At 34.7% G+C, this 72,089-nt stretch overlaps 1 long non-coding RNA gene across 1 annotated transcript; it reads right to left on the minus strand.

The window, feature by feature from the left end:
- Positions 1–26,364: 26,364 nt before the first annotated feature.
- LOC129876865 (uncharacterized) lies at positions 26,365–35,082 on the minus strand. Its single transcript, XR_008763428.1, has 2 exons — positions 34,816–35,082; positions 26,365–26,631 (listed from the first exon to the last, which is right to left on the minus strand). It is a non-coding gene; the product is annotated as an uncharacterized LOC129876865 (long non-coding RNA).
- Between the last annotated feature and the right edge of the window lie 37,007 nt (positions 35,083–72,089).

Genomic DNA, 72,089 nt, shown 5'->3' on the forward strand with positions numbered 1-72,089 from the left:
ATTTTTTATTTTATAGTTTACTTTTCTATAAGGATAAAAAGGGGCAGCCCGGTGCACTAAAGCTCCCGCTATGCGCGGGGTCCGGGGAAGGGCCTTTACTTTTCTATAAGGATATTCTACTTAATTGTAACAATAGTGACAATCATTATAGTGGTAAACTTTTTATAAAATTATCTCTCTATAATATTAATACTCTAATATTGTGTGACAATATTCTGTTAAAAATATATTATGTATAAAAATAAAATATTAAATATTTATAATATCATCATTAATGTCATGCACATATGGTCATAATTTCACGAGAATAGGCCACTGATATTTGCTTTTTTTTATATTCATACTCTTTTTTTTTGGATTAAATTAATTAACAAATGCATTCTTTTTTCTTAATATTCTTTTTTCTTGATTAAATTAATTATTAGTATACATATACAACATCTTACTATAATAGTCAGAGAATTATGATAGATAAACACTGTCACTATAACAAGATTTGACAGTAATAACAAGATCTGACAGTAATATCTTTTAAGTATTGTGAGTATGCCATACAACTATAAACTATATACAAAGCGCTAAGAAAGGAGTAGTAGAATTTTCTTGCAAGTAAAACCATATATCATAGAATTCTAGAGATGTTAAGTTGAACATTTATAGATATGTTGGACCTGTTTTTCCTGACATAACACACACATATATATGTATGTTTACCTTGTGAACCACTATATTTGCGGTACTGTATTATCTTGTTTATTAGTTATGTAGCTAAAGAAGTTTATTGATTGAACAAAAAATATTATTGATGAGTTTCCGCTAGCACTTGTCTCAATTTTGATTATGTTAAGAAAGTGTTCTTATTACAATAATAATGTGAAGTAGTTGAGCAATTGATTTGGGTAGGTCTATAATGATAAGATGCATACGATTCTTCATCGTTAAGTAAAGGTTGTTCGAGCACTAAAGTATGAAAAAAATATTGTTAGGTAGTGCTTTTTTCTTTAAATAAGTTCTATGCGGCACAAATTCAAATTAATTGAGACTTCGATAAAAATATCAAATATCAAATGAAAAATCAAAAAAGTAATCTATACACTATAGTTTTTATACCACTTAATTTCTTTGGTAAATTTATTATGGGTGTGTTCGGTGTCACACCGCTTTTTTCACAAAAAAAACAATATATATTTTAAGTTCGAAGGGATTTTCAATAATGAAAGTGACAAAATTGTGTTTAAAAGAAGAAATTTATCAAAATTAAGGAACTTCACTTGACAATGAGTTCTGGTGTGTCAAATTACTGTTGAAAACATTTATCCTTTTCGAAATGATTTTGACTCCAAAATAGTTCATCAACGACAAAATCCTGATTAAAGAATTCTATTTATTGATTTCAAACAATTAATACAAAAGAACGAGTTTTGGATGAGCTTTTGTTCTTAAAGGGAGTTCGCCAAAGGTAATAACTAGGTATCTTCGAATTTTGTGGTTTAATATGACCATTTTATTGACTCATATTGGCTTTAATGAAAACTCAATAAAATAAAACTCATAAATAATCAAACGCTCACACAAAAAAAGTTTAAAATAATACCCAAATATTACGGCCCGAAATAAAAAGAAGTCATAATAAACCTATACTATCCTATGCTAACTTATTTTGTCTTCCCCGTTGTCCGAGAGTCTTCCATGAGAGAAATGAATACATAAGATTTTGCGAGTAATCAATCAAACATTCCAGCAATTAAAGGAGCCTAGTGTTTGAATATCAAAACCATTCTCATTTCAACATTTTTATTAACAGACCTACTCTTACAGATCCAACTAAACCAGTTAACACTTAAAGCTCAATTGTTTTTAAATAAGCCCATCTCTCATGCCCCATAAATTGATTTTTTTGTTTTGGTAGATTTTTTAGGGATCACGTAGTGTAGAGGGCTAACTATCATTTCTATCCTTTTTCAATTTACAGAAATCCCTTAGGAAAAATGACACGAATTAGCAAACACATATTAGTTAATTAGTATACATAGCTATATTTTAAGTTAATTTTCACTCGTAGCAAACATTTTTTTAGTAATTAATACACATAGCTATAGTATAGTATAAATTCAGAATTTGTTTGAATAAATTTAGAATTTTCTAATTGAATAAATGCAGATTTTGTATATGCTTACCCTATCATGTATATAATTATTATATTTATACATTTGATTTGTATAAGTTCTGAAAAATCCCTAAAATGTATAAATACAGAATTTGTATATTGCCAGCGAATTATACAAATGAATATGTGAATTATACAAACAACTGTTATAGCTATAGTTACAATTGTAATTACCTAAACTGTAACTATTTCGGCCTATTAAGATTTTTATAGTAGTTATTTGTAAAAAAATTCCAATCCCTTAAAAGCATGGTAATCTGGATATATTAATTTACTAATCCAGATACATTAATTAGAGTTTTATACACAACTAAAAAACTATCAAAAACGACGCAAAAAAGTGACGGAATGCGTCGCTTTTTTGGTCAAACTCAACGGAAGACCAAAAAAGCGACACAGTCACTTTCGTCGCTTTTTTGCTCAACGCTTTTGAAATAGCGATAGACAGGGCCGTAAAAAGCGATGAACTGCATCGCCCCTAATTTTTTTATTTAAAAAATATATATATATAAAAAAACGACGGACTCCGTCTTTTTATTTTTTTTAAAAAAGAAATTATTTAATAAAAAGCGATGGACTTTTAGTCTCCGTCCATCGCTTTGTTTATACTGCTCTTCTTAAAATTTTACAGAAAAGCGACGGACAGGGTCCTGTAGTCCGTCGCTTTTTCTGGAAAATATATAAAAGAAAAACCAGAAAAGCGACAACCTAAAGGACCCTATCCGTCGCTTTTCTCCAACACTTTTGACAGCAGAAACCTGTAGTTTCTGCTACCCACCTGCAATCAAAATTCAAGTCAATTGTATTCAATTCAGCCATTCAAACACAAATAACAACAAACACAATCCGCAAAATACATAATTACAAACATAATTAAATACTTAAAATGAATAAAATCATAGTTTAGAACGATTTAAAGTGTTTTAAAGTTAGCAAAAAAAATTCAAAATGTTCATAAACTAACATAGGGAATTCTAAGGACTATTTGCTATATATTCATCACTATCGTTGGAATCATCCGGAGTGGACCCTCTTGAATAACGGGGCGGAGGCTGACGGACGAGGTTGAACACTTGTTCTTTAATTTTCTCAACTTGATCATTCATACTCTTTTGATCATCGATCCTTCTTTTCTCTGATTCTGCCAATGCGCGTGTAAGTTCTGTAATTTCTTGAGATATTGCAGCTATCTGAACCCCGTTAATGGCCTCGGCTTGATGTGATGATCCAATACCTTCTAAACCTGATTGGAGTCGTCGTACATTATTCCTAGACCCTATTCAATATATTTGGCCCTTGTGGCTGTCTCCAACCACTTTTTCTGTCCAAATTTGAGTGGATTGTTCAGGCGTTAGATGAACCGAATCTCCCATCTCACGTACGTGCCGCTCATAATCTTGCTGCATATTAGAAAATAAAAGTTATAATCAATATATATATATATATATATATATATATATTAAAAATAAAATTTAGAATCAAAATATATTATATTATATCTTAAATAACTTACATAGGCTCGTTCGGCCCTTTCCTCCACCCACTCATCCAGATCCGACTCATTAGTCTTTTTCTTCACATGAGTCTTTTTAAAGATTTCATGACGATAGGGAGTGCGTCCCAATTCTTTTTCCTATAAATAAAAATACAATTAATGAAATAATATTTTGTCAAATAATTTATTTCAGAAAATGAATTTAAACTTAAAATTTAAAAACCTTATCATCTCCCTCTGAATCGTACCAACACTCTTTGCACCTTCGGTGTGCAACGAGCCATCCTTTAGGCTGGCTCTTGCTTTTTTCCATGATCGGACAAAGCCTTGAATTCTTCGGTATCCCAATACCGACATAATTCTTCAAATATATGAGGCAGCATCCAACTCGAAGGTGCCCGATCATCCCTAGCTTTCTTTAGCCAGCTAGACAGTCTGACGCTCGCTTTTCTTTCAAAAGTGGTCGCAATGATCATATTGTACCTTGGCTCCCAGGTACATAAAGTCTGAAAAAAATGAATAACATTAAATAATTAGTTAAGTAAAGTATAGTAAAAATATTAAACGTAACTTAAAAAAATAGATTTAAACATATATATACCTTGAATTCATTAAACATTGCCTAGCGGATACTGTTTAGAATCTCCCGCCAAGAGTGATAGGGCTCAACATATAGCTTCTTAACACTCTCCTGAAGAGCCCTATCAGCCTCCTTCCAAGGATGCCACCTGCAAGACACATAATAAACATGTAATTATATCATCAATAAGTTATTAATGTAGAATAAATAAATAAATAAAATATTAAACTTACGAGGATTCATCAGGCTCAATCATGACTCTCCCAGGTCTGTCCCTCTGCCCAGGAGCTAACCCAGACACATCATGTACTGCCTCTGTTCTAGCAGCAGAAGAAGGTGTAGGTGATGTTGTAGGAGTGTCAGTCTCTACCCTAGAATCTCTAAGTCTCAGAGTAGATAATGAGGAGACTGAGATCGGGGAGATGGAGTAGAAGAAGATGATACTCTCGAGGGTCGAGCAATAACCTCTGTGGGTAGCTAGTAGATCTGATCATATGAAGTATATCTGACATGTGAAGAAGAAGAAGAAGTATATTCTAATTAATTCAAGTTATCATTAATTTCATGTTCTAATTAATTCAAGTTATAATTAATTTCAATTTCTAATTAATTCAACTTATAATTAAGTTTATATTCTAATTAATTCAAGTAAAAAATTAAGTTTCAAACCTCATGACATTCAGGTTGAAGTTCTAAATTAAAATATCCTAAAATTCAAGTATCTAAGTTATTCAAATTATCTATAAAGTTTAAAGAGTTCAAAATTTATACAAACCTAACAAAGTTCTAATTAGTAGCTAAGTTATTCTAATTATAAGTTCTAAATTAAAGTCCTATATATAATTCAAGTATCTAATTTCCAATATTTTTTTAAGTTTCAAACTTCAAAATTTCCTATATTCAAGTATCTAAGTTATTCTAAAGTTCAACATTAGCTTAATTAGTTCAAAATGAAGTTTAACCTCAACAAGATTTCTAAAGTTAACAAACAATTCAACTTCAAAGTTCTAATTAAGTTCAACTTCTAAATTTAAGTATCCTAAAATTCAAGTATCTAAATTATTCTAATTATAAGTTCTAAAGTCCTAAAACTCAAGACTCTAATTAAGTTCCAATATTTTTCTCTTAGTTTCAAACTTCAAAACTTCCTAAGTTACAATCCAATATACAAATAAACTACAACAAACTAAATGGCATAAACTAATTAACTAACTAACATCACAAATTACTAAAAATTTACAATCTAATTCAACAACCCAAATCTAACTTAAGCCCTAAAATCAAAACTATAACTACATTCACTAATTTCACATTCCAATATACAAATGAACTACAACAAACTAAATGTAATCAACTAATTAACTAACTAACATCACAAATTACTAAAAAATTTAAATCTAATTCAACAACCCAAATCTAACTTAAGGCCTACAATCAAAAACTATAACTACATTCACTAATTTCACAATCCAATATACAAATGAACTACAACAAACTAAATGTAATCAACTAATTAACTAACTAACATCACAAATTACTAAAAAATTTACAATCTAATTCAACAACCCAAATTTAACTTAAGCCCTAAAATCAAGATTATAACTACATTCACTAATTTCACAATCCAATATACAAATGAACTACAACAAACTAAATGTAATCAACTAATTAACTAACTAACAAATGACAAATAAAAAAAACTAAAATTTAGTTTTAGGTTTAAGCCTTAACCTCTTAAAAATGAATAATAAGAACCACAAGACAACGACGGAGCAGCGGCGGCGGCAGGTGACTGACGGGCGACAGAGATGGGGGTGGGGGGACGGCGGTAGAGGCAGATCGGCGGATTGTAGAGAGAAGGCAGAGAGAAGACAGAGTTTAGAGAGAGAGAATTGGAAAAATTACGTTCTGTGTTGTACATATTTTAACAAAAAGCGACGGACAGCGTCTCTAAGTCCGTCGCTTTTTTAAAAATAATTGACTGCCATTTTGACCACAATGCGACGGACAAATCGACAGCTTCTGTCGCTATTTTAAATATGTTGACCAATAGCGACGAACTTAGCGACCCTGTCCATCGCTACATTAAGAAAAACTATAAAAAAATATTTGCGACGGACGACGCCATAATATTTATTTATAAATAATTATTTTTTAATAAAATATATAAAATATTTTTATAAAAATAATATTTAATTTTAGCAAAAAAAACTGCCAAACTAAGCGACGGACTAGGCGTCACTGTCCGTTGCTCCTATTAAATTTTTTTAAAAAACGACGGACAGCGTCGTTTTATCCGTCGCATTTTATTTGCGACGCTGTCCGTCGCTTTTTGTTCTGTAGCTTTTTGGACTATTTTTAGTAGTGATATATCACCAAGTAATATTTAAAGTATGATACATTGAACATAATGATAATTTATGAATCAGAATTAATGTATTCGGATGAAAAAAAGAGATTTTAAATTTTTATTGAAATGAATGGGAGTAATAAAAAATATGGTAAATAAATGAGTGTAATAAGGTAATTTTTCCATATTTTATTGAGAAAATTATGGAACTAGGCAAAATTATCAACTTATTTATGTATAATAGCTATAGTTTAAAATTATTGTAAAAAAATACTACATATTATTTTTATAGCAAAATATTTATTTGTGATTCAATCATGCCTCTCCACATTCCTACACACTCTCACCTTAACCCCCCCCCCCCCCTCTCTCTCTCTTCTAATTCTTCCTTATCTATTCATAGTCCAATTGATTCTCTCCCATTACAGATTTTTGCTTTTTTTTTTGCTCAAAACGAAAAATCCTTCAAAAGATTTTTCATCAGAATTCCGTTGAAGCAAGTAACTATGTATTTTTTTTTTTATCTTTTTTCATCTTTTTTAGTGCTATTTTGTATTTTTTTCGGTCTCTTATGAATCTTTATCTTCCAAATTATTCATCAATTTGAGAGGAAGTGTCTTTTTTTGGAGATAATTTCGCCATTTTTTAAGATTGGATTTGTATTTTATTCCAATACATACACATTTTGTATATTTTTGTGTTTACACATTTCTCCATTTACATTTAGGTATAACCTAAAGGAAGCCCCAAAATTTATCACAAAATGTTAGTCAAAAAGAGGATAACCAGATGTATCCCAAATAATGTTCAATATTTAGTTGATTTCCCATCGTTTGATCTTTGTTTTACTCAATGTTATATCAAAAATGTAGGCATGACTGCTCAGTTGTATTCATAGAGCAGTTCAAAGAATTTTCAAGAGCTTAGCAATAACAACAAGGGGAATAGTATTGAACAACCTACATGTTCAAATAAGAAATTCAGTCATGAAATAAAAAGGAAAATCAATCACGCTCCTTTAACTATAAATGAAGTTGAACAACTTTAGAAAGTTCAAACTGATGAAGAGGTACCTGCCTATGTTTATGAAAATTTTCATTCAATGTTGATATTCTCGGAATGTATGTTCATTTAGTTGTTCATTTGTACCTTCATTTGTAGTTGTTTATTTGTATCCTTGTTTGTATTACCGTGGCATTTGTGCTTAAATGAAATTTGGACAAAATAATACAATTCTTATTACCTATTTTGTATCCTAGTTAAATTGCATTCACAATATCTATTTGTTTGTTGTATTTATTTTGATAGTCTTTCTTAAATTTGTAGTCTTTATTAAATTTGTAGGACAGAATAATCAACATAATTGACTAATCTGTATTCATACTTAAATTGTATTTTAATACCTTTGTTAATTGTACTTGCTACTAATATACTATATCATTGTATCTTTAGTCTCAATATATTTTTGTATCTTTATATTTAAAAATGCACAGGCTAATTAACTAATTTGTAGCCTTTCTTAACATGTATTTTTTTTGCCAGTATTATTTTTTTATTATATTGATTTATTTTTTTCCAGCAATTTTGGATTTATTCAAGCACATTGTATCCATGGACATTATTTTTCAGTCATTTTTTATGATATTTTCAATCCAAAATACCTTATTGACTTATATTCAGAGTACAAGTACATTATGTATTCAATTATTGAAATAGTGTGTCTTAACTAGTTATGTATTCATTTCATGAAATATATGCAGGATATTCATTTTCATGTCAAAAACCCACCTGAGCATGCTCCACACATGCAATGCTATTGTAACAATGATATAAAACATGATCTGATGCAGTATGTGAATGAGCATCAGTATAAGTTGTTTTGTAAGGACACAACTTTTGGTCATTACATAAAAATGCATGATTGTTCTTTTCAACCACAAATTTCTAGATGCTTTATGGCTTAGAACTCAATTATAGCTCTCGTCAATTATTTATTATACGAGTTAATTTATTTAGCAACTTCTTCGACTAAATCTTTATATGTTGCATACTCCTTCAACATAATCGCCTCTATCATGTAATCAACGTAACAATTATTTTGGTTGAATCTTTCATAGTGAATGATCAGAAAACTAAGGCTCCCTATTCTGCATCAAATTAAATGTATCATTATTCCAACTTATACTAATATATTTTATATTCCAAACTTAATTGCAAATAGACATCTTGTATCACAAACAATTTGTATTCTAAATTTTTTCTTGTATTACCACCTTACATCGCACATAAAACCTTTTTTGTATTCCAGTCTTACACTTTATATTCCACAACAACTTGTATAAAAAGTTCATTTGAATTGCAAAATAATCTATATCCTCAACTTATTTTTATTATAAGTTTATTTGTATTATAAATACCTTCTTTGTATCCAATATTTATTTGTATCAAAAATTTACTTGTATTCTAAAATTATTTGTATTCAAGATTTATTTGTATTATAATTATATTTTTTTTAGTTCAGTCTCAACTTGTATTTTATTCTTATTTTGTATGGCATTCTTAGTTAAGCTACATAAGTGTATTCACCACCAACAACATCAAAGTTGTATTTAAATTTAACTACATAAAAATATGTTTCTTGAAATATTTCAAACTTAATTCACCACCAAAGCATTAAAATTGTATCTAAATTTAAATTTATACAATGTACACATTTGTATTCAAATCTTTGAACATTCCTTATATAATTTGAATGATGTATCAAAATTGTATTTACAACTTATTCGACATATAAATATCACAATTATGTATTTCAAATTATCACAAATAGAAAAAATAAAGAATGACCAAGAGAGATTCAAATACGATTTGGAAATTAGACTATATTTGGATCGAAATAGGGGGTCATTTACTGGAACAATTTTGATTTGTTTAACAACTGCGATGTTTCCAAACGAGCCTTATTGTTAGAGTATGGTGGAAGAACAGTTATAAACTACTCCAAATTTTCTTGCAAGATGTATCAATATTTTTGATTTTTTTTAGAAAAACAAACAAAGAAAATTGATGAGTTTTTGAATTTCAGGAAGATGAGAGATAATGAGGAATAAAGAGTCTTGTACATAACAGGAATAATGAGGGAGTAAATAAAGGGAGGTTACCAAATATAATTTGAAATTTACTACATTCAGTTAGGTTGTATATATTTTTTTGTATCCATCACAAGAAAATACAGAATTTGAAGGCATAGCAAATAAAAATATAGCAGTGTTTAGAAAATATTGAAAGTGTAGCTATGAATTTCTATTTAAGGCTTAAAGTTTGCTATTTGTAAAAAATTATTTATTAGAAATAAAACAACAAGTCCGACTTTGGGCCCAACACCCAAGTCCAAACAACAAAGAAAAGGAATTCAAAAAGGAAATAAAATAAAAATCAAAAAAGGAAAATCGGGAGTCTTCATCGTCTTCAATTTGCCCAGGGCGATGAAGGTCCGACCGACGTCATTCCTGCAAGAGTTGAAAGTATCTTTGAGGAACTTGAGGGATATTCACTTTGAGCACCTAAAATTCTCATAGGTGCCATGAATTCATCCTCAATGAAGACTTCTTCAGCTCCAAAACAAACCTCCACCCGTAATCTCAGCTAAGGCCTTCGACACAAAAAAATCCCAAAAATTAACTTCAAATAATGTACATTAACCCATTTCCTTGGCTTGTGTAGGTTGAGTTTCAAAGAAACTAATACCACTGTCAATAATCCAAGTATCTAGGTGTAACACTTCTTACTTGAAGTCCAGTAGGTACGACTAAGAGTTAATCTCCATCTAAAAGATGCTTGAGAGCTATCCCTTCTTCATAGATCCTATCAGCTCCTAGCTTAGCTTAACTTGTGCAAATACCTTGCGATCTTACATTTCTTAGGAATAACAATTCCTTTTCTATGTATTATGAACTCTGACTTGTGACATTGTTGTTGAAATCAATGTTTTGCCCCTTTTGTTCCGGAGACTTGGTATGCTTGCTTTGTTCGTTTGTAATATTTTCTTCGCCTGCACTATAACTCCTAGAAATTATTAAAAATAATGTGATGTTAACTTGTAAAAATAGAAGCTAAGTTAGTTAAAACAATTAGCCAACTTGTTCCTTTCTTTGAAAGTATGCTCCACATTCACATCTCTATTTTTCAATTCCCTCTTGATAACCCTTATTGCTCCTGATATAGCCTATAGTATCTCCCACATCCCATCTAAAATCTTTTGTATAATTAGTAAGTCATTTTTCATGATAAGGGGAATATGATTATGATTCAAACAATAAACCAAACCCTCTTTTAAAGCCATGACTTCAGCCTCTAAAGCAGTGCAAACATCCACCTTCCGAGCTTTTGCTAAACCAAATCCTCTCTGTCATCCCTCACACAAAATTCTATAGTGCTGCTATTCAGGTTCTCCTTAGTTGAGCCATCAGTATCATACTTGAAGGATTTCATACTTGGATAATTCTACTTCACTATCTTACTATGAATCAGAGGTGTATAAGCTTCAAGAAATTGAACAATGAGTGGCCAGAAGTTAAGCATGTATATAAGCCATGGATACTTGTATCTGGCCATTATATACAAGTTTCTATTAACTTCCATGATCATAAAATCATTCCTCCATGCTTTATGACATTCCTTTTCTTTCAATTTACCAGATAATGAAGGCAGGAACAACCTTATACAATGGTTTTAATTTAGCCACACAATTTTCTTCCCACCACTTATAAATTATTTGTCTTAACTTCATAAATGGTCCAAGTAATCCAGCTATTCCTGCAAATCATTTCCATATAAAATTAGCATCAGGACAAGAGAAAAATAAATGATTGAAAGTTTCTTTGACATTGTGATCACAACAACATATCACTAAGTCAATGATTCTATATATTACCAGGATCTCTCCTATAGGAATCCTCTTTAACTAGATTCTCCACAATAAGAAAAATACCTTAAAAGGTATGTCCTTCTCCCAAATATTCATAATATCTTTCTTAGGGTCTTTTCTGAGTCTTAGGATATCCCAAGCATTTCTCACTATGAACTTCCCTTTGGAATTAGGCATCCACCAAGAAGCATCTCTTTATTCTGACACCAAGTAGGTTCCCATCATCTTCAACAATTTTTGACATATTTCTTCATTAAAAAGGTCAGTTAACATATGAACATTCTATCTGCCATTAATAGCGATCTAGTTAACTTATTCTAGGTCTCTATGAATACCATGGCTATTAGGAAAAATATAATACATAGCTCCTAATTGAGACCAATTATCAAACCATCAATTGGATTGACCTGTAAGACCTCGAAATTTGAAAAGTCGAACGAAAGATAATTTAAGAAAATTTGGAAGTCCCTAAGTCTACGAGTGGGTATATGACTCATAGGGACCCTTACGAGTCATAGAAGTGATTCATGAAAGTGAAATTGGGCTGGGAAATTTGATAAGTGAAGTATGTGGGTCTACGAGTCATTTGACGGCTTGTGAAGGAATCTATCATGCAGGGTTTGAACTATTGCAACTATTGTGTCATAAAACCCACTCTATAATTTAACAGAATGAGTCATAGTCCAGTTGATGAGTCATAAAACTGAATAAAGAAACTTTAGAGGCTCAGAATATGTAGGTTCTCAGACCTACAAGACGACGAGGATCTACTAACCATAAACTTTTTGACGAGTCATAATAATGACTCGTAAAGAAAGTTTAGAGACTCTGAAGTCAGGTTGTCTTCAGACCTGCAGGACGACTTATGATGATGAGTCGTAGGACTCATTACAAGTTGTAGGACCCAAATTCATAGGGTCAAATCCGAAGATTAATGAAGGGTATTTTTGTCTTTTTCCAAGTTTGGTTCAATGAACCTAGACACTTTTATGGACAAGTTCAAAGCTTATAATTATCTAACCCTTCAAATTCCCCTCCTATTCTAATTCATTCTCCTAAATTCCCTAAGGCAAGATTACCAAATCTCTCTCAATTTCCTCCCACAATCAAGGTTCCTCTTCAAATTCTGAGTTGATTCATCAAGGTATGTAGGGATTGATCTATGGGTTTCTTTCATCCATGGAGTCCCAAGGTTTTCCTCAAAGATCTCTTGAATTTCAATTACTTTTGAACCCAAGTTTTGATGAATTTCATTGGGTTGTTTTAATAATGTTTTGGCTATTATTAATGATCATTATAAGTATGATTCTACATAAATTATGTGATTTTAAGTATGAATTATGATCATGGACTATAATTATGTTCAAAATATTATTTTCATAGAAATTAGAAAGAAAGGTGACTTAAAATCGTTAATTGGTGACCTAGGAACCTAATGACATGAAATATGCAAGTATGATTTGTAATGTTGAAAGACATTTACTCACATTGCAATTACGACATGAAAATGATCTACTCAATGAGTGTTAAAACTATGAATAAGTTTATGATATATGTTAAGTATGATTACTATGTTATGTATTTCGTGGAATTTTACTTAGCACCGAATGAGGCTTGAGGTGAGGCTCGACCTACAGGGTCCTTATATAAAGTCTCTAGTCTCATAAATATGTGCAACCATAGGATTTTCCTATATATCCTAGCTAATGAATCTAAATATAGCATATGTTTATGACACCTGCCTGACGATTTAGAGTCTACCTTGGCAAGTAGATTCTCCTTTCTTCCATTGTACGAGTAGACATCAAGATTTCATATTATAGCTCGCATGGTCTTATTATCAGTTATGGTTCAATACCACATATGTATCATCTCTTTGTGTTCTTTTATGTTTTTGATTATGTCTCTTAAATGCTTTGATCAAACTATGGTTTTCTCATGACTCCACTTATTCTCTTTTATCATATACGTTATTTGATCATTTCATCCTATGATTTATATTGTATGGCATGCCCACACACTTAGTGCATTCAAATGTACTAACACATATTTGTTGCCTACATTGTCTCATAATGTAGGGGTTGAGAATCACATTCCATCCACACGAGGCTAGTTGAGTTGCTATCATATGAAGATTGGTGAGTCCTCATCTACCAAGGATGAGTTATGAATTTGTTTCATCTCAAAGACTTTTATTATATTCATATTGAGGGTGAGCTAGGGATATGTCTTAGCCCCCGACCATGCCAAGTAGTAAATGCATTGTTGGACAAATAATGTAGAGTCTATGTAGTTGAGCTTACATTCTCTTTTATGATTCATGTTTATAGACTCTTTCCTATGTTATTTTTGCTTTACTTTACCTTATGCATTCTTATGATATGTCAAGAGTATTGATAGGATCCCTTTGGGGTTTTGATCTCCATATTACGGCTAGGCCTTAGGTCGGGTCGGGACAAACTTGGTATCAGAGCACAAGGTTTAAGATATCCTAGGGAGTCCAACATGCCGCATCAAGTAGAGTATTATTAATAGATGTGAAGTACGCCACATCTATAAATAGAAGGCTATAAGGTATTTAAGGAAATTTTTACTTTTTTTATGATCTATGTCGTGCAATAGAGTATACTCTAAGACTTCCTCTCTTTAATTAATGTTCTTCACAATTTTTAGAAATGCCTCCAAGAAGAGCACCTATGCAAAGAGGGATCAATTCTAATGGAGACCATGCCCCTATAGTCCCTTAAGACAATGGTTTTCTACCTGACCAGGTGACTAATAAAGAGTTCCAAACCGTTATCACTATGCTATCCCAAGTTATGGCCAACCAAGGAGTTGTTGCCTCTTTTAATACTCCTACTCCAACTTCTATAGTGAGAGACTTTGCAAGGATAAACCCTCCTGAGTTCTATGGTTTAAAAATTGATGAGGATTCCTAAGGGTTCATTGCTGAGGTCTAGAAGATAGTGAGTATTATGGGGGTGACTTCAAAAGAGAAAGCGTAGTTGGCGACTTTCCAACTGAAGAGTGCTGCTCAAGTTTGGTATACTCAATGCAAGTTAGAAAGGGTGGATGAGGACCTATTGATTAGTAAACCTTCAAGCTTGCTTTTTTTGATCGCTTCTTAAGGGAGGAAAAAGTGTTGGAGTTCATCAATCTTAGGAAAGGCAACATGGGTATGAGGTACTATGCCCTTAAGTTCACCAAGCTATCCAAGTATGCTCCTTCTTTGGTTGCCGATCCACGTACCCAAATGAGCCAATTCATATCGGGGCTGTCCAATTTGGTTACAAAGGAATATCGTACCGCTATTCTTTTTAAAAAAATGGACATATCTCATCTCATGGATTTTGCCGAATAAATTGAAAAAGAAAAACTCAAGGAGATGAGGATGAAAGACTCTAAGAGGGCTCAGTATGAATGTGGGTTCTCAAATTCTAGAACCGATGTTAGAAGTGTTCTTTCTCAATAAGTCCAAGGTTTGGGAAAGAAGTTTGTTAAAGATAGGATGCCATACCCTAAGGGTCAACGTAGAGGTGTGAGTACTAGTAGCCCCACTTTTCCAAAGTGTGCTAAGTGTGGAAATAATCATGAAGGAAAATATTTAATGGGAGCAGGTGCTTGTTATGGATGTGGAAAGATGGGCCACAAGTAATTCGAGTGCCCTAATATTACTAACAAGGGAAGAGAAGGTCGTCCTCATGGAAAAGTTACTCAAGGAGGCCAAGTGCAACAAGTTTCCCAGCTCAACCAAAGGATGGCCAACACAATAACCAATTTTATGCCCTTTATGCTAGGAAAGATGTTGAGGAGTCTACCAATGTGGTCATGGGTATGTTACGGGTTTTTAACTTTGATGCTTATGCATTGCTTGATCCGGATGCCAACTTGTCTTTTGTTACTCCTTACATTGCTATGAGATTTGATGTGTGCCCCGAAGTCTTGTTATAGCCCTTTTCTGTTTATACTCCTGTTAATATTTCGGTGTTAGTGAAAAGAGTTTATAGAGATTATTCCATGTTGGTCTTGTATAAGTTTATCTTTTGTGATCTTGTTTAACTAGACATGACCAATTTTGTCCTTATTCTTGTTATTTACATGCCTCTTATGCATCCATTGATCGTAGAATCCATAGGGTCAAGTGTCAATTTCTTAATGAGCCTATTCTTGAATGGAAAGGTAATGATTTTGTGGTTAAGGGTTGATTCATCTCATGTCTTAAGGCCCAAAAAATGATTTCCAAAGGGTGCATTTATCATGTAGTGCAAGCTAGGGATGTTGATTCTAAAACTCCTACTCTTGATTCGGTCCTTATAGTTAATAAGTTTCCCGATGACTTTCTCGGTATTCCTCTTGAAAGGAAAATTAACTTTGGAATATATCTCCTTCCCGATACTCAACCTATTTCTATTTCTCCTTATCATATGGCTCCGGTGGAACTTAAGAAGTTGAAAAAGCAATTGAAGGATTTGTTTGGATAAGGTTTTCATAAGGCCAAATATATAACCATGGAGTGCTCCCGTGTTGTTTGTTAGGAAGAATGATGGGTCTCTCCGAATGTGTATTGATTACCGACAATTAAATAAGGTCACCATAAATAACAAATTTCCAATTCTGAGGATTGATGATTTGCTTGTTCAATTACAAGGGGCAAGTTACTTTTTGCTTTTCCCAAGACGGAGTGTCGAACAAGGTATGGTTAGTTTTAATTCTTAGGCATGTCATTTGGTTTGACTAATACTCCCGCTATCTTCATGAATTTGATCAATCATATTTTCAAGCCATACATAGACATATATTTTGTAGTGTTTATTGATGACATCTTAATTTACTCCCAAAATGAGAAAGATCATATGGGCTGCTTGAGAATTGTACTACAAATATTGAGGGACAAGCAACTATTTGCCAAGTTTAGTAAGTGTGAATTTTGTCTAAGAGAAGTTGTATTCCTTGGCCATGTGGTATCCGGTGATGGAACTAAGGTCGATCCAAAGAAAATGAAGGCGGTAAAGAATTGGCCTAAACCGTTGTCTCCTTTGGATATTAGAAGCTTTTTGGGATTGGTCGGATACTACAGAAGGTTTGTTGAAGGGTCCTCCTCTATTATTTACCTTTGACTAAGTTGACCCAAAAAAAGGTAAAATTTTAATGGTCAGATAAATGTGAGAAAAGTTTCCAAATATTGAAGGATCGTCTTACATTGGCTCCTATTTTGACTTTGCCTAGAGGTTTAAATGGTTTTGTCATTTATTGTGATGTCTCACATGCTGGTTTGGGTTTTGTTGAAACATGGTAAGGTTATAACATATTCCTCTAAACAACTTAAAGTGCACGAATGGACTATTTAACCCAAGATCTTGAACTTGCGGTGGTTGTATTCGCTTTAAAAATTTGGCGTCATTATATTTATGGGGTGCATATTAACGTGTTCAACAACCAAAAGATCTTGAAATATGTGTTTATCTAATAGGACTTGAATCTTAGGAAAATAAGGTGGCTTGAACTTCTAAAGGATTATGATATGAGTGTGTTGTACTATTTAGGTAAGGAAAATATTATGGCCGATGCTCTTAGTCGATTGTCCATGGATAATGTTTCTCATGTTGAGTAAGGTAAGGAGTTGGTTAAGGATGTGTATATATTGACACGTTTAGGTGTGCATTTGATTGATTCCAATGAAGGAGGTGTTCTTGTGCAAAATGGCTTGGAATCATCTCTTGTGACAGATGTTAAGGCCAAACAAGATCATGATCTCTTTTTGGTTGCATTGAAGAAGTTGGTTGCTGAAAAATCCATTGAGGCTTTCTCCCATGGGGAGATGCAGTACTTCACCAATAAGGTTGTTTGTGTGTCCCTAATGTGGATGGACTAAGGAAATTGATATTTACTGAGGCCTATAGTTCTCGGTATTCGATCCATTTGGGATCTACCAAGATGTATCTTGATTTGAGAAAAGTGTATTGATGGAATGGTATGAATAAGGACAGAGCGGAGTTCGTATCTAAGTATCCAAATTATCAACAAGTGAAATTTGAGCATAAAAAACTAGGAGGATTAGCTCAACACATTTATATTCCTACTTGGAAGTTAGAAGATGTGAATATGGACTTTCTGATGAGTTTGCCTCATACTAGATGGCAATATAATTCCATTTGTGTTGTTGTGGACCGAATGACTAAGTTGGCACATTTTCTATCTGTTAAAACTTCTTATGTTATTGAAAACTATGCTAAGTTGTACATTCGGGAATTGGTAAAGCTTTATGGTGTTTCCTTGTCTATTATACCGGATTGAGGTACTCAATTCACTTCACATTTTTGGAAGTCGTTTCAAAAAGGTCTTGGTATGAAAGTCAAGTTAAGTATCGCTTTTCATTCTTAAATCGATGGACATGTCAAAAGAACAACACAAACTTTGAAGGATATGTTGAGGGCGTGTATGATTTATTTAAAAGGAAGTTGGGATGATTATTTTTCATTGATTGAGTTTGCCTACAATAATAGTTATTACTCTATCATCCAAATGGCTTCTTTTGAAGCCTTGTTTGGAAGATGATATAGGTCCCAGTGGGATGGTTTGAAGTGGGTGAGATGGAATTGATTGGTCCCTATTTGGTAGTAGATGCAATGGGGAAGGTAAGGCTCATTAGAGAAAGATTGAAGATGGCTCAAAGTCACCAAGTCATATTCAGACATAAAAAGAAGAGACCTTGAATTTGATATGGATGATTGGGTATATTTGAAGATTTCTCCTATAAAGGGCTTAATGCATTTTGTTAAGAAACAAAATTGAGTCCTAGATATATAAGACCCTATAAAATATTCAAGTGTGTTGTCAAGGTGGCATATGAGATAGATTTTCCATTTGAGTTGACTATGGTTCATCCGATATTTCACGTGTCTATGTTGAGAAAGTTTGTGGGTGACCCAAATTCTATTGTACCATTGGAGAATGTGAACATTGAAGAGAACTTGACTTATGAGGCAGCTCTGGTGGAAATCTTAAACCAGCAAGTAAAGAGATTAAAAAACAAAGAGGTTGGGTCTGTCAAGGTATTGTGGAGAAATCAACAAATAGAGAGTGATACATGAGAAGTGGAAGCGGACATTATAAAGCATTATCCATTTCTCTTTCCTTTCACTCAAGCCTAAGGTACTAAGTTGTTCATGCTCAGATTGAATAAACTCCTACATTTCAGTTTTGTATGTCTTTCATATGCATGTATGTTACAACGTTAGTTTTAAAGTTATGATTTATGTTAAGATTTAAAATGTCATGGTTTATGCTTTGCTATGTGTCATTGTATTCATATTGTATTGCTATTCATCGTTCCTATCTTTCCATTCTAGTTGAATCTCAATCATGGATGAATATTCCCAAGGGGGAGATATTGTAAGACATCGGAAGTTAAAAAGTCAAATGAAAGAGAATTAAAGGAAATTTGGGCAATCCCTAAGTATACGAGTGGGTCTACAACTCGTACGGACCCTTACGAGTCATAGAAGTGATTTATGGAAGTGAACCTGGGGTTGGTAAATTTTATAAGTGAAATGTGTGGGTCTACGGAATATATGACTCGTAGAAGTCATCTGTAGTGCAGCGTTTGAACTACTGCAACTATTGAGTCTCGGAACCCACTCTACGACTCAATAGGACAAGTCGTAGTCTAGTTGAAGAGTCGTAACACTGACTCGTAATGAAACTTCAGAGGTTCAAAATATGTAGGTTCTTAGACCTGCATGATGACGAGGGTCTATGACCTGTAAACATTTTGACAAGTCATAATAACAACTCGTAGAGAAAGTTTAGAGACTCTAAAGTTAGGGTCTCTGTAGAGATGTAGGACGACTCATCATAGCGAGTCGTAGGATTCTATGCGAGTTGTAAGACCCAAATTTGTAAGGTAAAATCCGAAGTTTAATGAAGGGTATTTTCATATTTTCCCAAGTTCGGTTTAATGAACCTAGAAAATTTTATGGCCAAGTTCAAAGCTTATAATTACCCAACCATTCAAATTCCCCTCCTATTCTAATTTATTCTCATAAATTCCCTAAGGCAAGATTACCAAATATCTCTCAAGTTCCTCCCACGATTCCAAGCTAGGGTTTCAAGTCCATCAAGGTTCTTCTTCAAATTCTGAGTTGATTACATCAAGGTATGTTGGATTGATCCATAGGTTCCTTTCACTCATAGAGTCCCAAGGTTTTTCTCAAAGATTTCTTGAATTTTAATTACTTTTGAACCATAGTTTTTATGAATTGCATTGGCCTGTTTCAAATTATGTTTTGACTATTATTAATGCTCATCATAAGTATGATTCTACATATATTGTATTATTTCAAGAATTAATTATGATCATGGACTACAATTATGTTCAAGATATGAATTTCATGCAAATTATGAAGAAAGGCGACTTATATCCTTAAGTGGTGACCTAGGAACCTAATGACATAAAATATGCAAGTATGATTTGTAATGTTGAAAGGCTTTTACTCACATTTCAATTATGACATGAAAATTAGTTATCTATAAGTGCTAAACCTATGAACAAGTTTATGATATATGTAAAGAATGATTACTATGTGATGTATTTTGTGGGATTTGACTTAGCACCGAATGAGGCTTGAGGTTGGGGCTCGACCTATGAGGTCCTTATAAAGTATCTAGTCTCATTACTACGTGTCACCGTAGGATTTTCCTATATGGACTAGCTAGTGGATCCACATATAGCACATGTTCATGACACCTGCCTAGAGGGGTAGAGTCTACCTTTACAAGTAGATTTCCTTTTCTTCCATTGTACGAGGATACATCGAGATATCATGTTATAGCTTGCACGGTCTTATTGTCAGTTATGGTTCTATCCCATATAAGTATCCTCTCTTTATGTTCTTTTATGATTTTGATTACGTTTCTTCAATGCTTTGATCAAATTATGGTTTTCTTATGACTCTACTTATTCTCTTTTATCATATATGTTATTTGAAAATTTCATCCTATGATTTATATTGCATGGCACGCCCACATACTTAGTACATTCAAATATAATAGATTATATTTGTTGCTTATATTATCTCATAATATAGGGGTTGAGGATCACATTCCTTCCACTCTAGTTGAGTTTCTATCCTATGAAGATTGGTGAGTCCTCATCTACCGAGGGAGAGTTATGAGTTTGTTTTATTTCAAAGAATTTTGTTATATTCCTATTGAGGGTTAGCTAGAGACATGTCTTAGCCCCCGCCCATCTCAAATTTAAAGGCATTATTGGACAAATGATATATATTCTATGTATTCAAGCTTACACTCTATTTTATGATTTATTTTTTGATAATCTTTCCTATGTTATTTCCGCTTTAATTTATCTTATGCATGCTTATGATATGTCAAGATCCTTGGTTGGAGACCTTTGGGATTTTGATCTCCATGTTACGAATAGGCCCTGGATTGGATCGTTACATGACCACTCCTAGGTTCCCACCAAATCTCCTTATCAATATTATCCCTAGCTTGTAGCATCTTCTTTCAGAGTAGTGAACCTCCCCTTCATCCAACAATTTGAGGGCTATGCCTCTTGGAATATTTATTCCACATAAAGTTTGACCATAATGTGCTCTTTGTTCTAAAATTCCACCACAATTTAGTAAATAAAGCTTTAGAAACATCAAACAAGGATCTAAAACCAAGACTCCCTTCTTCCTTAGGCAAACAAATATCCTCCCAAGCAACCCAGTATTTAGGTTTTCCTTCCTCCTTGACATTCCATAGGAATTTTGCAAAAATTCTATAGATTTATTTGATCACACATATAGGGGGAACAATAACTGAGAAAAGGTAGATAGAAATACTCTGTAATACATTTGATATCCGAACAACTTTACCCCCAAAATATAGTAATTTTCCTTTCCACAATTGCACCTTCTTCTGAACTTTCTTAATCATCTCCTTATAATGAACTTTTTTCTTCTTTACATGTCTAATAGGACAACCAAAAAGGAAACTTATCTCTAGTCAATCCAATAGCCTCCTCCATCACCTGAACATGATTTTGTGCTGCCTTTTTTAATTTATAAAAAAACCTTTTCTCCATATTAATCTTCTGTCCTAACTAGTGTTCATATTCTTTCAATACCCCCATCAAAATTAGTAAGGACTATTTATCAGCTGCAACAAGAATAATGATATCATCTGCATAAGTATGATGATTTAGATTGTCACTCCAATTTGGCATCCCATAACCTTTGAAATCAGTATAAGAGATTAATTGATTCAAGGCCCTAAATAACACCTCTGCTGCTAAAATGAATAAAGCAGGTGATAAAGGATCCTCTTGCTTAACTCCTCTAGTGGAATGAAAGAATCCATGGAACTTCCATTGAGTATCAATTATTAGCAATAAGCCTCCATATCAAATCCACCACCCTAGCTTCAAAGCCTATTTGTTCTAGCATTTTTATTAGGAACCTCCAATCTACTCTGTCATAAGCTTTGGCCATATCCAGCTTGATTACAACATTGACAGGTTTTTCTCTCTTTCTAATATCACTAATGATTTTTTGGGCCAAAAGAATATTTTCAGAAATGTTCCTGCCTTTTATAAAATCAGACTGATTATGAGAGATCAATCTTTGTAATGTGTCTTCTAATCTATCATGAAGAGTCCTGGATATCACCTTGTTAATGAAGTTGCTTAAACTATCTCCTCTCAAATCTGAGAAGGTTTGAACATGATCTCTTTTATGGATTAAAACCAAATTAGTATGAGTTATGGATTTGGGTAATGAATCAGCCTTAAAATAAGCCTGTACAATACCAATCAAGTCATCTCCAAAAATATTCAAGTAAAAATTGAAAGAAATATCCAGTGAAACTATCATGGTCACAAGCACTATCCCAATTTACTTCAACTACCACTTTCTTTATCTTGGTAGCATTAGGGATAACATTTAACAAGGCATTATCTTCAGCATTCACCTGAGGTTAAATAGGTTTAAGAAGAAACATATTATTATCTGTCCCAGAATCAATTTAAGAGCTTCCGTAGCTATATTTTCTTCATATTCAACCCAACTTCCATCTTCTTTGAGGATTCTCTTCAGAGTTAATTTATTCGTTTTTCCCTTCACTATGCTATAGAAATATTTTTTATTCTTATCACCCTTTGCAAATCACTGAATACTAGCCTTTTGCCTCCAGAATTCCTTCTCATAGTGAAGTATTTTCTAAACTCGGGTTGTGCTAGCTGTAGAATAGACATATTAGTGGCAGTGGGTTGTAGCTCAAATAAGCCCTCTTTCATCTTCATGATTTCCTCTCTAATCAACAACTATTTGAATAAATCCCCAAACTTCTCTCTACTCCATTTAGACATAGAAAGTTTAGTCATTTTCATTCTCAGTTTCCATTGAAACAAATGTTAGAAGGATATTCAACAGTCTAGTTCTCCCTTACCACCTCCTTAAAATCTTCTCTAGTAGTTCAGAATTTTAAAAACCTAAAAGGTTTTATACATTTTTGAGCACTTCCACCATAAGAGAGAATCATAGAGGCATGGTCAGAACTAGTCTTGGCAAGATGTTGGAGATCCAAGTTTTCCACCAACATCTGAAAAGTTTGATTGGAGATAATTCTATCAAGACTTTTAAAAATACAGTCTTCATCAGATCTTCCATTCCACCAAGTGAAAGGACTACTAGAGAAAGTAGTATCATACAATTCACAAGATTTAATACAACAAGAAAAATCTTCATACTCTTGGGGAAATACAGGAAGACCCCCTATCTTCTCTTCTTCATTAAAGATAACATTGAAATCTCCTTCAACTAACCATGGAATAATAAAGTTATAATTAATGAAATACAGAGAATCTCATAATTCCAATCTTTTATCAGTAGAATATTTAGCATAAATCATAGTTGTAAGAAACTGTTTATCATCTTCCAGGATCAATTGAAGAGAAATTTGTTGGTCAACATCATATATCACCCCCACTTGGATATGTTCTCTCACAAAGATCCAAATCTGACCATTGGAATTGTAATTAGCATAACTTATTTCCAATCTTCTGTTATAAATTTGAATTTGGCTAGTGTCTTGAAAAGTTCCATTAAAACAATTAGGAAAAACTTGTGATGTCTGTGAAGCATTTGAACTCTATGAAATGCATTCTGAGTTCTCACATATCTAATATTCCATAATAGAGCTTTAATCATTTAAAAGATGCCTTCCCAACCCTCTTGGCTTATATCCTTGTAGGTTTAAGTTTTGTCTCTATCTTCCCTTTACCTTTTTAGACTTAGATAAACCTTGAGGGGATAATCCATCCAATTTAAGAACCTCTTCTGCATTTAGCTAACTATTAACTTCCTCATTATCTTCATAACAATCATCTTGTTAGATAGCTAGTTGCATTTACTCCTTTACATGGTATGATACCAAGGTATGTAGTTTCTCCATGGGTGGAGATTTTTGACCTCCATTATAGTTATTAATCAAAGATATACATTCTGCATTAATGATGATTAAGCTATTTTCCTCTGCAATACTAGTAGGAGGGTACTGCCATTCACATGTTTCCCCAGCCACCATTTGAAGAGGAGTATGATACTTAGCTTCTGTCAATTCTCTTCTTAGATTAACTTGAGCCTCATCCTTCTTCACCATAACTAGTACTAAAGATGTCTTATTTTCTTCTTCCTTCATTTTTTTGTTCTCATGTATTAATGTTTGTTGTTCTCCTTCTTCTTTGTCAGTAGATATTGCTGATTCTACTGCTGAATTACCTTGTACCTTCTGCATTATAGGACCAATGTCTCCCGACTGCTGTAAGTGATGGTTTTCTCCTTTCTTAATAGTTGACTTCTCATTCCTTTCTCTTATTGTGTCCCTACTAGGGAGGTAACACCTCTTATGTTATCTTTGCTACTCTCTTGCCATGTCCATATTTGTTTCTCCATATATTCCTTCTCTGTAGTTGCTGCTTATGATATGTCTTATTCATTTTTTCCACTTACAGGTACTTTATTAGAAAGCTGGTGCTGACGACATATAGTTAATACATTATCCGATTTCCCATCCCTACCTCATTTGTCTCTACATTAGCATTATTTATTGGACTTTTGTTATTCTCAAAATCTCTATTGCCCTTCTCCTTGTGATTTGCAAAGGCTTGTGATATCCACTCCTTTCTAGAAGAGTAGTCTTGACCATATTTACATGATGAATCATGTAATCCCTTTTCCTCATGTCTTTTAACCTCCATTATTTCCTTTCCTCTTCCTTCTCCCTCTTGATCCTCCACTATATTGGCATCAACAAGTGCAACCAAGGCATTGTTGGAACTACCCTTTCTAGTAATAATTGAGGTTTGAATATGAGACCTTTCAATCATACCTCCTTCTTAATTAAATCTCCTGTTAGTAGGGTTCTAATAGCTTCGGATCACCCTTTTCCTTCTTGTTGTAACAAGCTTGCTAGTATCCTCAATCCTCCCACAATGATCTCTACATGAATTTCAACCTCAATTGTTTTCATCAATTTGGGATGTAAAACTCTACACTCAGTTTCTACATGTCCTTGAAGTTTACAGTTCCTCCAAAATCTAGGCATTATATCATATTAATCCTTGACATATTCCAATCGAGACTCCTTTGTATGCTCATTAATAATCTCCATCTCCAGTTATTTAGGAAAATCCTATAGTAAATCAACTGTACCTTGATCCTAGCACAATTAGGTCTAGTCTTGTTGATAGTATCCATGTATAAATGAAGGGGGCTTACCTACAGCAGATATAATAGAGAACAAGTCTTTTTTTACAAAAACATTGGCTTAAGATCAAGAAAGGATATCCAAGCCATGGTCTGTGTCATTTATTCATCTACCTTGAACTTAGCATCATAAATCAGAGGTCTCATAGAATAAGAGTATCCATCTTTAGCCAATATATAGTAGATACTTTTTGACATCAAGCTTTTGAAATCTTCCTGATGATCTAGACAAATTAGAATGTGTCTTCTCCTTAATAATCCAATCTTGTAGTCGCCTTTGATATTGCATTGTCTAGGGATTATAGATCTAAGTTTTTCTAAATCTGTCAACCCATACGAGAACTTACCAACCACTGCAAACTATAGATTTTCTATAATGTGCATGTGTTCTACTTTATCTTCAGTACACATAATTCTTGGTACTCCATTAATATATTCAATTGTCTCCACTGGACTGGGTCCACTCCAGTGGGATAAATAACATGCTGGTTTTGCATTTTGAGAACATTGGCATAGTTATCACTTTAAGGTTGATCATCAGTAGGCAAACCATTAGGCAAAACAGTAGGCACGTTGGTAACAGTAGGGTTATTAACATCATAAATTGAAGGCAAACTATTGAGATTTAAATAGGGGAACTTGGAATCTCACAACAAACTCGACTAGTCAGCCCCATGACCAGGCTAACCAGTGGCAGAAGTGGCCATAGTCAATGATTAGGTCAACGTGAATAGCTGACAGTGGCAAGTTATCAATATTAGTAATTGTATTATACTTTATCTAATAAATATTGAAAAGTGATTAATTGATATTCACATTTAACAAATTATCTTAATTGATATGTTTACATTGTGAAACGTATATATTGATAAAGTTTAATGAAATATGTGGCATAACTATCTTTTGGAAAAAATTATCTAAATACACCAATGTCACGATCCAAACTAGGGCCTAGGCATGGCATGATAAGTAAGATTTTTGAAGAAACTGCAACCAAGCCTCTTAGCATACCATAAACATACATAAGATAATAAATAAATGGAAGCTCATAAAACTCCAAGAAGACATATCATAACTAGAGTGAATCAAGACAAAATAAACTTTATACAAATATGTCCAACATGCCTCTACATGACTACATAGGTAGGGACTAGGACATGTTCCTAGCTCATCCTCAATGAAAGTAAGGATGCAACATAAAATAGTCTCAAAACCTCATCATAGTCTAGAAATGACAATAAGAGGAAAGAATGACTTAGTTTGCCCTCAAATCATAAGGACTCACCACACAATCTTCAAATGAATCACCGACTAGCCATAAGAGTAAGATGGAGCATCCATCCCTACATTATAATATAATGTAGGCAATGAAGTATGTGTTAGTACGTTTGAATATAGGCAATGCATAATAAAACCATGTTGTGCAAATGACCATTTTGAATCGCATGAAAAAGAAGTAATAAAATCATAAGTAGACATAAGAAGAATCAATGCACCATAAACGAGAAGGGTATCATATAAAAGTAAAGGATATGAGTAGTCTTGTAAAATTTCATATGGACCATACATATGCGGGAGATAACTATAACCGATTTAAGACCATGCGAGCTATTACATAGAATCCAATGATCCCCACATCGAGAAGGGGGAGGCTACTTCCTAAGGTAGACTCCGTCTCATGAACATGTGCTATATATGGATTCAATAGTTAGGCCATAAAGGCAATCCTATGGTGGCAACATAGTGAAGGGACTAGATATTTCTACTAAGGACCCCTTGGGTTGAGTCTCCACCTCAACGTCCTCTCATTTCTAAGTCAACATCCCACGGAATACATACCATATCATAAATCATACTTGTCATAAATCATAAGCTTTCCATAATCATAATTCATAAAATTTATTCACAAGAATAACTCATTATCATGTGATTCATGTAATGTGGGTGTAGGTCTTCCATCTTACGAATCCTTTTCATAAAAGCATCATTAGAGTCTTAGGTCACCCTCTTACATAAAACGTGCTTGAATAATTGAAATTCATTATCACGACTTATACTTGAAATTAAGGGTAAAACATGAATACATGATCAATTGACTTAGAAATCGTGAAATTAGATTAAAAACATGTATGATTATATACTTTACATCAACCTATACATAATTCATGAAGATAATATCAAGAGAAAGTATAATTGAAGATATCCATAATCTATATCATGAACCCTAAGGATCAATGTAGGAGAATTCATAGTAAAAATCTTCAATTCCATGCAATAACCAATAATTTATATTAAAATAGACTCATAATCATAATTAGAATAATAATTCATGTAATTGAAGTAGAGATCACAAAACCCATAAGAATACATAATTGAATTTATCAAAAAGGCCGAGAATTTATTGCGCTCCATGGGTGAAAATACCCTTGAATGAAATACTCACATACCTTGATTGAGAATACCAAAGAAACTTGAAGAAATTGAAACTTTTGATGGAGAGCTTGAGAGAATTCCTTGAAGTTCTTCAATGGAGTTTCTGAGATCTTTTGTAGAGAGAATAATTTGAATCGGTGAATTATGGTAGAATAAATGAGATTAGGGGTTTAGAGTAGTTTATAGGGTCAAATTAGGTCCTAAAAACGTCCAAGTTCATTAACTTATAGTTAGGGAAATGTCTAAAATGTTCCCACTTAAAAACTAAATTCCAACAAAAAATCATACCCAGGTCTGCGATGCGAACTTGTTCCTTGATAGGCCAATTTTGAGTGAATGAGAATTTGGCCATATTTTGACTAGGGGAGAAATTGCACAATGGGGGAGCAGGACCTGTCGCGTTCTCTACAGGAAGTGAAATTTCTTGTAAAAATTTATCTTCCAAAATATGTGACCTAAAAATCCACCGAGGCTATTTTTGCAATGTTTAACCTTATTATAGTATATTTCAACCTCCAAACACTCGGGACATTACAATATCTACCCCTTGGGAGCATTCATCCTCAAATAAGGTAGTACTAGCTTGAAACAAGTAGAATGTATAGATAACAACCCAACATGAATGTAAATATTGCAATTTAAACATTATTTAAAATCAGGTGCATGAGTATGCATGGATGTAATGAGACATAGAAAGGTTGGAGCGTGAGAGTTTTGAGGATTTGAACATGAAGAGCTAAATACCTTATGTCAAAATGGAGGGAAAGAGATAAGGATAACATTTCATTATGTCCGCTTCCATTTCTCCTGTAGCACTTTCAACCTTTTGGTTCCTCCAAAAGACTTTAACGGATGTAACTTCCTTGTTTCTAAACCTTTTAACTTGGTGGTCAAATATTTCTACCAAAACCTCCTCATAAATCAAGAATTCTTCAACACACATTACCCAAAGGTACAATGTCATTGGGATCACCAAAACATATCCTAATCTTCAATACATGGAATACAGATGAACCAAGGATAACTCCAATGGAAAATAAAGTTCATAGGCCACCATACCAATATGCCTATCCTATATTGGACTACATACCTTGGACTAAGCTTTCCCTTATTTCCGAAATACATTACCCCTTTCATTGGCAAAATCTTCAAGTAAACCCAATCTTCCACATCGAATTCAAGTTCTCTCTTTCTAACATTCGAATAGGACTTTTGATGACTTTGGGAAGCCCTTAACCTTTATCGAATAAATTTGACCTTTTCCAAATCCTCAAACACTAGCTCGATCCTAACAAGGTACCCTCTACCACTTCAAACCATCCAATAGGTAATCAACACCTTCTCTCATACAAAGCTTCAAATGGTGCCATTCTGATACTTAAATGGTAACTATTGTTGTATGAAAATTCAACTAAAGCTATGTGATCATCCCAACTTCCTTTGAAATCAAGCACACAAACCCTTAACATGTCTTCTAGAGTTTGGATTGTTCTTTTGTCTTGTCCATTGGTTTGAGGATGAAATGCAGTACTTAGCTTAACTTTGGTGCCAAGACCCTTTTGAAAATATTTCCAAAAATGAGAAGTGAATTGAGTACCAAGATCTGAAATGTTGGATAATGGAACACCATGTAACTTTACCAATTCCAAAATTTTCATCTTAGCATAATCTTCGGCAATATTAGAAGTCTTAATCAGTAGAAAATGGACTGACTTGGTCATTCTATCCACTATCACCCAGATAGAGCCATGTTGTTTTCGGGTACGAGGCAAACCCATTATGAAGTTCATGTTCACATCACTTCACTTTCAAGTAGGAATTTTGATATCTTGGGATAGACCTCCCGGTCTTTGATGTTCAACTTTCACTTGTTGGCAATTTGGACATTCCACTACAAACTTTTCTATGTCCCTCTTCATACAACCCTCTAACACATTTCCCTCAAATCTCTATACATTCTGGTGGAACCAGGATGTATAGAGTATCAAGAGCTATGGGATTCACCCAAAATCATTTCTCTTAGGCCATCAACATTAGAAATACATAACCGACCTTGGTTACGAAATACTCTACCTCTTGAGAGAAAATCTCAATCTTTTTATCAACCACATATTTCTTCAATTCAACTAAACTTAGATCCATGTCTTTCTTTGCCTTATATCCACTACAAATGACGATTCTGAACCATTTTGAACAACAATACCGCACTCAGAACCACTCAACTTTACCCCCAAACAGGCTAATCAGTGCACATCTTTAACCAACTTCTTCTTGTTATCTTTAACATAAGCAACACTATTTATTAATAACTAACTAAGAGCATCAATAACAATATTTGCTTTATCCAGATGGTAAAACACACTCATATCATAATTTTTTAATAGTTCAAGCCACTCTTTTGCCTAAGGTTCAAGTCTCTTTGTCTAAACACATAGTGCAAGTTTTTGTAGTTGGTAAATATGTCAACATGCACCCCATAAACATAGTGACGTCAATTTTTCAATGCAAGAACAACCGCCATCAATTCAATATCATGAGTTGGATACTTTTGTTCATGCACTTTTAGTTTTCTAGAGGAATATGCTATGACCTTGCCATGTTGTATCAAAAAATAATCCAATCCAACCCGTGAGGTATCACCATATACAAAAAAACCATTTGTACCTTTTGGAAATATCAAAATAAGAGCCATCATAAGACGGTCCTTCAATGTTTGGAAACTTCTTTCACACTCATCGACCATTGAAACTTCACCTTCTTTTGGGTCAAATTAGTCAAAGGCGATGCAATAGATGAAAATATTTCTACAAATATTCTTTACATCTAAACAGAGCAGCGTAGAAATACTGCTACCTTTATAAATCTACCACTACTGCTGCATATATCAATATCAACTCTAGTTACGTTAATGTATCAAGTATAGCTATTCAAATATAGGAGCAAAGATTGTCAATGACCTATGCTTGTCCCTCTTATATGTATGTGTTGGACCACATCCTTTAAAATTATATCACTATATAATCTTCCATGCTTGAATTTGCACTTATTTCTTTTGGGCCAAATCAATGTGATAAGCATAGCAAAGGCAACTGTCGTGACTTGTGCTGTTGTTTCCTTTTTTCTTGCTTTGTACTCACCCATTACACCTCAACATTCCAGTCATGAATGGGTCTTTGAAACCCTAACCAAGCATACAACCTAGACTATAATAGTTTAGTCTTTCCACATTCAAAACATAGGTAATCAAGCATTTCCAAGTTCTATCCACAAAAGATGCAATCAGGGGACACTTGTATTACATACTTAAGTAGCCTCTTCACTGTGGCCAATCTTGTTTATAGGTCTAACGATAATATGAATTTGAATCTTGGATGAACTTTAGTATGAAATATAATACTCTTCCAAATAACTTTAGGCATTTGAGGCATAAGATATGTGTACATCATATGAACTGAGAAATTGGTCTTGTAACACCTTTGAAAATATTATTTATATTATTTTCTATCACTGGTTGCCCAAGCATTATCCACATCCTGTCCTCTAATATTTTCCGCACTACCTAAGAAGCATTCTTTGGTATTTGCATAAGTTCAAAAGACCAGTTTTTGATATAGTACCCATGAACCCATTGTATTCATAAACATTTCTTCATTCTAGCCACATTCCATAATTGCTTAAGAATAGTTGCTCTATTCCATAAGACTAAGTTTGTGATATTCAGCCCACCAGCAGCTACAAGTTTGCATACATTTTTCCAAGAAACCAAAGCCTTTTTTGAGATTGTAACAGATTCAGTCTAAAGAAATGTCCTACAAAGTTGTTTTATATTCTTTATTACTTTCTTAGGCATAAGAAAAAGTTGTGCCCAATATGCTTGCATACCACATATCACTGATTTGATCAACTATAGTCTACCAGTATAAGAAATCATTTTTGAAGACCAACAGGTTATCTTGGGAGTTATCTTATCAAGCAATGGCATATACTGGCCGATATGTAGTTTCTTAGAAGCCAAGGCCACTGGAAGGTACCTAAAGGGTAAGGATCCTTCAACAAATACCAATTTTTCTATAATCTCCTATTTTTTATGATCAAGAACCTCAACAATGTAGATTGAACTCTTATCCAGATTGGCCTGTAACCCCGAGGCTTTGGAAAATCTTATGAGTGCACTATTGATCATCCTTACATAGAGTAAATCTGCTCTGCAACACATTAACAATTTATCTGTAAAACATATATGGGTACTACATAATTTCCAACATCTAGGGTGGAAATTAAAGTTCATATCCCAAGTCATCTGATGCATTTCCCTTCCCAGGTATTCCATTGCAAGAACAAATAAGTAAGGAGACATAGGGTCTCCTTGCCTAATCCTTCTTTTAGTAGAAAAGAGGTAGTAAGTCCACCATTCATCATCAATGAGTAAGAAACTATAGAGATGCACTCCATGATCCAATGAACAAATCTACCAGGGAAACTCATAGCTACTAACAATTTTTGCAAGAACCCCCATTCCAATGTATCATATGCTTTCCTTAAGTCCACTTTTAGCACCACTTGGGTGACACCCATTTCCTGGTATAGCCTTTAAAGATCTCATGACTCAACAATATATTGTCTATGATACTTCTCCCCTCAATAAAAACTGATTGTGAGCTACCAACCAGTCGTAAAATAACTACTTTGAGTCTCTGAGTGATCATCTTTGAAATAATCTTGTAAATTGTAGAAACATGCAATAGGTATATATTCCTTCACTTTTGTAGGAGCTGGAACCTTAGGAATCATAGTGATAGTTGTAACATTTACTGTAGACCATAGCTTTCTAGTGTGAAAATAATATTTTACAGAAGCTAGTACATCATTCTCAACCAAATCCCAATTCCTTGTAAAGAACTCTGTTGGAAAATCATCTACCCCAGGAGTTTTATCTTTAGGCATGGCTTTAATAGCTTCTATTTTCTTCTCATCAGACACCTCCTTTATTAATTCTTGTTGTTATTCCATAGTTAGACAAGCACATGCTCAGACATTGTATCTTATGAGTACTAGATCCCATCAAACTAGAAAACACATCTATGAATTCTTGCTCCGCCTGCATTGGATCAGTAAATTTAATGCTAGTATCAGTGTATATAGAGGTGATAGTATTCTGAGAGTTTCTTATCTTCCACTGAGCATAGAAATATCTAGTATTAGAATTATCCACACTCTATCCATTTGGCCCTGGCTTTTTGCCTAAGTGCTTGTTCCTCAATAGAACTTCACTTCTCAAACTCCATTATTAATTTCCTCTCTTCATAAACCTAATCATAATTCAAGATTTGAGTATGTAGAATATCCAGCCTTTCTCTTGCCACACTTAATTTTTGTTTATAAGAAGCCAAATAAGCATTTAGGTCTCTTAGCTGCACTTTTATATTCTTCAATTTATACCATACATTCTCAATAGACTGTATATTTTTCACTTGCCTCCACACTCTATGTACAATCCCCAAAAAATCAAGATGATCCATGATATGAGTAAACAATCAAAAATCTTAAGATGTAGAGTATCATGATAATGACATTGGACAACTATAGGGGTGTGATCTGAAACAGAAGAATTCAAGTACACAACCTCTAAATTTCCCCATTGTTGGATCCAATTGAAGTCTCCTACGGCCCAATCAATTTTACTATAACTCTTTTGTCAATATTTTGTTTATTCCTCCAAGTAAAATGTCATCCCTTGCTTCTGAGTGGTGTGAGTTGCATATTATCCAGTAGCCCTTGGAACCCCTAAATATCACTATTTGTAACAACTAATCCCATTCTATCTGCAGTGCTAAGGACATTATTGAAGTCACTATAGAAACTCAATAGCATCTGAGTTTGGAAGCAGATCTGAATTAATTCTATCTATAAATTTTGTCTTAATTAACTTTATTCCTTGCATAAACCACTGTAATATGATCTATGATTTGGCTCCTGGGTTCTTCAACTAAACAGTGAATATATTCTTCCCTCACATCAAGGATAGTAACACTAAAATGATTCATCCATACTAGACATATTCTTCCATTGTGATGATATCCATAGTTGGTGCATACCATCCTTCCATTAGCTATCTTCTTCAATATACGTTGTGCTCCATGCTCCTTCACTCTAGTTCCAAACACCCAAAAAAATCTATTTTATGTTTTGCAAGAAAACGTTTTACCTCTTTCTGCTTATGGGCCTAGTTCAGGCCTTTAATATTCCATGTGGATATGATCATAGTTGAATAAATGGGAGGGAGTTTCTAGAGCTATGATACACTTTATCCCTGTCCCCATGAGTATTTGTACCAGTGTCCTAAACTTGTTTCTTACCCTTTCTTTGTCTTTGGAATATCTCCTCAAGGGTATCAGTAGGTCCACTTATTTCTACAGTTGGTTCCTCTATATTTGACTCTATTACCATAGGTGCATAAGCCACTACTTCTATATTCACCACTTCTACAGTTGCTTCCTTGACATGCCATTCCTGACGAGGGGGTTTCCTTTTCCTAGGCTTCCTATCCTTTTTCATAGGTGGTGCATTCTGTATTCCTGCAATTTCTCCATGGTATATGCCCATAAATAAGAAACGAATTAAAAAATTGTGGTCTCTAATCATAGGCAACATATTGCTCCCATGGACCTTCCAATTTCAATGTGAATACACTCAATTAAAGGTTGGGATGCATTGACCTCAATGAGTAGTCGTGCATAGGAGATCTTCTTAGTATTAGCTATAAAATTATTTGTACCTATAGGCTCCCCAACTGGTAACCCTGGGAGTTTCACCCAAATAGGGATAACACTGAGCATGGCCTTATCAAATTCAAAATCAAGCTCCCAAGGCCTAAGGATAATTAGTTTATTATTGAAATAGTAAGGTCCTGAGTGAATCACTAGACCCTTATCCTCCTTAGTATTAAATCTGAATATGAAGTACCCATCATCATGCATCAACACCTTAGATTTAGTCACAAAACTCCAAACTCTAGTCACATAATTGTCCTTATGATGCTCCTGAGGTAATTCCCCAACAACATACCCAATCAAAGCCGAGTGCCAGAGCTTTACCTGGTGTTTGATATCATCATCCACAATCATCACAGTAAGGATGCCATTCTTGACAGATGGGGGAGTATACATTAACGCCTTTGCCTCACTATGATTTACTCACTTTTTAGGAATTCCAGTAATAGTAGGAGTTGGTTTCCTAGAAGTACAAGCGTCTGAAAAATAGGGCTCTCTAGATACTGAATCCTTTTCTCCATTTTTGACCTTTTGCACTTGTATCTCCTCCTCCTAGATATTGGTGTCATTTTCTTCTAGAATTGATTGGAAACCTAGTGGTAGAAAATTTCCAAAAGTGATTGGTGGTCTCTACTGGGGATTTCATCTGTCGGTGTGATATATGTCATAGCCTATGTATTAAATGTGTCACCTTCCATCATATTATTGCTATCTCGATGGAAAAATCACTGCTTTCTATTATGCGCCGAGAGAAAAATAATGTGTCTATCGATCACCCTCAATACAAATAGCTCCAAATTATCTATTCTTGGAATAGGATATTTGTTCTTTATGGTGACCTTATTCAATTTTCGGTAGTATATACACATATGAACTGACCCATCTTCTTTCTAACAAATAATACAGGAGCACCACATGGTGAAATACTTGGCCTAATGAAACCCTTATCTAACAAATCTTTTAATTGTTCCTTCAAATCCTTAAGTTCTGTTGGGCCATACGATAAGGAGGGATAGAGATGGGTTGAGTATTGGGAAGAAAATCTATACAAAAATGAATTTCCCTTACAAGATAAATACCAGGCAAGTCCTCAGGAAACACTTTGGGGAATTCATTTACAATGGGAACCAAATCAATAGTAGGAGCTTCAGAATTTTTATCCATAACCCACACTAGGGGATAGATACACCCCTTAGAAATCATTCTTTGGGATTTTAGGCACGATATGAATTGTCCCCTGAATACCGAATCATTACCCTTCCACTCAAGAATCAACTTATTAGGAAATTAGAATTTGACCATATGAGTTCTACATTTAATGGATTCATAGGAACCATGTAGCCAATTCATACCAAGAATAACATCAAAATTGATCATGTTAAGTTCACCAAGATCATGAAGTATTATTATGCAAGACTGACATGGGGCAATCTTTATAGACTTTCTTGGCTAAAACAGAATCACCAACAGGAGTATAAATCAAAAAAGGCTCTAGCAAGATTTTGGGACATATATCAAATCTTATAGCAAGGTAAGGAGTAATGATGTATAATCTGTCACCCAGATCAAGTAAAGCATGAGCATCAAAATCAAAGACCCGCAGCATACCCATTACCACATCGGAAGACTCCTCAATATCTTGCCTAGCTTGGAGTTCATAGACCCTATTTGGCATAGGCCACCACCTTGTTGAACTTGTCCACCTTGAGTATCTTGAACTTGAGGACGTCCTTCTCTCCTATTTTTAGGGCATTCAGAGACCTTGTTCCCCATTTTACCATATCCAAAACAAGCACCCGTAACAAACAAATTTTTACCTCCAGAGTTTTTCCCACACTTGGAATACTTGGGAAAAGTAGACCCACTAACACCACCACCTTGGGCCTTAAGGTTGGACAACCTATCTTTGTCAAATCTTTGGGCAGAAGCTTGTGAAGAACCTCGGCCTTGGAACATTTGGGTTTGTTGAAACCGACCATTACAACCCTAGATTTGGATTGAGAAAACTCACTTCAAATCGATCTCTCTTGGACTCTCTCACATTCCTCTCTTTAAGCTTCTCCCCTTTAATTTGTTCGGCATATGTCATGAGCCTAAAAATATCCATCTCTTTGATGAACATTGTGGTTCGACATTCTTTAATCACCAAGTCCGACACACCCGAAATAAATTTATTCATTCAGGCATAAGAGTCAGCTACCAAAAAAGGAGCATACTTTGACAACTTTGTGAACTTGACGGCATACTCCTCACATTCATATTACCTTGCTTAAGATTGATGAACTCAAACACTTTTGCCTCCCTCAATTCAAGTGGGTAAAAGCTGTCAAGAAATGCAACCTTGAAGTTCTCCTAAGATATAGGATCTCCTTCAACTATTTTAACCTTCCATTGATTGAACCATACTTGAGAAACATCCTTGATTTGGTAGGTCATCAACTTCGCTTTCTCCTCCGAAGATACCCCCATAATAGAAATAATCTTATGCACTTCATCAATAAAATCTTGGGGATCCTTATCAACCTTGGACTCATAAAACTCGCGAGGGTTTATCCTTGTAAAGTCCCTAACTCTTGAAGTTGGTGTAGACATATTTGGAGGAGCCACTACTCCTTGGTTCACTTGAGTAGTAATGACTTGAGCTAGAATAGATATGGTGGTTCAAAATTCGGCATGAGTAACTTGATCGGCTAGAGGATCATTACGAGCTTGAGGAGTTTGTCCCTCATTAGCGTCAACCCCTCTTTGATATGAAGCTCCTCTTGGAGGTATTTTTTGAAAATTGCAAAACAAAATTATTAGAGGAAAAAGACTTAGAGCTCATTTGGATTGGCTGAAAAAAGGTAGCTTTTAAGACAAAAAAAATAAAAAGTCAAACTAAAATGACTTTTAAGTTTAAAAAAAAAGTAGGGAGATTCCTACTTTTGGTTTTTAACTTTTCTAAAGTCATTTAAAACTTATCTTAAATCATTTTTAATTTTTCTAAACACTCTGAAAGCCTAAAAAATGACTTGAAATTAGGTTGGACCAACTTTTAAGCCAATCCAAATAGACTCTTAGGGTACACTCTATCGCATGACATAGATCATAAAAGAAGTAAAACTTTCCTAATACGCCTCATAGCCTCGTACTCATAGATGTGGCACACTTCAAACCCATGAAAAAGACTCTCTTTGATGCGATATGTTGAAATTCTGAGGATATTTCAAAACCTGGTGCTCTAATACCAAGTTTGTCACGATCTAAACTAGAGCCTAGGCATGAAAGGAAAATTATGATTCTTGAAAAAACCCCAACCAATATTCTTAGCATATCATAAGCATACATAAGGTAATAAATAAATAGAAGCTCATAAAACTCCAAGAAGACATATCATAACTAGAGTGAATCAAGAAAAAATAGACTTTATACAAATAGGTCCAATATATCTCTACATGACTACATAGGCGGTGACTAGGACATATTCCTAGCTCATCCTCAATGAAAGTAAGGACGCAACATAAAATAGTCTCAAAACCTCATCATAGTCTAGAAATGACAACAAGAGGAAAGAATGACCTAGTTTTCCCTCAAAGCATGCGGACTCACCACACAATCTTCAAATGGATCACCAACTAGCCACAAGAGTAGGATGGAGTGTCCATCCCTACATTGTAATATAATGTAGGAAATGAAGTATGTGTTAGTATATTTGAATATACTAGGCATGTAGGCAATGAAATACATAATAAAACTATGTTGTGCAAATGACCATTTCGAATCGCATGATAAAGAAGTAGAAAAATCATAAGTAGGCATAAGAAGAATCAATGCACCATAAACCATAAGGGAATCATATAAAAGTAAATGATAGGAGTAGTCTTTTAAAACATCATAAGGACCATACATATGTGGGAGGTAACCGTAATAGACAATAAGATCATGCGAGCTATTACATGGAATCTGATGATGCACACATCAAGAAGAGAGAGGCTACTTGCCAAGATAGACTCTATATCATGAGCATGTTCTATATGTGGATCCACTAGGTAGGCCATAAAGGAAATCCTACAATGGAAACATAGTTAAGGGACTAGAAATTGCTACTATGAACTCCTTGGGTTGAGCCCCCACCTCAAAGTCCTTTCGGTGCTAAGTCAACATCCCACAAAATACATATCATACCATAAATCATACTTCTCATGAATTGTAAGCTTTCTATAATTCAAAGAATTATTCATAAGAATAGCTATTTATCATGTGATTCATGTAATGAGGGTGTATGCCTTCCATCATTATGAATCCTTATCATAAAGATATCATTAGGTTCTTAGGTCACCCTCTTACATAAAACGTGCTTGAATGCTTGAAATTCATGATCATGACTTATACTTGAAATTAAAGTAGAAACATGAATACATGATCAATTGACTTGAAAATCATAAAATTGGATTAAAAACTTGCACGATCATATACTTAAAAAGCGATTTATTACTCGGATTGGTTCTCGCATCCCTGTGCCCAAAAGGATATCAACCCATATGAAAATAATATCAAGAGAAAATATAATTGAAGATACTCATAATCCATATCATGAATCCTAAAGATCAATGTAGAAGAATTCATAGTAAAACTCTTCAATTCTTGCAATAACCATCAATTTATATTAAAATATACTCTCAATCATAATTTATTTAATTGAAGTAGAGATCATAAAACCCATATAAATACATAATTGAATTTATCAAAAAGGGTAAACATTTATTGGGTTCCATAGGCGAAAGTACCCTTGCATGAAGTACCCACATGCCTTGAATGACAAGATCAAAGAAACTTGAAGAAATTGGGAATTTTGATGGAGAGCTTAAGAGTTTTTGTAGAGAGAGAATTATTTGAATAGGTGAATTATAGTAGAATGAATGAGATTGGGGGTTTAGGATAGTTTATAGGGTCGAATTAGGTCCTAAAAACATCCAAGTTCATTAACTAATAGTTAGAAAAATTTCCAAAGTGTCCCCACATAAAAACTGAATTCCGATGGAAAATCATACCTAGGTCCGTGACGCGGACTTGTTCCCTGATAGGCCAATTTTGAGCGAATGAAAATTTGATTAGATTTTGACTTGGGGAGTAATTACACAGTGGGGGAGCAGGTTTGTTATGCGGACCTATCGCGCACCCTACTGGAAGTGCAATTTCTGGGAAAAATTTATCTTTCAAAATACGTGACCTAAAAATCTACCAAGGCCATTTTTGCAATGCTTAATCTTATTATAGCATATTCCAACCTTCAAACGCGTGGGATATTACAAAAACTTATTTTATCATATTCTCTAAAATTCTCTACCATTTGAAAAAATTACTAAAAATTCTACTCTCTTCTATTCTCGGATACATCACTTTATGCGATGTATCAGTTAGATACATCACTTTACATGATATATCAAGACATTGAGTGATGTATCCGAATGCTGAATGATATATCTGGAATCGAGACGTGATGTATCGAGACGTTGAGGGATATATTCAGAACTGAGTTGCGATGTATCGTGGCATTTTTGGGATGTATCCAGATTCCACAAAATTTAAGGATTTTTGTAATTTGAAAAAGAATAAGGATAGGATGTAATTTGCTCTTAAAAATTATGGAATTTGTGTAATCCCTACTAACTTTTTCATCCTCTCATAAAAAGCATAATTAGTACTCCTCTCATATAATATTAGTTATCCACCATACTATGAATAATGTTTCAAATTATTTATGAATTTACAAAATCAAGATAGAATTAATTAAAAAAATTCACTTTAGCCTATCAATTAGTTATTTTTTGAAAGTGTAAACAAGTTTGTAAAGTCTTAAAAAGGTTCTTAAGGGTAAAATTTACAAAACTACCCTTCTTATTTATGATTTCTGAATTGGTGTGCAAAGGTAAAAGTAAAAAAATAATATGAGACAAAGGAAGCATTGATTTTAACATATGTATAAAATTCTATTAATAAATAAAGGAGATCACACAAAATTTAAATTTAAATTTTTACCTTTCTTATCTATTTCAAATTTCTTTGCTTACGACTATAATGATTTGTCCCGTCGTTATTAAAAATATCCGCGATAAAATATCTAAATTTAAAATTTTGTATATCTAGTCGAGATCCGCTCTACCTTGGCTAACAAAGATTTAGTTTTACGCTGAGAGAATTGAAGAGGAACTACCTAGGATTACTATAGTAGGGTAGCGAGCCCTAGGATGCAATAGCAGTACCCAACAATGGCCCTAGCAAAAATAAACCCTTTTTATTCTTATTTCAAGTTCTAAAAGGGTTGCCTCTCCCTAAAAATTTTCTAGGGCTATTCTTAAGAGAAAATAATTGATAGCAGAGAGCCAATGCTCTCGAGAACTGCATCTCTGAATCTCATTTTAGCAAGTTGAATATTTATTGATTGGTCTTCAAACATACTTGGAGTTCCGAATTGACTTAGATGCATTTATACCTTTAAGTTTAATAGTTATTGATGGATGTTCAGACATGTTTGATCTTATGACATGACTATGATGCTTAAGATTGTATGAGTTACCGTCTGATGAAATCATTGCCTTTTTGTGTAGTAAGTATACTTATATTATGGTATATTGAGTTATTTGTGTGAGAGTGGTAATTGTAAAAAAGGAAGTCATAGATTATGAGTGGTTCGGAGCCTAGATAAGCTTCTGGATAGTTACATCTATTCAGAGAGATGATACCATATCAATATGGTACTTGGATGAAGCTGCCCCTGCAGGTCATGGCTATTGGGGACAAATAAGACCTCTAGCGTGTGTGTACACCTTAGAGTTTTTGTGTGAGTTGTTATTGAGATTTTTGAAATAGTTGATGGTTGTGTGACCTGTTATTTGATATGATCTATTCTGTTGTAATTATACTTGTTACTTGGTGAACTATTACTATGTATTGGATGTCTAATAATATAGTTGAGGGGGCTAATCACTAGATATATTTGTCTTATAAAAATAAAGGTCTGAGGGTTAGAAACGAATGAGGGTGATTGGAGTGGTGTAGGGTCTTCATATTGAACTCATGATTTGTATGTTATGTGGTGTGATTAAGCATTGTTGATTCAGGATGCTTAAAAGTACGTGTGGCGTGTGGATACTACTCTTACTACATCCTTTTTTGGGTGTAGATGTGTTGTAAATTGACTAGAAATCTTTTACGTGAAGCGGTGATTAATCATCCTCAACTTCTGCATATTTATTTTCGATGAAAGTTGTGTTCTTTTCTTGTCTTATTTTATTTAGAAGATCTTGTACATGCTTACACGAGGTCATGGCAGTCAATTGTTAGTTCAAAGTAACATTTATATTATTAATGATACTGAATTTTGTAAGTTTGACCTTGAAAAGTGTATCTAATATGTTTTAAAAGATTTGTGACTGATTTTCCACAAAATTTTAGTTGGGTGGTAAGGGCTCCACTATCTAGTTAGGAATAGAGTAGGTGCCCGCACGATTTTATAATTTGAATCGTGACAATAACCAATAACTATCCCATGAGTTTAGCAAGTTCTCTCATAAATTCTTTCTTCTCTTTTCTCAACAATGGATATACAACAATTATATTATATAGTATAATATTATGCACTATTACTTTTATATGATATAATATTATTTTATACTTTCAATGTGATTGTCCAAATAATTTTATATCATGCATTCTGGTTATTTTAATATATATAATAAAAATACACATAACTATTAAGTTTTTTTGGTAAACAGAGAGCTATATTAATAATAAAAAATCTACCGAGAACAGAGTTGTGACTGAGCCACAGTAGTTTTGGTTGCCACTATTCCACCAATAATATTTACAACAAATATAAAAGACATATTATAAGTGTTACTACACATTGTACTACTAATATCATATATAGTAGAAGAATTATGATTCAAGACATTTATCCTCCTAATGGAGATGGTGCAGGTTTCATCGTTAATCCAAATATTTTTCAGTGATGGTGGCAGTTTTCAAAAAGCTGCATAGAAGTGGGATTTTTAGTAGTGGTGGTGGATATCGACTCTAGTCTATCAACAAGTCAATTTTGTTCTTTATAGATGTGTTCCACTTGCGGGCTATTTAGCCTCCGAAGGAGGCCCCTGAAATCATTCAAATTATTTGTTAGGGCTGAGAAACTGATGCGTCAATTTTTACTTTCATAGAGTGAAAATTTAATTGGACAACCTTTCAAAAGTTCATGTAATTCAGCGTGAAATATTAGCGATAGTAGAAGAACATATAAATTCAACTTTCATAGGCCAGTCCTATCCCAAAAGACCCTACCCAACCTTACTAGATTTGTATTAGAGTAACTTCAATATTAAGCATATAATGAGAAGACTGTGGTGGTTTCCACGTAAGACTTAGTGGGATAGTAGAATGCATATGGTTTATTTTGCCTTCTAGAAATCAAAGTTCACAAGCTAGAGTTTTGACGATATTATAATCAATTGTGAGAGGCTTAAGATACAAAAAAGAACTTATTGTGTTACATTCAAATGAGCCATAAACAAAAAGGGATGAAAACTAGAAAATAGACATGGTCTAAAGTTTTGTTGAAATAAAGGTGTACGAATCTACGTAACCATTAAGATAGTTCAGGGTACTGAGTTGTAAGGAATCATATGAAAGGATGCAATGCCTATGTAGTCCCAAAGATGGTCAAGTTTTGGGAAATATATCAAAAGATGATTGATACTTTTAAATTTTGTAGTATCACCCAATCTATATATGGTGTTAGGCAGACATTGATATTATGTGGCAACCTAGCTGTTGGTAAGCGATTGCGAATAATTTCCATAAGAAGTGCTTAAGATTTGGGAGTATTTTGTGCTGCCAAATCTAACATAAATAATCAAATACGGATGGGCAACCTGACAAAGCCTCGCAAGGCCCCAAATAATTCAATCATAGGAGTTTGCAAATAGTGGAAAGTGGACTGAATGGTTGATGTGATATCCCACTCCCTTTGTGGATGGTAAAAACTTACCATTTTATACAGTTCTTGTTAGGGAAGTGGCCCAATAATGGTTCATGTAATAATAGCTCCCCGAGCACTTTAAGGGTTTGACCAAAAGAATATGTGTACCAAGAGCATATGTTCACACAAGACCTGCTTGATAATAAGACCATCCCCGTGTGAGACTATTCTAAGTACGATACACACAATAATGAGAGGCAAATGCATTGTTTGACCTGGAAATACTTGATTCAAATCATGACACTCAAGTGGGCTAACATCTCAACATCTCAATAAGGGTTAATTTAAATGTCAAGTCAATCTCATAATAAAAGTCTCACAGTACTTAAGGTATAAGGTAGCTCAATCTCAAGACTCAATACTTGAAAGTAAGATTTAAAACAGACTCTGAAAGTACCTATCTGACTCAACTCTGAATCTATCTCCAAAGCCTCTATCAACTATCAAAAAGGTGTCAAGACAAGCCTGCGGCTACCTCAAAAGAAACCACTCATAAGTAATAACTCAAATAAATGTGATTCCTTCGAAAGAAAGAAGGTCTCACCATTATCAAGAAGGAAAAGATCTTCAACGAGGCGCTTGTTGATGATCTCTAGCACATGTATCTGCATCATAAAACTATATAGGTCAAATGGCATCAGTACATGAAATATACGAGTATGTAAAATAGCTGAAGGAAACACAATTCAATAACTCAACCTCAAGGAAACTCAACCCAACAGACTCAACTCAAAGGCATCTCGATCAACTAATAATAGTATGCAAGTTTATGGTGACCAAGCTTTAAAAGAAGACACTAGAATATGCTACTCGGCCAAATCCAATCAATCATTTTTAGGGAGTTTCTCTAACCAACAACAATCACTTATGAGCTAGAGATGATATAACACTTTGCACTGCCATTGTCGCAGCCCATCCAATACCTTGCCAGGGACGATCAAACTCAATAGATCCATAATAAATCAAAGTCCATCATTTTGGGACTTGATAGGCATAGCCTCTATCCTACACTGGCTATGGAGTTTATGCGATTCAATTTGTTATTTACTCTTATCCAAATCAGTGCTCAATACTAATCCTAAAGACTCAATATGATCATAAGCTCAATCAACTCATTATAATCAAATAAACTCATTTAGTCTCATTGAAATTATCAATCTCAACTCATCTGAATCATCAAACTCTTAGTGTAAAGCATGCATTTGACTCATTCATAACTCCTCAAGAGTCTATCTCAAATCAATCATGTAGCTCAATGCTCAACTCATTTATACTCAATGCTCATGCTCTTTCAAACCTCAATAAAATATGCATAGACTCAGTTTAAAAGTAGTAAATGCATAAAAATCATTCTCCACATCTCAAAATAAATACATATACTACAAAAATCATCAACTCAGTAGGCGTTCATGGGAATGAAATCATGAACGGTAAAACCCAAAAGTTGGAAAGTCAAAAAATGAGGAACAAAAGGTGAAATCCTAGAAAATTTTAGATTTTGGTACCAGGTGATGACCATGAAGGCCATCACGGGATGTAGACAGCACCACGACTCATGGTGAGCCAACGTGGTGGTAGTGTTGAAATACATTCCTATAGGGAAGTCCCTACGTCAAGGGACCACGGGCTGTGGTGAGCACCACGATCTGTGGTGACCCCTCCCCTAAGGCCCTTAGAAAATTTCCAAAGTCCAGGACCATGTTTCACCATCACGAGTCGTATAGCCTTTCATGGATTGCGGTGGGGCTCGTAGTCAGCACCCCTATAGACCATCCTGCAAGTCCTACATTACACCAGTTATTCACGGACTGTGATGACCTTTACAGACCATCATGGTCTCTATGAAGGAAGTCTTGAAACTATTCCTACAAACCTCAAGAATTTTAGTCCAAGAAAACCACCACGGAAGACCACCACAGACCATGGTGCCCTTCACGGGCCATGGTGGTCTCATGGTGGGTAGCCTTCCCAATATTCTTTTCAGAATTTCTAAGTTCAGGTTCATGGAGGGGACCACAGACCGTAGTTCCCATCATGTTCCGTGGTGATGGCCCGTTATGGGTTTTGAATTTAGTTTTAATGAAGGTTATTTTAGTCTTTTCCATATACCTCATTAATATATGTGGACATTTTGGGACTTAATTCCTAAATATTAACTACCCTAAAGTCTTCTAACCCTTTCATTCTCAATATATCTCCCAAAAACCCCAAAGCCTTCTCTCCCAAGTTTCTCTCAAGGTTTTCTTCTCTCTCAAGTAAATTCAAAAGGGTTCTTCAAGATCAAGCTTTCAATCTCTATAATCTAAGGATAATCAAGGTTAAGGTATGTGGGATTTCATCCATGAGTTTCTTTCACCCATGGAATCCCAAAGATTGTTTCTCAATTCTCTCATAAATTCTTCCATTAAAAGCCCTATTGCATGATTTTTATTGGATCTTCTTAATTATGATATCTTTCAATATTATTAGCCTAATTATGTATAATTCACATTATATTGCATGATTTCAAGTTAAATTTCCATCACTACTAATATATGCTAGTTTCAACTATGATTTTGAGATATAAACATAATTTTCATGTTATATTTTATGAAAGCTTTATGCTATAAATTAAAGATGCCTTATGCAAAGAAGTTTATGAATGATGATTCTATGATGTTTCAAGAAAAGTTAAAGATAGTAAAAGTTAAGTCCCTAAAGATGTTTATGATCAAAGATAAATGATGAAAGGCCTACACCTACATTGCATGAGTTATATGTGAGATGAGCTAATCCTATGATTTATTATGATGATGTTATATGAGTTATTCTTATGATGTTTTATAAAGATGGGTTGATATTAGTTATTATCTTTCTCTATGATGTTTTTGATTAGGATTTTTGAGTTCCGTTGGGATATTGCTCAAGCATCGAGAGGAATTTTAGGTGGGATTCAGTTCGTTAACACATATAGTTACCCAAACAAATCCTAGTAGCAACCTTTAGACCCAAACTACGCTACCTGCGTAGGTTTACATATGCCTATATGGCGAAACTAATGGATCCACATAGCACAGTTAAAAAAGTTACTTATGGAGTATGCCCTGGCAAGGTAGCCTCTCCTGTCTCGATGAAGGAGTCATCGGTATCCATGTATTAGCTCGCATGGTCTTATATATTGGTTAAACGTCCTATCCCACAAAGTTTCATTTAAGGTATGAATTTTTATGATGATTATGAGATTCTTTTGATGTATTGACCAATGAGATAAGTGTTTTAATGTTTTCATGATTTTAGACATGTTTTAAAGATATTGATCTTGCATCTCATGATTCATATTTATTATGTCTTATGTTTATTGTTCATGCATATTCTCACATGCTTGGTTCATTCCGTGTACTAACACATACTTTTTGTCTGTATTATATGATAATGTAGGAATCAACGATCATGCTCATCCTCCTCCCGCTTGTGGCTAGAGTTTACTATTAGTTTTTTGTTGGTGAGTCCTCACAGTTTGAGGACATACCATTTATTTCTCATTTGACAGTCATACTTCATTTCTTCTATGTTGTCTATTGGGTGAGTTGGGAAATTGTGTCATGCCCCCATCTAGTATTAGAGGCATGTTGGATAGCAAGAGTCTATGTTGTCTATTATTAAGTATTTTTGAGACTTATGTTCTTATTGAGGATTTTGCTTCCTTATCTTGATTTAGTTTGACTGTGTATTACCTTATGTATTCTCATGAATGTTATGCTAAGAGGCTTAGTTGGAGTCCTCTTGAATTCTAATCGACATGTTACGACTAGGCCCTAGTGTGGATCGTGACATGAACAATCAATTAAGAACTCAAATCTTAAGAATCAACATATATATATATATATATATATATATATATATATATATATATATATATATATATATATATATATATATATATATATATATATATATATATATATAACTCGATAAGGAATTACCTAATAACTTAAAAAATCATGTCAAATGGAATTAGAACTTAAACTCAATTCTCAATTCAGATAAAAGGAATATGTGGGGCACGTGGACAAACTCAACCCAGCATTTTGATTAGCCTTACATACTTGGAAATCGCAGGAACAATCGAGAATTGAAGGAATTGCTTGAAAACTCTTGAACCTTAGCTTTCTTTTTTTTTCTCCAAGCACTTCTCTCAAGAAAAATACGAGTGTGAATGAGAGGAAAACCTTATTTTCTATGTTAAATGACTAATTTTTGGTTCCTAAACGTGTAGGGTTCGGTTAGGAAAAGGTGGAAAACGAATGGAATGGCTTTCATTAAAACTGAGTTGGGCACTTTCACGGACGTCTACCACGGTCTGTATAACTCACCACATATCACCATTGTCCCTGACTTAGACTGGCTTGGGAGGGGTTTCTACTAGGAAGGCCACCACAACATGTGGTGGTCACCAAGGTTAGTGATCCTCTCCCGTGGTCTTTGTATGCTCTAAGGTCTTGGGAGTAAGGATCACAGACAGCCTCAAGGTCTGTGGTATGAAGCATGAGACGTAGAGCCCTCTATGGTCCCTTCCTTCCTCTTTTTTCCTCACGCCATACCTCTTCACGGACACTTTTCACAACCTGTAAAGAGTAATACGACCCGTGAAGGGTCTCGTGGCTAGTCTCTTATGCAAATTTTTAGATCATTTCAAGTTAGTTCTGTCTAGGAACTTTAGGGGTGTTACATATATCCCTCTTGGGATCATTCGGTGGTGAATGATGAGAAATCTAGGAATCCTCTCAAGGAATAAATTCAAATCAAAAACTTAGATCCTCAAACAATCAACTAATCACTACTTGGACTAAAGAATACACATTATATAGTCAAATTTGGAATGACCATCAACTTAGAGATAAGGAAAAGGAACATTACCATTAATACCATTATTAGAAGGCACAAATAGATGAGGGTATTTATCCTTCATATCCTCTTCAGATTCCCATATAGCCTCTTCAAAAAAGTGATTTTGCCATAGAACCTTGACTGAAGCAACCTCTTTGGTTCTTAATTTGCAAACCTGATGATCAAGAATTTGAACTGCAATCTCCTCATATGTCAAATTCACTTTCACCTAAATCCTCTCAGTAGGCACAATTAGTGAAGCATCTCCCAAGCATTTCTTAGGTATGGAGATATGGAATACTGGGTGGACAACATCTAACTCTGGCAGGAGCTCTAACTCATAGGCAATATTTCCAACTCTGTTCACGATCAAGTAAGTGACAATGTAACGCAAACACAACCTCTGTTTCTTGCCAAACCTCATAACTCCCTTCATGGGTGGAACTTTCCGATAAACACAATCTTTTACTTCAAACTCCAAGTCTCTTCTCCTAATATTAGTATAAGACTTTTGTCGGCTTTGGGATGTATTTAGCCTTTACTAGATGATCTTTATCTCCTCTATGGCTTGATGAACCAAGTCTGGCCTAATCAACATAGATTCACCAACCTCAAACAAACTGATCAGCGATCTATATCTCCTTCTATAAAAAAAAACCTTATATGAAGTCATCTGGATACTCAAATGGAAGTTGTTATTATATGTAAACTCAATGAGCGGCAAGTTTTCATAACAATTACCTTTGAAATCGATGATGCATGCTCTCAGCATATCCTCAAGGGCCTGAATGGTGCACTCTACCTTACCATTAGTATGCGGATGAAAAGCGGTACTAATATTCACCTTCAAACCCAAACATTCTTCTAAGTTAGCTTAGTAAATGGAGATGATATAGAGGGAAGACCCTCAACAAACCTGTGGTAGTAGCCAACCAAACCCAAAAAACTCTTTATGTCAGCCGGGGAGGTAGGCCTTGGCCAGTTATTCACTATCTCAATCTTCTGCGAATCAACTCAAAAACCTTTACCAAATACAACATGGCCTAAGAATGCCATGAAAGCAAGTCAGAATTCACATTTTTAAAATTTAGCATACAACTCTCTATCTTTGAGAGTCTGAAGAATAATCCTAAGATGATTGACATGCTCCTCCATAATTCTGGAGTATATCAATATGTCGTCGATAACACAATCATGAATATGTCTAAATACTTCTTGAACACTCGATTCATAAGGTCCATACATAATGCAGGAGTTTTAGTCAAACCAAAGGACATAACAATGAACTCGAAGTGAACATATTGGGTTTGGAAAGTTATCTTTGGAATGTCACACTTCCTCACTTTCAACTGATGATAGACTGATCTGAGGTCTATCTTTGAGAAACAAGTAGCACCATGGAGTTGGTCAAATAGATCATACATTCTGGGAAGAGGGTACTTCTTCTTAATGGTGACCTTATTCAACTAACAATAATCAATACTCATTCGGAGGGAACCATCTTTCTCTTAGCACGAATAGGACATAAGCGCCCCAAGGTGAAATACTCAGCCTAATGAATCCCTTATCGAAGAGATCTTTTAATTGATCCTTAAAATCTTTCAACTCAGTGGATACCATTCTATATGGAAAAATAGAGATAGGCTGCGTATCCGGAAGAAGATCAATCCCAAGGTCAATCTCCCTTTTTGGAGGGACTCTGGGCAAATCATTAGGGAAGACCTCAAAATTTTCATTGACTATAAGAACTTAGTCAAGGGATGAATTCTCCACTCTATCATCTCTAACCCGAACTATGTGCTACGTACGACCCTTGGAGATTAAATTTCTAGCCCTAAGGTATTAAATGAATTTACCCCTAGGTATTGTTGGACTACCCTTCCACTCTATGATAGGTTTATTTGGAAATTGAAAGTGGACAACTGAGTTCTACAATCAACCAAGGCATAATAAATATAAAGCCAGTCCATGTCCAGAATTACAACAATATCAACTATCTCTATCTCAACTAAGTCAGCCATGCTATCTCTATGATAAATAGTTATAGGAAAATCTCTATAGACCCTCTCAGTTAGAATAGACTCACCAATAGGAGTAGAAACAATAAAAGGCTCAAGAAGAAGCTCGGGAAGGATCTCAAAATTATTAGTCACCTAAGGGGTCAAAAAAGACAACGTAGCACCTGGATCAAGCAAAGCATAAACATCAAAAGTAAAAACTCGAAGCATACCAATGACAACATCTGGCGAGTTCTTCTGATCTTGGAGACTAGCCATAGCATATAGAAGGTTTGAACCTCCGCCTGGACCCGAAGTTCCACCTCTTTGATTATCTCGGACTGGGAGTGCCGCGGTAAAAGATTGGCCTCTATCGCCCCACATCAGACACTCTCTTTGAAAATGGCCTATCTTGCCATATTTGTAGCACCCATTGGCACCTTCTCTACATTCTTCCAAATAGAGTTTACCACATTTGTTGTAAGGTGGTTTCCCTTTCGAACCTTGAGTCACACTCCTTTGGGATTGAAAACCCTAGGTTCTGAAATTCTAGTGTCTCTATGACTTCTTCTCATACCTGTAATTGGGTGCAGGAGCACTTGCTGATAATGGAGCATAGTTTGAAGACCTCTTTTGAAAAAAAGGACTTTTTCCCTTTTCTTTCTTTTGCTCATTCTCTTGCCCAGATGATTTGGCTTTATTTCTCAAGTGCTCCGCTTTATCTTTCTTCTTATGCTCCTTAACCTGTTGAGCATAAACCATGAGCCTGGAAATATCCATGTCAGAAATCAATAATGAGTCCTTACACTCCTTCTTCACATTCTTGCCCAGACCGAAGACAAACTTTTTTATCTTAGATCTCATATCTAGGATCATCGCTAGAGAATATCTGGATAGCCGAATAAACTTAAGATCGTACTCTTTCACTGTCATTCCCTCTTGTTTCAGGTTCACAAACTCTTCAACATTGGCCTACCATTCTCTAGGAAAGAAATGATCAAGGAAAGCACCCTCAAATTCATCCCAAACAGCAGGCTCAGGATCCTCACCTCTACCTTCTTCCCATTGGTTGTACTAAACATTTTCCACATCCTTGAGCTAATAAGAAACCATTTTAACTCCCTCAAACTCAGTATCATGCATCATCTTTGGTATTTTCTACATCTCATCAACAAAGTTATGGGGGTCCTCCTCAACCTTAGAACTTATGAAAACTAGTGGGTTCATCCTCAAGAAATTTTGGATCCTTACTGAAACTAATGGCTCTTGGGATCTAGATCTAGGAAATGATGAACTATAGTTACCATTCTGGGCTACTATCAACTGAGTGAGCATGTAAATTGCTTCTCTGAAATCTGCCTCTAAAGTAGGAATCAACAAAGTAGTAGGCATTTGGGGTTCCTTCATAGATCACATAGGTCGACCCCTAGTTCTCGCTTTAAAGGGTGGAGGTATCTCATAAGGTGGAACCTCGATGTTAGCGACATTCCTCTAACTTGCAGTACATTTAAGAGGCATTATCTGCAAATACCTAAATGCACGAATTAGAAAGGAACTTTGTTGTGTAAAACTCTTTTCACAAACTTAGAATGTAAAGAAATGAAATAATTCCTAATGCCCTATAGCTTGTTGATTATAAGTGTAATGCAAAACACACCCAAAAGCAAGACTCTACTAGATACTACTTCATAGATACCCTAGGACTCTTGAACTTTGGGCTCTAATATTAAGTTTGTCAAGCCCCGAGAGGGTAACCTAAGGCGTGGCAGATATTCTAAGACCATTGTTGGCCCCAAGAGGACCACTTGGTCTAATCACTCTCTCAAATTCTCAGTAGAAGACTCAAGAAATCAAATAATAACACTCAAGTGGGCTAACATCTCAACAACTCAATGAGGGGTAATTTAAAAGCCAAGTCAATCTCATAATAAAAGTCTCAAAATACTCAAGGTATAAGGTAACTCAATTTCATGACTCAATACTTAAAAGTAAGATTTAAAATAGACTCTAAAAGAAAAAATCTAACTCTGTCTATTAAGCCTCTATAAACTATCAAGAAGGTACCGAGACAAGCTCGAGGCTACCACATAATAAACTACTCATAAGTAATAACTGAAATAGATGTGATTCCTCCAAAAGCAAGGAGGTCTCATCACTATCAAGAAGGAAATAATCTCTAACAAAATGCCTATTGATGATCTCTAGCACCTGTATTTGCATAATAAAATAATGTAGGCCAAATAACGTTGGTACATGGAATGTACGAGTATGTAAAATAGTTGAAGGAAACATAATTCAACAACTATACCTCAAGTAAAATCAACTCAAAGGCATCTTAATCAAATCAAAATAGTCTGCAAGTTTATGATGAAAAAGATTTAAAAAAAGACTATAGAATATGCAACTCGCCAAATCCAATCAATCATTTTTAGGAAGTTTTTCTAACCGACAACCATCACTTATGAGATAATGATGATACATCTCTTTGCACTGTCATTGTAGAGCTGTTTAATATATTGCTAGGGTAAGGGATGATCAAACTCAATGGATCCACAATAAATAAAATCCATCATTTTTGGGACTTGAGAGGCATGCCTCTATCTTACACTGGCTATGTAGTTTATAGGGTTTGAATTGTTATTTACTCTTACCCAAGTTAGTGCTTCATACTACTTCCAAAGACTCAATGTGCTCATAGGTTCAATCAATTCATTATAATCAAATCAACTCATTTAGTCTCATTCGACTCTTATCAATCTCAACTCATCTAAATCATCAAACTCTTATGTGTAAAACATGCATTCGACTCATTCATAACACCTCAAGACTCTATCTCAAATCAATCATGTAGATCAATGCTCATTCTCTTTCAAGCCTCAATAAAATATGCATAGACTCAATTTAAAAGACATAATATGCTAAATGCATATAAATCATTCTCCTCATCTCAAAATAAATGCATATACTACAAAAATCATCAACTTAGCAGGGGATCATGGGAATGAAATCATGAACAGTCAATGAAGAACTCAAATCTTAAGAATTAATATGATATATATATATATATATATATATATATATATATATATATAAAGAGAGAGAGAGAGAGAGAGAGAACTCGATAAGGAATTACATAATAACTCAAGAACTCATGTCAAACGGGATAAGAACCCAAACTCAATTCTCAATTATGATAAAAGGAATATGTAGGGCACATGGACAAACTTAGTCCAACATTGTGATTAGCCTTACATACATTGAAATTCAAGGAACGATCGAAATTTGAAGGAATTGCTCGAAGACTCTTGAACCCTATCTTTCTTTCTTTTCTCCAATCGCTTCTCTCAAAAAACATATGAGTGTGAATGAGAGAAAACCCCTATTGGTTATGTTAAAGGAATGATTTTTGATTCCTAAATGTGTAGGGTTCAGTTTGAAAAAAGTAGAAAAGGACTGTAATGCCCTTTATTAAAACTGAATCGGGCACTTTCACGGACGTCCATCATGGTCCGTATAACTCACCATGGTCTGTGGTGAGTTCCTGTGGTCCCTGACTTAGACTGGCTTGGAAGGGTGGCCACCACGGAGAAAACCAAGCTCATGGTGGTCACCATAGGTCGTGGTCCTGTCCTGTGGTCCTTGCTTCTCCAAGGTCCTAGGGTTAAGGATCACGTACAGCCTCATGGTCCATGGTAAGTACTACGGGCTGTAGAGCCCTTCGTGATCCCTTTCTTGCTCTTTTTACTTGGTGCCAGGCCTCTTCACGAACACTCTTCACGGGCTATGAAGAGCAATAAGGCATGTGAAGGGTCTCGCAGCCAGTCTCTGATGCAAATTCTCATATCATTTCGAGTTAGTTCTGGCAAGGGTCTTCAGGGGTGTTATAGAAGAATGGTAGACCACATGGTGATTTGGTCATAGAAAAGTCACTATGATGTGGCTGTTAGGAGGGCCTTATTCTTGGTATGAAGGAGTTGGATCCCAAGGCCCTCTGAGTCTGTGGGAGTAGTAATATTTTCCTAACTCGAGATATTATTTGAGAAAAATAATTTAGACTGACGTATTATTTTTTTCCCCAAAAATGTTGCTAAAATGTGTTAGAACAACAGTGATAGATGTGCATTTCAGGTCGGTTATTTTTGCATAGAGAATAATATCATCGGCAAAAAGCAGTTGGAAAATAGGAGGGTCCTAAGAGACAATTTTATATGTGTCCATTGATAGAGGTCTACTATGAGGTTAACTTGTCTAGAAAATCTTTTAATGCAAAGTATGAAGATGTTTTCGAGTGATAAAAAAAGTATTCCATAGCAGGACAATTAATAAGGATCGAGATCGATGGACTAGATATGCAGGACATGTTCAATTTGACAAGGTTGAAGAAAAATGAAAGTAAATTAGATTATTCCTAATAAGAGATCATTTCAAATGATCAAAAGCTTTTTTCAAGTCCAATTTTATCATGATATAAGCCTTTCTACCCTTAGTGTTCTTAAAAATCAAAAAGTTCTTGAACAATAATGATATCAAGCAGGACGATTTTTAAGAAACTAGATTGTGTAGGTCCAATGATGTCACTAAGAAAAGGTTTGATGCAATTAAGTATTAACTATTGTTTTGTATATCATTAATATGTTATATATATAATAGTAATACACTTATATATAATATTATTCTATTTGTGTACATTATTAATATACTATATATAATAGTAATGTAAATATTATTATTATTCATCATTTTTATTCAATAAGTTTACAACAAATGAGTTGTAAAATTTAATATATACTCATAATATTAAATTACTTTTGTTAAATTATTGAATTCAAATTCTTGTATGTTAATGTTAAAAATATTTAAACCTAAAACATATATAATTATGTAAAACTTAAATTGGGACAAAAGGACTGGCATATAATATTTTAAAATTACGTACGTAGTACTATAAATTTGTCACGACCCGAGACTACCCCTAGTCAAGACCCGATGCTCAAAACCACAAATGACCCCACTAACCTCATGGCATGGCATGGCATGACACTAAGAATAACATGAAATACGAACTGAGATATAAATGTGAAAGTTAAGTCTAAAATCTCTATATAAGCCCATACATGGAAAAGCAAATATCTAATAAATACTCAAAAGATGAAACTACATCTACCTTTCTGAAAGCCTCTACTAGTATGAGTTGCTATGACAAACCCCTAGATAACTCCAAATGTTTGAAAACTTAAATTATAATAAACTGAAAAGAAGCATAAGATTATCCTGGAATAATGATGACTCACTAAAACTAGCTAACTAGATCTGTACTAACAGTGAGAGTGATACTGAGCATCAAAACCTATATTAGCAAACAATATATGCAGAAAGTATGTTTTCAGTACTTTGAATGTACTGATTATGGGAAATATACATAATAAAACATGATAACTGAACATACTAAATCTATAAAAACATGTTGATGCAATGACGAAGTAAATAACATGAAAATTGAATAACTGAACTGATATAACTGAAATACTAGATTAATGCAATAACTAAAAACTGACTATGGGAGTAAATAAAACTGACATATAATCATATGAGCTACAACATGGAGTCTGGTGTACTACCCCACCAAAAGGGCCCAATATACTTGCCAAGGTATAAAGGCATGAATCTGAGTTATTGTGGATCCACTAAGCTAATGTCAATCTAAGATAGACCTATGGTGGCACATAGTTCTGGGACTTAGAGATTGCTACTAAAGGTCCATGGATGCTGACCATAAACCTTTATTCCTAATCCTCTCGGTGCTAAGTGTTACTCGCATGAAAAATATGCATATAACTGATACAATAATAATTTGATAATACTATAATTCTGATAAACTAATAATACTGAGTAGCTCATGAATCATGATTTAAAAACTGATAATAATCGAAGATATTTTATCTGAAAGCATCATAAATCATGATAATATATTGAAAGATACTTTATCTTAAAGCATCTAAAATCATGAAAGTATGATAATCTAATACATACTTCTGAAATTACATAATCATAGATCATGAAGATACTTGTATGCTATGGGTTCATAAAATTATCATTGAAAACATGCAATTATCTTTAAATCATGAAATTGAATATCATACTTGAAGATAAATAAAATTCAACAAGGACCCATGAAGATCAAAGAAACTCTAGGTTTTGTAGAATCATAGAACTTGAAGAATTAGGATATTCTGTGGGATTCAATGAGTGAGAGGAACTCATTGATAAAATTCCACATACCTGGAATAAAACTCCTAGCTTGAATCTTAGAATGGAGGCTTGAAGCTTGGAACCCTTGTTCTTGGCTTGAGAGAAGACTTGAGATAGAAAAAATCTCAATTGGGTGAGTTTTAAAAGAATGAGATGTTAGGCTCCCTAGGAATCAGTTAATCTCACTTAGAATAGCCAAAATGACGTAGTATAAGATTAGAAGAATGAAAAAATAAATAAAAAGCCCCTGATTAAAATCTTTCGAAAGGCTTCTATGGGTGGCATCTACGAACCGTAGTCCTTTCTAAGGACCGTAGAAGCCTTTCCGTAGAAATTAGAAAAGATTAAAGGGTTTCTAAATTTTCAATTCATGAGACCCTTTTACGCTCCATAATTCAAACCACGAAACGTGTTGTTCATCTGTAGAAGATTCATACTGAGATTCTAAGTTTCCAAACTTTGGATCCACGACACACTTTTTGTGGGCTATAGCCAACTACAACTCATAATTGGTGCTCGTGGAATCAGGTTTAGTATGATCTCTGAAGATTGATATACGAATTTATCTATGATCTATTGATCAATCTACAAGCCATAAACATGACTCATAAAATTTAGAAAACATTTCTTAGTTCTGAAGTTTCAAGACTTGATTTATGAAGCCCTTCCACGACCTATAAACACAACCATGACCTATAATTTTAACTCGTCTTATTCAAAGTCAATTTTTCCAACTTTTGAATCTCGATCTACGACTTTGATTCACGACTCATAAAGGGTTTTACAGGTTGTAAACACAACTAATAAATCTCAGAGCTAATTTTCCTAATTTCTAAAGTTCCATATACAGATCTCATATATGGTTTGTGGTTCTATTAACGATCCGTAGATGGAGCCCGTAAATATCAAAATTTTTAGACTTCAGTAGCTGTCTTAAAAGCGCAGTGTCTGATTTTTCTGATTTTCATTAATTCAATCAAGGAAGGGCTTTAGGGATCAGGTTCTCATTTTTCAGACAATACAAAGAGTTTTATGCATATTTCAGACTATTTTGGATGTGCATACCTTGGGGATTAGATCCATAAGCACTTTCCAGTAGTTCTTTTAAAACAGAAAGAGTTTCTTGGATCCTGACCATGCATTCTCCTTTCAGTGAAGATGTTCTTATAAGAAACAAGGCAAAAAATCAGTGAACTGCATTATTCATAACTGAGCACATATCAAGTTACTCCAATTTTTAAGTCAGGTTTAAGGAAAAAGATTTAATTTCCTTCCTTTATTATAGCTGATTCATCATCCCAAAGGCCAGACTGTTTTTCTCAAATGCCTCCCTTCCAAGTGCTTTGGTGAAGATGTCATCAATCTGGTCATCAATCCCACAGTGCATCATTTTTATCAATTTATTTTCAACACAGTCTTTGAAAAAATGGTGTCTTACACCAATGTTTGGTCATTTTATACTGGACAGTTTTTGGCGATGTTGCATGCACTTGTGTTGTCATAGAAAATAGGTATACACCCTAAATTATTGCCAAATTCACTAAGTTGTTGTTTGATCCAGAGTAATTGGGAGCAGGATGAGGCAACAACTACATACTCAACTTCTCCAGTTGACATTGCTACAAAATTTTGTTTCTCTGTTGCCCAAAATACAAGACATGGACCTAGAAAGTGTGTCATCCCTAAGGTTCTTTTTATATCTACCATGTATCTAGCATAGTATGCATCAGCATTCACCATAATATCAAATGAGTCTCCTACAGAATACCATAGAACCAATCCTTGAGTACCTTTCTAGTATCTTATGACTCTTTTTACAGCCTTCAAGTGGGATTCTCTAAGAGAATATTAAAAACTTGCACACAATCCAAAACTAAATACAATATATGGTATTATTGCAGTGAGATACAGTAATGATCCTATCATTGATCTTTACTTGGTTTTAGCTACCCCTACTTCATCTTTGTCTCTAATTTGGTAGTAATTACAATGGGAGTGTCATTTCTCTTAGCTCCATGCATTTCAAACCTTTTTAGAAGTTCCATGATGTATTTCTATTGATGAATTGATATTCCTGCCTTGCTTTGGTGAATTTGAAGCCTTAAGAATAAATTTAGCTTACCCATCATACTCATTTCAAACTCATTACTCATCAAGGATACAAACTCCTAACTCATCTCATTATCAGTAGTACCAAAGATTATGTCACCAACATATATTTGTACAATAAAAAGCATGTTGCCTTCTTTTCTAATGAACATGGTGTTATCTATTTTACCTCTGTCATACCCATGTTCTAAAAAAAGAATGATAACTTATCATACTATGCTCTTGGGGCATGCTTTAGTTCATGTAAGGCTTTGTAGAGTTTGTACACATATTATGGTTGGTCAAAGCTCACAAACCCAGGTGGTTATTTTACATAGAATTCCTTCATTAGATAACCATTTAAAAAGGTACTTTTGACATCCATCTAAATAGTTTGAATTTCATGTGGGTTGTAAAGAAAATTAGCATTCTTGTTGCTTACATTTTGGCTATAGGTGCAAATATTTTATCATAATCAATCCCTTCTTCTTGATTATATCCTTGAACCACCAATCTAGCTTTATTTTTGGTCATTACTCCTTGATTATCCAGTTTGTTTATGAATATCCATTTTGTTCCAATAATAGTTTTACCAGTAAACTTGGGAACTAGGCGAAATACTTTGCTTCTTTCAAATGGATTTAGTTCCTATTGCATATTTATAATACATTCCGCATCTTATAGGGCTTTTTCGATGTTTTTTTGGTTCTACTAGTGACAAGTAAGCTGAATAGGCACACATATTTCTCACCATATTCCTAGTTTGCATTCTTGAGTTTAGGGGTGAAATGATATTTTTCGGAGGGTGAGAGATTTTGTGTTTCTAGTTCCTTCCTACCACAGTTTGAGAGAAAGCAAGCACATTTAGATGGCATCTTGATTCTTCCTCGTGATTGGTTCCCCTTGGAGTCTACAATTCTTCATCATAGTTATATGAGTTAATACTTCCCCCTGTCTCATGTGCTTTCTCTATCCCCTCAGCTGAAGTGTTATCCTTGAGAACTTCATGGATCTGTTCATCTTCTAAATCATGGACCAGCCCAATTCTAGGATCATTAGCAGTGAAAAGAATTTCACAGTTCTCTTCAGTAAAGATGATATGTATGCTTTTTTCCACACAGCTAGTTCTCTTGTTGAATACCTTATAGGTGTTGTTCAGAGAGGAGTATCCTAAGAATATACCTTCATCACTTCTACCATAAAATTTACCTAGTGCATCCTTTCCATTATTGTGAACATAGCATCTGTATCCAAATGGTCTCAAATTGGTCAGATTTGGTTTTCTTCTTTTCAATAACTCATAGAGGGTTTTTTCTAGAATTGACCTGATCATGCATCTATTCAGCGAATAGCATGTTGTATTCACTGCCTCTACCCAAATACTTTTAGGAAGTCCACTAGAAATTATCATGGTTCTTTACATATCTTCAGATGATTTGTTCTCTCAACCACACCATTTTGCTAAGGAGTTCTAGGTGCAGAGAAATTATGATCAATATCATTCTCATAGTAAAAATTGAGGAAGTTGGAGTTTTCAAATTCAGTACATTGATCTAATTTTATTCCATCTACTTCAGCATTTAACTTCTTCTATACCATCTTGAAAAATGCCTAAAATACTTCAATTGTCTCATCTATGGAGCTTAAGAAGAGTGTCCAAGTGAATCTTGAGTAATCATTTATAATTATAAACACATATCTCTTTCCTCCTCTGCTAAGAACTCTCATTGGTCCACATAAGTCCATGTGCAATAGTTGTAGTGGTTTAGTAGTGCAGATCATCGGTTTGGGTTTGAAGGAGGATCTTGTTTGTTTTCCTCTTACACAAGAACCACAAACAATAGTTTCATCAAGTTTATTCTTTGAAATTCCTAACACCAATTCTTTTACCAATAGTTTATTAATAGTTGAGAAGCTTATATGTCACAGCCTCTTGTGCCATCGTAGTGAGCTATTTGACAAGGCATTAAGGCATGTCAGTTCTAATTCTAAAAGATCCATAATAGCAGCTTTGTAAATATTTTTGTGTCTTCTTCCCTTCAACATTAAGTTGCCACTTTTCTCATTTGTTACAATATAATTAGCAGCAGTGAACAGTGCATTATTTCCCTTGTCACATAATTGAGAGATGTTCAGCAGCTTGTGTTTCAAGCCATTCATATAATACACATTTTCTATTGCATGAGAACCGGATCTTTCCACCTTTCATATGCAAACAATTTCACCAGTTTTTAATTTTAAAAGCTACATTTCCACCCTGAATGTCTGTAAGAGAGGAAATTTTTTTTATTTCCAGTTATGTGTCTGGAGCAAGCACTGTCAAGGTATCAGGGCTTGCCCTTCCCTCTTTTCTTTTACTGCAAGATAAAACTATTGGTTGGTCTTGAGTACCAAGATTAACTTGGATCCTTTTTTGTGAAAGAATGAATGAATCAATGTTTCTTTTGGCCCAGTGAGGTAGATCCCATTTAATGGACAAAATTCTTCTTAGCTCTTCAATTTTTTATCTGTTAACAAAGTTCATATTTATTTGAACAACCCTTTAATGATTTGGGCATTTATGTTTGAGATTCCCTTCCTTGCCACAGGTGGTACACACTATATTCATGGAGTACTTTTCCTTTTAAATTTCAAGTCTGAATCCTAGTCCATGTTTAGAGGAGGACTGACTATTATGTATGTAAGTAAGAAGGCTTGAGGATTTATTCCATTTTAGATTATGTTCTAATTAAAACTTGGATTTGCACAGTTCCTTGGTTAGGACACTCCTCTTTTAAGTTAGCTCAGAAAGTTTCAAGTTTAATTTTTCAATGTCTTCTTCCAAGGAATTTTGAAAAGCAATAGCCTGATTCTTTTGTTTATCTAAAAATTCTTTTAAAGGATTTTTTAATGCAGCATGGCTTTCCTCAATACCTTCATATTCTATTCTTAGTGATGCATAGTCATTCAATAAGTTCTCATTTTTAGAACATACTAAATAATAAGCATCTATAAGAATAGATGATAACATTTTAAGGTTTCCTTTAGAGTAAGTGTGTAAATTAGACCTTAGATCAGAAAAACATACATTGGGTTCATCGTGTTCTGAGTCTAAGCCTTCCATGAGGGCAAGGGTGGTTTCTGCAAACTCCTGAGCAATGTCTTTATTAGATTCTTCTCATTCCATGACAGCATGTGCTTCTTCCACTAGTTGTTCTTTTTCATATTCACTTTCAATGTCACTCATGGCTAGGAGAGCTAAATTATCTCCCTCCTTTGCTTCAATCATAGCAAGCAATGACTGATTCTGGGAATTTTCATTATTTTCTTATAATTGTTCTCTCCCATAGTAGCTAGAGCCTTTTGAACAGCTATATCAGCTTTTTATGATGTCATCTTCTTATGGGATGGAAGAGTAATCTCCTTAATTTGATGTCATGTCTTTTTTACAGCAGCATTCTTCTGTTCTATCGCCCGTAGAGGACAAAATTTTATGAAGTGGTCAGGGATTCCACATTTGTGACATACTTAAAATTTCTTTTCTTGAGTTTTGGAAGGCTTCCTCTGATAATTTTGACCTCTTATGAATATCCTTTAAATTTTCTAGCAACCAAGGTCAAATTTTCTTCCTCATAGTCAACAATCTCAGTAGCCTTAAGGGACAGGGTCTTGCCTTTTCTCTTAGTTTCAATATCCTTTTCTTGATTCTTCTTTAGTTCATAGGTGGTCATATTTCCAATAAGTTCATCCATAGCCAGCGTATCCAAATCTCTTACTTCAGTGATTGCTTTTGCCTAGTTCTCCCATGATTCAGGTAATACACTCAAGAGTTTTCTAACAACCTTACTGGTAGGAATATCCTCTCCAAGGGAATGGGTTTCATTAAGTGTTGTTGTAAACTAGTGTGCATATCCTGAATGGTCTCCCTTTCCTTCATTTTGAAGATTTGATAATGCCTATTGATATTGTCAATTTTAGCCTTTTTGACAGAAGTAGTTTCTTCAAGTGCAGTTTGAAGAGTGTCTCAAATTTTCTTAGCATCTTGAGAAGAAGAGATCATGTTATACTTATCAGGTCCTATACCACATATCAGAATTATACTGGTCTTAGCATTTTTTTGTATAGCTATCTTGTCAGCAACATATCATTCTTTCCTTTCCTTGGGAACTTGATCTCTCCCATTTGCAAATGGCTTCATAGGAATTGTAGGGCCATCAAGAATTACATTCCACAAATCAGCACTCTCGCCAATGAGGAGATCCATCATCCTATTTTTCCACCAACCATAGTATTCACCTTTGAATAAGGGTAGTCGTTTCTGAGAGGAACCTTCCTGCGTAGTTGGAGGCGCAGCCATCGATTTTTTTCAGGTGTCAACCTTTAATGAAAAGACCCGCTCTAATACTACTTGAAGAAAGTTGATATCTTCAATTGTTCCAGGAATCAGGTTTTTAGTTTGAAGTTAGTCTAATTCACATTTAAATAACACACTAATTTATCATGGAAAACCCCCTTACTAAAGGAGTAAAAATCACAACATCAAATCCACTAAAACTTCAAAATTTTATGATTACAACTCAATAACAATGGACCTATCTCTAGTACCTGACCTCTAACAATTACCTGAATTGTTTCTAAGTGTAAAACTCTCTCAAGAAGCCACTCTTTGTTACAAGCCTCACAATACACCCCTTGACTCAAACTTAAAACATAAAATAATATCAAACACAACCTAACTCTAATCCTTCACGAACAACCTTACTTTATCTCTGCTATTGCCTTTAAACATGACTGATTATTTATGTATGCAAAGGGTGCCCGAAGTTGTCTAGTCTTTGTGTCTTTTATAGTTATAGTAACCTCACCCTTCTCTCGATAGGAAAGCCTTTCCTAGTTGAACATTGATTCAACAGGGAAGCAATAAAATTTTCCTAGTTGAACACTAACTCCTTATTTGTCTCGAACACCTGCCTTTTATATAATTACTATCATACACATATTTTACCAAAAATAAATTTTGCCTAAGCATCAAAACTTGCTTGACACGTCACACAACAATTCAAAAATATCAAAATTAAATAAAGTATAAATTTAATAGACACATGAAAGTGGAGAATTGGAATCCAATTATATCCTTACCTCTTTCTCTCTTCTTTTTTAGGCAAATAAGAAGAGAGAAAACAAATATCAAAGTTTTCTTAGAAAGACTGATTTCTAAGATTTAGGTGGTCGGTGAATATTTGTTAAGCAAGCTTTAAGAAGTGATTTGAATTTTAAATTAGATTTTCATGAGAAATTTGGAATAGGTATTGTTTAAACTTGTTGAAAATAAATTGAGATTTATCCATAAAATTTAGAGCTATTTGACAGAGACTTGTCCTAGTTTTAAAAAAAGAACTAGAATAATATTTTTTTAAAATTATGTATAACATATTAGTCTCATAGTTTATTTATAATATCACATTAAATTTAACTTACTAAAACTGTCATTTTTGTTGAGATTATTTAATTTTTCTCTGTTAGTTTATTCTAACGTCTACCCATGAAATATAAATTAAGAGTTGCTAAAGTGATTTTTTAACAATTTATTAAGTTAGAAAAAAGAAGAAATCTTTAAAATCTATTTTTACAGTTTATTAAGTTAGAAAAAAAGAAGAAATCTTTAAAATCTATTTTTATATAATAACTTTCTTTCACAAATATTATTTTTAATGATTAACCATTCTCATCTATATTAATATTATCTTTTAAAGATCTATATTGTTATTATTATTACTTCCATCCTATTTCTATACTAAAAATAAAATTTTAAAAAACTTTCATTAAATAAAAAAATGTAGCTACGCCCAATTTTAAAAGTTTATACTTCAAATCAATTTAAAAAATGAACACACTCAATTCAAATATAAAAAAACACAAATTACTTGCCTAAAATGTGTTAATAATTCCGGCGATAATATTGTGTGTTCTACACATAAACTATATTGAAATCTATTATCATAAATATTCACTAAGAAAACATAACTTCCTTACATCACTCTAATTCTCTCTTCTCTTGTGGATCGGACATAAAATAACGTAACCTTTGAGGAAGAAAATTTTAAAAAAAAAATCAAAGATGGATATTGATGTGAAAACCAAATTTATATGTATAAATAATATAAATCTAGATAAAAGAAAATCGATGCGGCCCTCTGTCTGGCCAAGGATCCAATTTATCCTTTTTCTTATTTTTTGACAATTTTTTTATTATTATTGTACAAAAATGAATTTGTCAATTACTACTCCATTTATTAATATTCTTTAGTATAAAATTTTAATTGTCTTTATTTCCATTACTCTCATGACTTTTGATAATCATAACCCCTAAATCATATTAATAATCATGTTCATGATATCATTTCATATTCCATATTATGTCGTACAAATATGGGCATTAGAAAACTTTGTTACAAATGTATAATAAAGTTAGGGATTAACTAGATGAAGCATGCTCATTTTTTTGGTCAAGAATCGCAAAATAAAAAAATTATAACTTTATAAAATAGTATTTTATGGCTTATATATTGTTTTAAGATTTTTTACTTATATGATATTTGATTATTTTCTTGTAGGTGCTTTTTTTGTTGAATGAAAAATTTTCATCATATCTAACAAGAGCTCTCAAGGAAGGGCATTTTAGTCATAAAACAAAAATGCTGGTGGACCCACCACCGGACGTCGGAAAATTTCGATCCAAAGATGGGATCGAAGATCCCGTCAATACGAATCCAACGCAAGTTATTACAACTTCTAATTCCAAGTATATCTCCTGTAATCAGCAAAACAATGAAGCGATCAATACTTGTGTGACTGCTGAGGAGCTAAAAAAAATTCAAAAAATCAACTATCTTCAAAGTCGTGGATTGATTCAACTAAAAGGAATTGGAGGAAATGAATCCTCATCAAAAGGACAACATACAGTCCAAATTTCACAAGAAAAAATTGATATCAGTGCGCACAATGAAGAGGCGCAATCTGCAAGAATAGCCGCAGCACACACGCATGAACTGCGCCTCCAAATTCGAGCAGATTCCGGCCATGTTGGTGATGGCGCAGTAGCAGGGGTTTGCTCTCCATGCCAAGATGAATCTTTGGGTATACGTTTCGCCGGAGGAACCATTGCCGGCGAACATAGTGATGGCGGCGCCGGAGCTCCGGTGACCCAAATCGAACAAGATGAATGCCAATATGTTCTACAAGATGCTGCGCATCTTCCCACCCATGAGCGCCATCTCAGTTCCTCACCAAAAGCTTCTAATATCTCCAGGAACACTGACAGCACATTTCTCGTCGGAGCTCCGACGAACTTTTCGGCACAACATCAACCCCAAAAGAAGCACAATGGGGGTGCACATCATCCTATCAAGGTAGGGAACTTCGAATCTTTCCTAAATTGTTCAAATTCAAAAAGTCATCAAGACGACTGTGGTGGTGCCGGAGCTCCGGCGATCCAATTGACTGGCGACCAATGCCAAAAGGTTCATCAACGTGTTATACAGCTTCCAAGCTATCAAGGGTGCCTCGAATCAGTGCCAAAAAGCTCAAATTCAAAATGTCATCGAGACACTCCTCAAGCTGAAAAACACTGTAACATGTATGTTCAAACTGAAACTGTGGATGGTGTGTTGGTTCATGACCAATACCAGCAGAAAAGGGGTAAAGTGCACACATTGGAATGCATTGAGGATCATGATTATGTCCCAAAAGGAGGTGTTGATCAGCAATGCAACAGTAGTCCTACAGTGGCTCCTCCAGGTAAGTCTTCTAACCATACTAATCAAAATGTGGCTCAAAAGTATATTGAAACTACTAAACCAAATGAAACTAACTTACTTGATAATACTTTGCAAAATGATACTATAGCTAAGGTCTCTACTGTTAGAACTTCTGATATGCAACTCTCTGTGTCCAAGAACTCTGAGGAAATACAGGCTCCAGTTCAATATGTTGGCCTTGTGAATAAACACAATGCACGGGGGAATACTTCCACTGGATATGTGCAAAAACAACCTGCACAGTTGAGTGAGGGACCCAATGTGAATCTGCAACCAGTTCAATATGTTATAAATGATCAACCCCCTAGTACTCAGACAGTTGCTGCAGAGATAAATAAACAAAAGAGTAAGAGCCAAGCCCAAGAAGACCATGCTACTGATCAGCAGCAGACCCATAAACAAACCAAACATACTCCTTACATTCCCAATAACCAACCTTTGATAATTTCTAACAACTTTGAACCTGTAAAAAATAAGTCTGTTAGAACTGAACCTAGTAGACCCCATGGGAATAGAACTAGCCTTGCTGTCCCTAATCATATTAATCATGTGGTGCCTCAGTCCTGGGCTATTGGAAATAATCCTGCCACCAAAACCACCACCCAAATAAGAAATCCCAATCCTAATAATCCCATTCCACCAAATCCTGTGGTCACACATACTCTAGCAACTAGGCTTAGAGCCCAAGAACATGTTCAGAATGCTCCAATACATATCTCACCACCTGAAATAACAACCAAACAAGGATACCCTGCAGTGTTGTTTACAGAGGAAGACTTCATGGTTAACCTAGCAGATAGATGTAAATACACTCTAGTTGGAAAATTTACACATACCATGCCTAGAATGGAAGTAATTAGAAAGGAGTTTATCCTCCAAACAGAGCTTAAAGGAGGAGTGAAACTGACTCATTTCAACTCTAGACATTTATACATTGATTTGGAAAATGAGTTTGATCACTCCACAGTTTGGTCAAAAGGTAAAATGTATATCCAAGGCCAACTTATGAGATTGCAACTGTGGACTCCAACATTTAAACCAGAAGAGGAAACTCCTTTGGTTCCAGTATGGGCAATCATACCCGAACTGCCTTGGCACTGCTACTGTATGGAAGTGGTCATACCTCTTTTATCTCTAGTTGGGAAAGTATTGTTCTTAGACTTGGCAACATACAAGAAAACCAGAGGTAGTGTGGCTAAGGTAAAGGTTCAAGTTGACCTTACCAAGCAAAGACCCCAATATGTCTGGATGGGTTATGAAAAAGATGTAAATGGCAAAGGAAGATGGCAACCTATTCAATATGAAGGAGTGCTTGAGTACTGCCAGCACTGCAAGCACCAGGGTCACAACCATACTGCCTGTACTGTGAAGAGAAGAGAAGAGGAAAATAGACAAAAGAATTCTCAAGCAGGAACTGCAGCAGCCAAGTCTAAAGACCATGAACATCCACAAGCTGACATGATTCAAGTTCAGAACACCCATTCAGCAGCTAATATACCACCTCAACCACAAAATGCCAATGCTAATAGGGAGGAAAATAGTTGGCAAATTCAAAAAAGAAAGCAAAATAAAGGACTCAATACTGTTCAACAAAACCAGGGCATCAAAACCACAGCAGCACAAGCCAAAGGTAAATATGTGCCAGTACAACAGAACAACACAAGCTTAGGTAAGTCTTCTAACCCTAAAGCTATTTCCATTATCTCCAATACTTATACTGATCTTGTTCCACAAGATCAGCCCACTAACTCAAATGCAGGACCACAAAGTACTCAAAAAGGTAATGTTATCTCTGAAGTTCAGAGATAACCCCATAGAAATGATGCTACCACCTCCCAACAGCCAAAGAATCAAGGAACTCATGGTAATGAGATCACCAGGCATGCTACTAATTCAATTATTAATGTGGAAGCCAATGAAATCAATGCTACAAACCCAGGTATTGACTTAATGATCCCACACCCCCATGGCTCCCCCACTACTTTATTGAATGTTTTATCTGCTGATACTGCTAAAGTAGTTAAAGGAGGTAAGGAAGGGGAAAGTCAGGAGATCCCTACTAATCTGCAGGAATTTGATTGACCATAGGCAAGACTATGAAACCCCTACAACCACTCTTCAAGCTACTCCATTGCTCAGTCAACAAACAGATGTGCAACATACTACAGAGCAAAGTTTGCAAGTCAAGGTGCCAGATAAAGGGGATACTGAACAAAATCAGTGTGCAACACCTCATTCATTGAATCACAAATCTACTCTATCACTGAGTAAAAAGAAAAGGGAGGCACTGAAAAAGAGAAAGACTATACAACCAAAGCTTGAGACTCAGCCAAGAGTAGATTATGTCCTAGTTAAAAACCAAGCAGGGATTCAGGTGCCTTCTATAGAGCATTGTGAACTTAATCAGAAAACCACATCAGATGATTCTAAAGAAGAGTACTCAGTTACTGATCATGCCATACCTCTGCAAATTCATGATGTATCCAATGAGAGGCAGATGCTGAGTAAAGAAGGCAGTTCAGAAGACTTATCTGATGAATATAGGGTCACTCACTCTGAATATGAGGAAGACCCTGACCAGTGGGAGGATGAACAACAAGAAAACCACCTGGAGGCATTCAGATCCACTATGACAGCCTCATTGCATAAGGAAAATCAGCAAGAAAAGGAGAAGAATATGCCACCATCCAAAAGTAAGCAAGAAAGGAAGAAGAGTAAACAAAGTTCCATCAGCAGTTTAGATAATGTTGCTTTCAAAAGCAACATCAACACAAGGTCCAAATCCCACAAGTTATTATGATTAGTACACTCTGTTGGAATGCAAGGAGTATTTATACACAAGGTTCCTTAGACAGACTTCAAAGGTTGAAAGACAACCACAAGCTCTCTATGATTGCAGTGCTGGAACCTTTCTCCAACAAATCTCAAATTCAATTCCACAGAATTCAGCTAGGTATGGATAATGTTATGTCCAACTCTAATAGCAAAATCTGGTTATTCTAGAACAAAGACATTGTTTGCAACATTATGGACCAAGATGAGCAGCATATCACTTGTGAGATCACTCATGTGGCCTATCCTAACAGCTACCTCATTACCTTTGTCTATGCAAAGTGCAAGGATTACATGAGAAGAGACTTATGGAACAAGATGTTGCAGTTCTCCAGTAAGGAGATGCCTTGGTGCACCATTGGGGATTTCAATGTTATTACAGATGTTGAAGAAAAGATGGGGGGCCAGCCATATAATATAAACAAGAGCCTTGAGTTTATTAGTGTGATAGAAGCATGTGGACTCACTGATCTGGGGTTCTGTGGGCAGAAGTTCACCTGGTGCAACAATAGGGACAAAGATGCTAGAATTTGGAAAAGACTTGACAGGGCCATGGTTAATGACTCTTGGTTAGAAGTCATGCCTGTAACAACTGTCAATCACTTGGCCTTCACAGGATCTGACCACTGTCCTCTACTGCTGGAAAGCATGGCAAAACAAGGTAATATTATCAAGTATTTCAAATGTTTAAACTGCTGGACAGACAATGTTAATTTCATTAGCACTGTAAAAGCATATTGGGATAATCCTGTGGAAGGAAATCCAATGAGAATCTTCCAACAAAAGCTGAAAAGAGTTTCTAATACTCTTAGTAAGTGGTCAAGAAATGAGTTTGGGGACATCTTTGCTTCAGTAAAAGAATATGAAGAGCAGGTGAGACAAGCTGAAGAGAAAATAATCAGTGACAATACTGAAGAGAACAGGTCCAAGCTACATCAGATCAATGCTCAGTACATCAGATATCTGAAGATGGAGAAGGCTATCTTAAAGCAGAAAACTCAACTTCATTGGTTCAAAGATGGAGATGCCAATACCAGCTATTTTCATGCTATTATCAAAGGAAGAAGAAGAAAGCTATTCATCCATCAAATTAGTGATGAACATGGCAATACTATTCAAGGTGAAGACAATATTGCAAGAGCAGCCACAGCACACTTTGAAAAAATATTCACTGGAGAAGAGAGATTGATTAGGGAAGATGTTCTTAAATGCATTCCAAAGATGGTTACAGAGGAACAGAATGAGAGCCTGCAATCCTTACCTATTATGGATGAGCTGAAGAAAGTTGTATTTTCTATGAGCCCTGCATCAGCTGCTGGACCAGATGGAATGAATGGGAAATTCTTTCATTCATGCTGGGATATCATTTGTAAAGACCTACTGAGATTAGTCCAGTATTTCTTCAATGGACATGGTATTCCCAAGTTTATTTCTCATGCATGCTTGGCTCTACTTCCTAAGAATGAGCATCCTAACAGCCTCTCAGAATACAGGCCTATTTTTCTCAGCAACTTCACTAACAAGATCATTTCTAAGCTGATAAGCCTCAGAATTGCTCCAATACCGCCTCAGCTAATCTTAGATAATCAATCTGGATTTGTTAAAGGTAGGAGTATTTCTGAGAACATAATGTTAGCTCAAGAAATCATCCACAATATTAAGAGACCAAAGGCTGGGGATAATGTGGTGATAAAGCTGGATATGGCCAAAGCCTATGATAGGGTCTCTTGGTCATTCATTTGTATGGTCATAAGGAAAATGGGGTTTGGAGAAGTGTTGATTGATATGGTTTGGAGGATTATGTCAAACAATTGGTACTCAGTCATCATTAATGGTGCAAGGCATGGCTTCTTCCACTCTACAAGAGGACTCAAGCAAGGAGACCCCATATCCCCTACTTTATTCATCATTGGAGCTGAAGTTCTATCTAGACTTCTCAACAATCTTCAGCACCATTATTTATATACAGGATTCCAGATGGAAAGAAGAGGTCCTCAAGTAAATCACTTGAGCTTTGCAGATGATGTGATCATTTTCACATCTACCAGCAACTTCTCACTTACACTGATTACCAAAACTCTTAAACTGTATGAAGCTATTTCAGGACAACTTATCAATAAAGATAAGAGTCAAACCATGATGCCACTGAATACTCCCTCTGGTGTGGTGGAAAGGGTCAACATGATCACAGGATACAAATGCACTCATGGCCCAATCACTTACCTAGGTTTTCCCCTATATATAGGAAGACAAAGGATCATATATTTCTCTAGTATGGTTTTTAAGGTTCTAAGCAGGATCAGGGGATGGCAGACTAAAATGTTGAGCTATAGAGGTAGAGTCACCTTGGTGAAATCAGTGTTGCAATCCATTCCTATACACCTGCTGTAAGCTATCAGTCCTACCAAGACCCCCATGAATCAGATCAAAAGACTAATTGCTGACTTCTTTTGGGGATGGGATACTGAAAGAAGAAAATATCACTGGGCCTCTTGGGCTACTCTCCGTTATCCTTATGAGGAGGGTGGTATAGGTGTTAAAAAATTAGAGGATGTGTGCTTATCCTTCCAATATAAACAGTGGTGGACTTTCAGATCAAAGAAGACACTATGGGGGAAATTCCTTAAAGCAAAATACTGCCAAAGGGCTCATCCAGTCATAAAAAAGTGGGCCACAGGACAGTCCCTCATGTGGAAGCACATGATGATCAATAAAAAAGATATTAAGCCTCATATACAATGGAGAATCAAGTCTGGA

This window comes from Solanum dulcamara, chromosome 12, assembly GCF_947179165.1.
Source record: "Solanum dulcamara chromosome 12, daSolDulc1.2, whole genome shotgun sequence".
Lineage (NCBI taxonomy): Eukaryota > Viridiplantae > Streptophyta > Magnoliopsida > Solanales > Solanaceae > Solanum > Solanum dulcamara.